The sequence below is a fragment of the Ochotona princeps genome, chromosome 10 (genome assembly GCF_030435755.1).
Source record: "Ochotona princeps isolate mOchPri1 chromosome 10, mOchPri1.hap1, whole genome shotgun sequence".
NCBI classification, from domain to species: Eukaryota; Metazoa; Chordata; class Mammalia; order Lagomorpha; family Ochotonidae; genus Ochotona; species Ochotona princeps.
Window position 1 is genome coordinate 14,892,202 of NC_080841.1, and position 70,045 is coordinate 14,962,246.

The window sequence follows — 70,045 nt, forward strand, 5'->3', positions numbered from 1 at the left end:
ATAGCCAGAGCTGAGCCAGGCCCTAGCCAGGAGCTTCACCCAGGTCTCCCATATAGGGGTGGCAGGGGCCCAGACACTTGAACCATCTTCCACTACCTTTCCCGGGCCGTTAACAAGAGCTGGATCTGAAGTGGAGCAGCCAGGACACAGACCAATGCCAACCTGAGGTGCTGTCCCTGCAAGTGGCAATTTAACCCAGTATGCCACACACTGGTCCCCAAATCCTTTTCTTAAAAGGCTTAGCCTTCCAATTAATCAATTTTTATTTTCCTCTGTTTTTTTTTTTACCCTGCGACCTATTACATTGCAATATCAGTGTGGCTGGGAATACCAAGAGGTTATTAGCATAAAATAAAACATGCTTTAAAAAAAACTAAAACTTACTTAATTATGAATTAACTCACAGAAGCTCATGGAAAGAGCAGAATCTTTATTTGAAAGGCAGATAAACAGAGATGGGAGAGAACCAGGAAGAGGGAGAAGGAGATTTCCAATCCACTGCTTCAGTATCCAAAGCCGCCCAGCAATTAGCACTGGGCAAGGCTGAAGCCAGGAACTCCGTCTGGGTCTCTCATGCTGTGGCAAGGACCCAAGCCTTCGACCCATCATACTCTGCAGAGCGAGGACTCGAACCACGCCTTCCAACATACAATGCAGAGGTCCCCAGGCGCAGTGTAACCACTCTTGCAAGGTGCGAGTGAGATCACACCAGACATGTTTAAGGTTTAATAAGGAGTCTTTATGAATCAAACTTGATGACAACAGAGCACAATAGCAAATCACAAGTCCATACGGCAATCCAACCAAGTATAATACAACCAATCATAATCCCAAAAGGAACAAATGGTCATTAACCTTAAGTCCATCCTATGTCCCAGCTTCCCCAACAATATAAGTTATCCTAAGATACATGCAATGAATAACCTGGACACACTTACAAAGCTGCAGACGTTCACCTTTCCCTGGCTTCTCTGCCCACATTCCATCACTGCTAGGCCTCACCTCTCCTGGAACTCCTGATAGCACACGAACTAGAAACAACATTATTATAACCATTGCCCCATCTAAGCTGTACACAGGGACCATGCTCAGGGGATTACCTGTCCTGGATCAGCCAAGAGTCGAGGTGCCAGAGTATTGGAAGCACCTGGCCAGAAAGAGAGCTAGCCCCTGCTTCACAGGCGTTTTAAAGGGGCTTGTGAGGGGAGTGGTTACACAACAATGCAATACGGTCCCCTCTCAGTTGATAGGTGAGTCACAGGTGGGCAGGAGCGAATACCTAAGTGTTGTGGGTTAAGGAGTTGATTAGTGTTCATTGGGATGACAGGAACAGGAACTGGGCTTGTAGCTAAAAACACGTAAACTAATTGGACTTTCAATATCCTGGCTCATTTAGGGTGTGGGGGGGTTGAAGATGGAATTATCATTCTATTGCTGTTAGGACCCACCTTCAGGACAGAGGGTAGAGAACACAGCTAAATTTCATTTGCCCACTGTCAATGGGTGCTGGCTATCACTGGCTGCACCTCATAACACCACTACACCAATGCCTGCTCCTGCCCTTGTCTCTGAGATTCCCGATGTCCACAACAGACAGGGTTCCTGCTTACTATGTCAGCTCAGTGATAAGACAGAGAACACAGTGTTGCCTGAGCCACACCTGCAATTCCTGGTCCTGTGTAGCCACCAGGAGATACCACTGTAAACAAGTCCCATGACTGCTGACCTCTGCCCCAGACACCTGCTGCCATTGCCAGTCATGGAGCCAAGTAAACACTGTTCGCTTCTTGAGCCACAAACTCACACCACAGATACCAGGAAATGCATAGAAGATTCACTGTCATTCGCCAGGGCCCACCAGCAAGGCTGTCTCTCGAAGTGGAAGAATTCAGCAGCCTCCTGGTAGAAGATGAAAGTGATGTCAAGGCAATTGAGAGAAAGAGAGTTATTTAGTTTAAGTAAAGGGTTTTATCAATCAGGAGAGGGAGTCTGATGAACTGTTCCCTGGGACCACTTCCACATGGCAGAGTGACCGTGTGAGGGACATGGCTGCCCAGGGTGTGCAGCACTGGGCTTTTATACATCTTAGGTGTGGGGGTGGGGGAAGGCGGCAGTTCCTCAGTTTGCGCATGCTTGTGATGCGTCATCATGGCGGGTGTTGATCTTCTGCACCACACTCAGCATTTGAAACATTTCTGGCTGTGCGGGTCTGCTTGACCTCAGCAAAGATAGCACTCAGGCTAGTGAAGGTTTCTTCTGTTTGTGGACGGAGGCGAGCAGGAAGAAGAGACAGCAGCGGAACTCAGTCTGCTGCTCGGTGGGCCAAGGTTACCAGGTGTTCCTGGCCTGTGATAAGCTTTCCTGTCCTCTGATGCACTCAGCTCCTTTAGGAATTGCTTCTGCTCAGCCCAACAGACACTACTCAGCAGAGGTGGAAGCTTTTAAGCAGTGTTATCAATCCCTTGACTCAAATTTCCAAAATCTTGAAGGAATAGAATTGTAGTTTGTGGGTCCTTAAAGGCCTTAGCATATATGCTTTTATAAGTTTCCCCTGGATTGTAAAACTCTACTCCAGCTTCATTAAACCCAACCAGGGCTGGCCCACAGTAACGCTGCCAGATCAAGGCCCGCTTGTTCCTTTTGTGCACATCTGCTCCTCCAGGGTCACCTCCCTGCACCTGCACAAGCCCTCTCTCAGGATGTGCAACACACGTGGGAGGAGCTCTCCCCTTAAACCTTTGAGTGAGTTTTAGCCAGTGGTTACTTTGCCTCATCAGGATGTTCTTCTCGCAAACCCGAGTGCTCTTTCCTGAAATGGACAGTGGATATGGCTGGAAGAGAGGTTCCTGTCGAGAAAGGGTTCAGACGTGGAGGCAGAGAGGGGGTGGTCGGCAAGGTAATTAGGAAGGGTAATGAGGCAGGGTGTCTGTCAGAACAGATGGGCAGCTCTCAAACCAGCTTCCCCTACTCATTCCAGGCCCACAGCCCTAATCACAGCCCTTGGCTTTTCAAAGCCAGGTGGCTCCCAATCTCTGACCACCTGAAGTTAAGCAATGTTTTATAGGAGACTGTGGTTTATGGGTTTGAGTTCCTGCATGAAGTCCCAACAGGCCTAGAATGGAATCACTTGTGCAAGGTGCCACACAAACTAAACAGAAAAGGGACAGTTTAAAATGAAGCAAACAGGAGCCAGCATAGTAACATAGCCAACTGATCCTCTGCCTGCAGTGTCAGCACCTTAAATGGGCACTGCTTTTTGTCCCATCTGCTTCACTTTGGATCCATTTCTCTGGTCCAAGAAAACAGTGGAGCATGGCTCAAGTTCTTGGGTTCCTGAACTCACATGGGTGACCTAGAAGCTCTTGGTTCCAGCTTTGCACCAGCTTTGCACCAGCCCAGTTCTGGCCATAGCAGCCATTTGGGGAGTGGGCAGCAGACAGAAAAGCTCTCTTTCTGACCCTCTCCCTCTCTCTCCATAATTCTTTCAAGTTAAAAAAACATCTTGTTTTAAAAAAAGAAGAGAATGACATTCATAGCAATGAGTCATGAAGATCAGTCCCCTGAACTGGCATGGTAAGGAAGGTGATTTGGAGATGACCAGCCTGGGTGGGTGTTTGCCCCACAGTTAAGTCACTGCTTGGAACAAGTGCATCCCACATTGATGTGCCTGGCATGAGTCCTGGATCCCTGTGAAGAACTCTGGGCCTGAAGGCAGGTCAGACTGACGCCACCACGCAGCTCCTTGTCAGCATGTATGCCCCAGGCAAAACTCGGTGGAAGCGCCTTGCTGCCACCAGGGACCAAGGATGACAGGATCTAGGTTTTGATTGAAACAGACTAGAAACTGCTCTGTTAAGGCTGCTCCCTGGCATCTCAGGAACTCATGTATAGCCACTACCTTGGCTGCTTGTAGACAACATGGTGAAGACATGAAGGCCCCAGGACGGCGAGGTCTCAGTGGCCTGGTCTGTCTCCTTCAACTAGCCCCTCTGATTTTACTGGTCAGAGCTGCTCCTTTTCTTACCTCAATAAAACATCACCTCTACTCTCACTGTTATGTTTTCTCTTGCCTGGTCCTGTCAATCATCACTGATACCGGGACTCAAACCTGGACTTATCTCATCACTTTTCCTGCCACACCTGCTCTCCTGGAGATTGCAGCTTCCCATCAGCATGTATCCTGTGCCGTGGCACAGATGATGGTTCAGTTAGGTACATCTCCGGTTGCCACTTACATGGAAAATTCAGATTGGGTTCTGGGCTCTGCTTTGCAAACAAAATAAACATAAATTAAAAAATGTTCTTCAGGGTCCAGCACAATAACCTAGTAGCTATATCCTCTCCTTACATGCGCCAGGATCCCACATGGGTGCTGGTTCATATCCCAACTGCTCCATTTCCCACCCAGCTCCCTGCTTATGGCCTGGGAAAGCAGTCAAGGATGGCCCAAAGCCTTGGGATCCTGAACCCACATGGGAGACCCGGAGGAAGCTCCTGGCTTCTGGCTTCAGATTGGCTCCACTCTGCCTGTTGTGGCCACTTGAGTGAACTAGCGGAAGGAAGATCTTTCTCTCCATCTCTCCTCTCTGTATATCTGTTTTCCAATATGAAATTAAAAATTTTCAAATGTGTATTACTGAAAAATGACCAATCTCTTTTTTTCCCTTGTTTCAGCCTCCTTCAGTCATATATATATAGGATCATGGAGGGGAGGGAAAATAGGAAGAATGGAAGATGAAATAGCTGAGCTTATGGAACTGTATTATGAAAAATACAAACAAGCAACTAAATAAATAAAACTGAAATAACCAAATAACAGAGTCCTTGTCTTTGTTACTCAGATGAGTCAATATCTTCCTCATATTTGGCTTTTGGGGACCTGGATAAGAGGCAACTGAGTTTGGGTAAAATTATTTTGGGTTATTTATGTGGGATCTAAAGAAGTTATGCTAATGCTAAACATGCCTCTATTACAACCTCTGTGACCTAAAGTTGTAGGGCCAGAGGCTGTAGCCTGCTGTAAGCCTGCTCCAGGGCATCTGACACCAGAAGCCAGGTGGAGGAGAGGCCAGGGTTGATGTGTATCAGGGCCAGAAGCCAGTCTGCAAGTGGAGGAGCTGTACTGCCTGACATGTGGTGCCACCATGTCATATCCCGGTAAGCACGCAAAGCTCCAGGACGGACCCCAGCAGTCTCTGTGAGCATGTCTGTGTGTGGCCCCCAGACCCTGCATGTGGTCTGTAGGCAGGTGTGTGTCACCTACAAGGCTGGCTCACGAGAAGCACCGTGGCACACAGCTTCTATCTAGGGGTCTCTCCCCTTCTCTCGTCTGGGAAGCCCACTGCCGGTATCCTGAGTGGGCCTAAGAAGAGACCCATGCACTGAGGAACGGGTCTCCTGCTCTCAGCTATGTCAGCTGCCTGGGAACAGACCCTCTTAGCCCTGTCAAGCTTTCCTCGGGCACAGACAGGGTCTACACATGCTGCACACTCCCGAAAGACTGAGCCGGAATTGTCCAGCAAACCTGCTCCCTGATTCACGGTCCCTGACTCACAAGGTAAGCTGATGGGTGTTGGTTGTTCTCTGCAACTACATGCGAGGGCTGATTTGTTCTATAGCAAGAGATAACTGACACACTTCCTGACAAGGATAGTTCCCTCACAATTTAACAAAGCCTGCGGCTCTTCTATGTAGGAAACTTGGTAGCAGTTTCTCCAAATTTGCAACAATCTCATAATTTGCATGTCAGTATCAATACACTGTCATGTTGAAAAAAGCTCTTCTAAAATATCATTGATACACTTCTTCAAGGGGTTAGAGGAAAGACTCGAGTGTCTTTCACTCTCTTTATAACCCCAAACACAAAACTGTTACCATATGAGAACCAGAACATAGATTCACGTGTATAGAAAAAAAGTATCATATACGGCTGTAGCAATATGTCAGTTTATTAAGTTGCAGTGTGTATCATTTGTTTTAATTCTTTTAAAAAAATGTCTATTTTTATTGAAAAGATAAATTTACAGAGAAAAGTAAACAGAAAGAAAGATCTTCCATCTGTTGGTTCACTCCCCAAATGGCTGCAACAGTCAGATCTAAGCTGATCCGGAAGCCAGGGGCCAAGAACTTCTTTCAGGTCTCCCACAAGGGTGCAAGGTCCGAAGGCTCGGGGCCATCCTCAGCTGCTTTCCCAGGCCACAAGCAGGGAGGGAGTTGGATGAGAAGGTGAGCAGCTGGGACACAAAGTAGTGCCCATATGGGATCCCACTGCTTGAAGAAATAGGCACTTGAAGAGGAGGCTTAGACAACTGAGCTGAAGTGCCAGCCCCTGGTTTCCTTTATTAATTTAATATTATTCTTTAAATTAGATTTTGCCTCAATAATTTTTGCCACCAAAGGAAAAATACATTGCACATTTGAAAAGTCTCAACCGACTGCTAATTGATGAGGTCTAGAGAAGCACAGGGAGCCAGCATTGTGGCACAGTGGGAGAAGCTGCCACCTATGACTCCAGCATCCCATAGGAGAATCCAGTGCTCCACTTCCGATCCAGCTCCCTGCTTCTCACCTGGGGAGGAGCAGAGTTTGGCTCAAATCCTTGGGCCACTGTACCTACATGGGACTTGGAGGAGGCTCCTGGCTCCTAGCTTTGGATTGGTTCAGCTTTGGCCATTGAGGCTATTTGGAGAATGAACTACTAGGTGGAAGATCTTTCTGTCTCTCCTCTCTGTAAAATCTGCCTTTCGAGTACAAAACAAAATTAGCAAATCTTTTTTAAAAAAGATTTATTTATTTTTATTGGAAAGTCAGATTAGCGAGAAGAAGAAACAGAAAGATGTTCTATGCACTCCTTCACTCCCCAAGTAGCCACAAAGGCCAGAGCTGAGAACATGCAAAGCCAGGAGCCAGGAGTTTCTTCTGGGTCTCCCACGCAAGTGCAGGTCCAAAAGCTTTGGGCCAGTCTTCACTGCTCTCCTAGGCCACAAGCAGGGAGCTGGATGGGAAGTGGAGCAGCTGGGATATAAACTGGTGCCCAAATGGGATCCCAGCACATGCAAGGCAAGGATTTCAGCCATTAGTTTATTGCCCTTCCCCCAGACACACTGAAAAAGATTCTTTGAAAGCAAAATACTGCAGTTCTTTTTTTTTTAACATTTTATTATTATTATTATTATTATCATTTTCTAAAGGCCAGTCTAACCTGCTCCACCCTGTCTCTGTATGTCCTTAAACTCAGGGCGCAAAGCTTATCAAGGTGAAATACTCCTGAAAACCGATCCAAACTGGTTCAGTCCCTACCCACTCCTCTACTTGCTTCAAATCCACCCCTAGGAACACTCTCAAGACCCCAAACATAAAAAAGGCCAACCTGTTGAAGACTTCTGCTATGGATTCTACACCCAGGCAGATGATCACCTCTTCGAATTTATTGCTATTAAATTCAATTTGTCTATGAATTCCTTTTCTCTCTCTCTGTTCTGTCTCTGTTTCGTAACAGATAAGATTACTTGCATTAACAAGGGCCCAGTGCAACAAATGGTGAAAAGAACCTTTCAGGATGTGGAATGGGAGACAAAAAAAAAAAAGGATGTGGTGAACCCCTAGGCTCTGTTGCCCACTACAGTTACTCAGGGTAAACTCTAAAGTGAAAAACAAAACAAAACCAAAAAACCTGTTAACCCAATGCATAATGTGAGTCTGTTCTTTTTTCCTTTTAAAATTAATTTATTTTTATCTAAAAGTCAAATTTTTCAGAGAGAGAAGGAGAGTCAGAGAAAGAAAAATCTTTCATCTACAGGTTCACTCCCTAAATGAGCCTATTCTTAGTTTTATAATCCTATATGCTGCCCCTTCTTGTATGGTTTTAGGCAGCTAGTTCAGGGTGACAAGCTTAGAAGCCACACCTTCCCCACCCACATCATTGTCTCTGCCCACCTGTGATGCTCACCTATCATCACCTGTCATCACCTGGAACCTGAGAAGGGCGGCACTGACTGCATAACCACGCCCCTGACAAGCCCCTATAAAGGCTGCTGGCTTTCTTGGTTGCAGGTTTCAGTGGCTCTTGCACTCTGGCTCTTGGCCTCCCCAGCACCTGCTTGCTCTCTGGCTTCCTGCGGACAGACTCCGAAGACAGGTATCCCCTGAACATGGCCCCTGTGTGTCTGTATTTCTCACCCTCTGTTCACTGCTCGGGCGGGACAATGAAGACAGCAATGCTAAGATGCTCTGCATTTCTAATTTGTATACTTTCAAGAGTTCCAGGAGAGGTGAGGCCTAGCAGTAACGGAATATAGACAGAGAAGCCAGGAAAAAATGAGTGAGCAGAGCTTTGTAAGTGTGCCCAGTGTCACCAGAAAGCCCGACGGGTTCTTTCCTCAGCTTAGTATAGAAATAAAAAACTGGAAATCTGTTGCAAACAGAGAAGTTTATTTGCGAAGGGACCATGTGAGCAGGGAAGGGAGAGGGAAGGGAGCTCCTCCGGAGAGAAAGCCGGGAGGTGGGGTGCCTTTGGAAAGGGGAGGGAGAGACACCAAAGGTGTGAGGAAGGTCTTGGGTTTTTCAGCATTCCCTGACCCCTCTTTGTTGGGCGGGGAACCTACAGGTAAGATGTTCCCCATTGGTGGTCTCTTCACCAGTTAGGAAATGGGTGGACAATACTTGTGCCGCCCACCTGAAGGTGTAGACAAGACCTCAGCAGGCCTGGATGCTCTCTCCCAGGTTGTTTGCTGCAAGTCTCTTAGGATAATTTATATAGCTGGGGAAGGCAGAACATAGGTCTTCCATTTAACAGATGGACTTCATGGTAATGACCATTTGATCCTCTCTGGGTTTCTATTCAGACTGGATTGCCACGGTGACTTCACTTGCTAATTTCTAGTGGGCACTGCCTGTACCAAGCTTGGCTAATAAAGTCTCCTTAATACATCCTAGACATGGTCTCTCTTGCTCCGGGCAACAATCTCTCATCAATGGCCTATGGTAGTTTAACTGCAGGTTCCCTCCCCCCCCCAGCCCCAGGTCTGTAAAAGAAGAGTGTTACCTTACAAAAAGTCAATGACACTTCAGATTTAACGAAATAGAACTACAAACAGCACCTCCTTCAGGCCAGGACTGCAACTTGGAAAGCCCTAGGCTGGCAACTCCCCCGCCTCACCCCACCCAGGAGTCAGAAGCCTCTTTCAGGTCTCTCATGTGGGTGCAGGGTCCCAAGGCTTTGGGCCGTCCTCGACTGCTTTCCCAGGCCACAAGCAAGGAGCTTGATTGGAAGTGGAGCTGCCGGGATTAGAACCGGCATCCACAGCCTGACACGGTAGCCTAGTGACTGAAGTCCTTGCCTTGAAAGTGCTAGAATCCCATATGGGCGTCGGTTCTAATCCCAGCAGCCCCGCTTCCCATCCAGGTCCTTGCTCGGGGCCTGGGAAAGCAGTCAAGGACAACCCAAATCCTTGGAACCCTGCACCCCGTGGGAGACCAGGAAGAGGCTCCTGGCTTCTGGCTTTGGATTGACTCATCTCCGCCTTCGTGGCTACTTGGGGAGAGAACCATCAGATGGAAGATCTTTCTCTCTGTCTCTCTTCCTCTCTGCTTATCGGACTTTCCAATAAAAATAAATAAATCTTAAAGAAAAAAAAAAGATACTTAGAAAGGATCTGTCCCTAAGGGAGGATTGGAATTTACTATAGGCTCTCTGCTCTATGTATTTGTGAATTATTTAAATATTCTTCAAATCACACACACACACACACACACACACACATATATTAAGATTTGTTTTTGGAAAGGAAGGATTTACAAAGTCCTTTTTGAATTGGAAAGGAAGATTTACAAAGATGAGGAGAGAAAGACAAACAGATCTTCCATATGCTCGTTCGCTCCCCAAGTCACTGCAACGGCCAGAGCTGAGCTGAAGCCTGGAGTCAGGAGGCTCTTCTGGGTCTCCCACATGGGTGCAGGGTCCCAAGGCTTTGGGCCACAAGCAGGAAGCTAGATGAGAAGTGTAGCAACTGGGAAACAAGGCAGCACCCATATCAGATCCTGGCCATGCAAAGAGAGGATTTAGCCACTAGGCTATGGCACTGCCCCATGCGTGTTTTATAATTAGGAAAATAGGTAGTGAAATTGTCCAAGATGGAGAAACCCGAGGTATGAATACTGAGAGGCCACCGCCGCCGTTTTTTCCACACCTCCCAATCCTAATGACCTTTCTAATGAGCAGGAGTTACTCTGCCAGCAGTCACACATTGTATTTTTTAGCTTGGTCCTGCTCAAGTTCACAAATCCTTCCACACCGCACAGAGACAGTACAGTTTATTTCTAAATTATATACGGTTTGGACGATGGACGATATACTCAAATACAGTTCTAGAAGCTGCGTCGCTCACCGCTTTATCTGATTTACGAACAAAAACAAAAGCAGGGCGAGGCCCAAAACAAACTCCAAAACCGCACAACTCCCTCAGAGCGCCCCTCACGTGACCCCGTGACCCAGGAAGCCATCTTAGGCCTCGGGCCTCAGAGGAACTACAACTCCCAGGAACGCCGCGCGCGCCGTCGCGCTGGCACTTGCCCTGGCCCGGCCTTAGATTCGAGCCTGTAGCCGGGCGCCATCTTTGACGCTGGCAATCTTGGGATTTGTGCTGGTTTTGCTGCTGGAAGGACGGCGGGCGGCAGCGCTTAAAAAAGAAGAAAGACGTGGCAGCAAACAGGAGTCGGGGATAGTGTCACCGGTTCGGTAAAGTTTCTGTTCTCTGGTAACTAGACCCGTTTTTTTTTTTATTCCCGGGCGGCTTGGGGCCGGGGAGGTGGGGGAGAGGGCGAGGGGAGTGGCCGCGGCCTCCCCTCGCCCCTGGGTTGCGGCCTAGCCGGGCTAGTCCGAGCGGGGTCCCCGAGCCCCGCCGCGACGACCGCTCCCCCACCCCCCGGCCGCGGCGGGCCGGGAGCCCAGGGCTCCTGCTCCCTTCTCCGTGCACCCCGCCCCCACCTCGCTTCCCCTCGGCGCCTGCTCCCCTCCCCCACATCCGCTGTCGGCGCACCCGGGACCCCGGCAGGAGCGAGCGGCTCTTCTGCGCGGCGCCCCGTGTCTGGGTTAGCCGCCCCCAGGCTGCCTACGCTCTCCTTTCTCTCCAGGGTCCCCGATGTTTTGGAGGTTTTTCTCCATCTCCACCCATAGAAAACCACAGAGTTTATCCCGGTCTCCTCCGCCCATTCCCCACTCGCACCCCGGCCCGAGCTGCAGGCACACTTCCGTTCTCCTTGTGGGATCGGTGAAACCCTAAGGAAGTACGTCCCCTGAACCCCCACACTCGGTGCGCGTTCCCATGGGGAAGGCCTTTATTATGCTTGACATCTTCCGGGCCTTCGTGGAGCTTGAGGAGGAGGCCGTGGAAGTTGGGGTAACGGTGCTTTTTTAGGGTATGTGTTCGCCGGGAAGGGGGGAGATCCTCGCCAAAGAAATGGAAGAGGTCTCCAGCGCCCCTTTGAGGGGTGAGTCACCCATTCCCGGCTGTCATGCTGCTCCCATCTAAAGACACCCGAAAGCTAGACCTGGGAATTCTGGAGACCAACAGCGAATCGGAAACTCAGCTCTGGTGTCTTATCACAGCTTTTTCCCCATCTACCCGCGCCTTTTTTTTTTTTTTTTTTGTTCAAAATGGTGTCACTTTTAGTTATAGCCAAAGGGCTCAGTTTGCAGTTGTTGTAAATGACCAGTATGTGGAGTCTGAGTTTAACTTTCTGTAATTGCCTTCTTGGGTTCATTGGCAAATCGCAGTCCTCTGATGAATGCTGAATGATGCACTATGTTTTTTTCTGAAATGCCATTTCCTGAAACTAATTCCAGAATTAAGGGGAAATCGATGCTGCTATCGTGAGGCATTGTAAAAGTACTTATTTTGAAAACAGGCATTTGAAACAGTACTTGATAAAGAGAAGGAACATGAACTTGGATTTGGGAGAGCTGGCTTGACCAACTCTGTGACTGTGGAGAAGTGGACTCCAGGTGTTTTTTTTTTTTTTTTTTCTTGAATTCGGAACACAGGAAGTTGGAAGGGATCTCAGAGCGCTTTAAGAAAGAGTTTGGGAATGTTCTCTGTTGCTGTCATTTTCCTCCAAAAATAACCTGGCATGGAAGTCACTGGCCCACAGGGAACTTGACTCCCTGTGGAAACTGGAGATGAGGTACTGCACAGCTGTGTGTCAGCTTGAGTAGTGGACCCACCGGCCAGTCCTGGAATGTGATTTGGAGACTCAGAGAATGGGCTTGTGTGTCAGTTTCCTCACTTTCCCGGGGTAGAAAAAGCAGGACTTCTAGTGGTGCTGGAATTCTGGGATGTGTTTTGATCCATTCTAATGCAGATGAAGACACCTTGGTAAAGGGAAAAAATGGTGGCAGAGGCAGTGGATAGAGAGGCAAAACTGCCTGGTAAAAAGAAGAGAAAGAAGGGTTTGCGCGTTAAGGGGAAAAGGCGCCGAAAGAAGCTGATCTTAGCCAAGAAGTTCAGTAAGGACTTGGGGTCTGGGAGGCCCGAGGCAGACAGCCCTGCCTTGCTGGCCTCCAGTGCCCCTGGGCAGGAGGAAGAAGGCCTTTTTGAGAATGGCATAGAGAAGCAGATTTACCTCCCGAGTACCAGAGCCAAGACTTCCATCGTGTGGCACTTCTTCCATGTGGACCCCCAGTATACCTGGCGGGCTATTTGCAACCTTTGTGAGAAAAGTGTCAGCAGGGGTAAGCCAGGCAGCCATCTCGGCACCTCCACTCTCCAGAGGCATCTACAGGCGCGGCATTCACCTCACTGGACCAGGGCCAACAAGTTTGGGGTCACTAGTGGGGAGGAGGACTTCAGCTTGGATGTGTCTCTGTCTCCCTCTTCTCCTGGAAGCAATGCAAGCTTTGACTATATTTCCACTGACCCATTAGATGATAGTAGAATGGGTGAGAAACGTGGTAAATCGGCTTCTGATGCCCTGAGGGCGGAGAGAGGGAGATTTCTGATCAAAAGTAATCTTGTCAAGCATGCCTTAATTCCCGGAACGAGGGCCAAGACATCAGCAGTGTGGAATTTTTTTTACACGGATCCCCAGCACATTTCAAGAGCTGTGTGTAACATATGCAAAAGGAGTGTGAGCCGGGGCAGGCCAGGCTCCCACTTAGGAACGTCAACCCTTCAGAGACACCTGCAGGCCACGCATCCCATCCATTGGGCTGTTGCCAACAAAGACAGTGGCGCTGCTGGAAACGGTTCGGATGAGGCCGAGACCGAGAGCAGTGACATCCTGAGTGATACCGCCCACGGGGAGAAGTCCACCGGCAGCCAGGACCTAACAGCCGAAGACCTCAGCGACTCTGACGTCGATGAGCCTCCAGTGCTGGAGGCTGAGAACAGACCCGAGAGTCCTGTTGCTGTTGTGGAATCAGCCCCAGAGATGCAGATGCAGCAGAAGCAGACAACAGGTGCTGCCAACCCAGGCCCCCGGCAGATCAGCCAGGCGGTCATCCAGATGATCGTGGAGGATCTGCACCCTTACAGCTACTTCTGCACTCCCGCCTTTCAGAGGTTCTTGCAGCTTGTGGCCCCCGACTACAGGTTGCCATCAGAGACTTACTTTTTCACCAAGGCTGTACCTCAGTTATATGATTCCGTCAGAGAAAAAATTTTCTTGACCCTAGAGAATGTCCAAAGCCAGAAGATCCACTTGACTGTTGACCTGTGGACCCAAGACCCATCCACTGACTATTTCATTGTGACTGTGCACTGGGTCTCTTTGGAAACTGCCTCCTCTCCCAATGATGGCAGGATCCCCAATTTTAGAAAGTGGGCAGTGCTTTGTGTTACAGGTTTAGCCAAAGACTGTTTGATAACCAACATTTTACAAGAATTGAATGACCAGATCGGTCTGTGGCTTTCTCCTAATTTCCTTGCCCCTGGCTTCATTGTTTCTGACAATTCCTCAAGTGTGGTGCATGCAATCAAAGATGGTGGGTTTACCCACGTGCCATGCTTCCTACATTGTTTGAATATAGTCATTCAGGACTTTTTCTGTGAGCACAAAAGCATTGAGAATATGTTAGTGGCTGCTAGGAAAACATGTCATCATTTTAGCCATTCCATCAAGGCCCGTCAGATACTGCAAGAGTTCCAAAATGATCACCAACTTCCATGGAAGAATTTGAAGCAGGATGAAGCTGGCCATTGGATTTCTACCTTTTACATGCTGAAGTGGCTGTTGGAGCATTGCTACTCCGTTCACCATAGTCTTGGTAGAGCCAGTGGAGTTGTACTGACGTCCCTTCAGTGGACGCTAATGACTTATGTTTATGATATTCTTAAGCCATTTGAAGAAGCCACTCAGAAAGTGAGTGTGAAGGTGACAGGATTGAATCGGGTGCTGCCCTTAATCCACCATCTGCTTCTTTCCTTGCGGAAACTCAGAGGAGATTTTCAAGTCAGAGGTATCAGTCAGGCTCTCAGTCTGGTGGACAGTCTGTCTCTGAAACTTGAAACTGACACCCTGCTAAGTGCCATGCTCAAGTCCAAGCCCTATATCTTGGCTACTTTGTTAGATCCTTGCTTTAAAAACAGCTTGGAAGACTTTTTCCCTCAAGGTGCTGATTTAGAAACTTACAAACAAATCCTTGCAGAAGAGGTTTGTAATTACATGGCATCTTCACCAGAGGTCTGCCAGGTTGCAGCTTCAGAAGGGTCTGGTCTGTTAGTTACAGCAGGAGGCCAGTCCTTTGCCTCCTCTGTAAAAGAAGGTGCTTCCAGTTCTCTTCCCATTGGTAGCTCAGCTACAGACAATGTTGCCATTGGAAACAAAAGTTTCATGTTGCCTTCCGCCATAGCCATAGTGGAGGAGTACTTCAAAGAGAAGTATTCTGAGCTCTCTGTTGGGGATGACCCTTTGATTTATTGGCAGGGGAAGGTGAGCGTCTGGCCAGCTTTGAGCCAAGTTGCCATTCAGTATCTAAGTTGTCCCATGTGTAGTTGGCAGTCTGAATGTATCTTTACTACAAATAGCCACTTTCATCCAAAGCAGATCATGAGCCTGGACTTTGACAATATAGAACAGCTGATGTTTCTGAAAATGAACTTGAAAAATGTTAACTATGATTATTCTACGTTGGTTCTGAGTTGGGATTCTCAGAATGAAGCTGTTCAAAGCAGTGAAAAAGAAATATTGCCTTAATTTTTTCCCTTTCTCCATTTAAAATGGCAGCTCCTTGATGTTACCATATCCATACTGTTCTATATAGACATGCTAATAACTTTATAAAACAAATGCGAGGAAGCCCGAGAGAATTCCTCAGAGGCAAGATGATGCCGACAAAATAAACATTAGTTTTAAAAACTTGACAGTTGTGATCTCTTGTAGTTGGCACTTGAAATTTTTACATTAATTGGGAGAGAAAATATATATTTTTTTAATTAAAAAAAAATATAGTGCAGCATTGAAAAGTCTTAGGCTGTTTATGGCTGGTGGATTGAACTAGTAATTGGTTTTAAGTAAGAATTTCCCCAATATGGGAAGTTTGATTGTTCAGAAACCAAGGAAATGAGGAAAAAAGCCTACTAAGATAAAATTATCTCCTCTCTCCCCCCACCCATAATTTTCTTTCTTTAAAAACCTTGATCCTTGTAACTTGGCAAAAGTAAAATCTACAAGATTATTTTATAATTGGGTATTTATAATTGCCTCCTCATACTGGTCAGTTTCATGCTTTCAGATTACTGAATGTGATAGTATTACCCTTTATGTTTAGGATTGGATCTGTGGAAAAGGAAAATAGAAACCAGTTAGGAAAAAATTATTTTTTGTATTTGAATTGCCTTTTTTTTTTAAGCCTTTACCACTATAGTATGAAGACAGTAAAATCTTTTATAGGTATTTTACATATGTTATGGGTAAATAAAATAACAGTTTGTACAACTTAATGGCATTTTGAAGGAAAGCCCTGTAGCCTGCTGTGACCAACCCAGTAAACATTTCCCAAAGAATGTCTAATTGTAGATGATCGTTTACAAACCTACTGAGTAATGCGTAGTGAAATAGTTCTGACCTGATAGCCAGCAGGCAGGACTCCTGTGAGAGGCACAGAAGGAATAGGAGCTCGTCTCAGGGATCTTGAAGCTTCCTTTCCACTCTTGAACTGTTTGTCAGTGATTGAGTGGGAGGCTGGAAAATAGTGACTTTTTAGTGAAGTCTATTCTAAGTTTCAGACTGAATAACTAATGTGAGATCCCAATTTTTCCTTTTTTTCATTTTAGATTTGGGAATATTCCCTGCCCAAAAAATTCCTGGAAAATTGACTAGTATTAAGTGTGAGTAAAAGGTGTCCACTTTTTTTAAGTTTTGGTTTTAGTTTTGTCTTGGATAGTATTTGGCAAGATTTAGCTTAGAGATGATGTAGTATTTATTTTGTAAGAGTCAAAATTGCTTTGTTTCTGGGCTGTTTTCAAAAACTTAGAACTCATGTATCAAAAAACTTTTTTTTGTTTTTTGTTTTTTTAGTTTTGTCTTTTAAAATTTCTTAAATGGTAACTGTACCATTGTGAAACAAAATTTCAGTTCCCAAAAGTTTACCCTTTTACTAACTGAAATAATTACCAAGTGTTCAGCTGTAGCCGTCACTAGAAAAGGATTTGGAACTAGACCGCATACGCAGGCCTTGGCAGGGCCGACCCACGGTGTCACACCCGTGACACGCTGGTGTTGATACAGAAGAGGAGAAGCTGCCCTCCCCAACCCTCCCCAGCTGCCCCCTGCGTGTGGACAGTGCCCCTTGAGAATGGCTGTGACGCTGCTCTGTCTCCTGCAGCTTGCTGCACCGCTCTGCAGTTACTCTGTAACTGTACGGTTCTATCTGTTCTGGTTAAACACTCCCTGATTATGATGATGATGATGATACACGTATATCTATATTATACACCTCAGAATATGTAGAGGGATTTCCCTTTACCTTAATTTTGTGGGCTGTGCAAAATTCAGTATGACATTAGTTTCATGGTGCTTTGGTGTAAGCTCACTATTTTTATAATGAACCCAAATCCGAAGGCTTTTGTAGTGTATTTTAAAAGGGGAAACTTACCCAAATGTTTTGTTTCTACACCATTGTGTATATGTATGTGTGTGTATAAGCCAGTTAGTTTTTATGTCCATGTATATTTTATACATATAATACTTTATTTTTACATAGAATTATGCTTTTATTATACAGATAATAAAGATGGGGGAAGGTTTCTGTTTTTTTCTTAATAGGTGAAGAAATCTTGAAGACCAGAAATTGGATCTTATTGAATTTTGGTGTGCTTTCTTTTTTTTTCTTTTTTTTTTTTCTTTTTCTTTTTCCTTTTTAAATTACATTGTTCGGCTACAGAAGATGGATTTTTAAATATATATATATATTTAAATTTTAATCTCAAGTTCATCCTTAAATGAACTCTTTTTGTTGTTGTTTTTGTTTTTTTGAGGAGATAACTAACCCTAGCTGTCTCCAGTCTGACAAAGGCTATTTGAATGGACTTAATCTCCCACTAGTTGGGAGATGTTTTAAAAACACATCCTGTGTTTCATTTGTGGAGGAGAGGTTTCCTTGGCAATGTGAGGAGGAAAATTCTTTGCCTCATTGTTATTAATTCATGGATTGAGTGTTGGTTCGACCTACAGGAGTAATAAATTGGAACTCAGTGAAGACACAGACGTGCCTGTTGAGAGCAACCAGCTAATGTAAGTGGGATCCTTTATCATTAAAAGAGTGGCTTGATTTTTGTCTTTTAATTTTTTTTTTTTTGGTGATTAGATGCATAATTTTCCTGGATCAGTAAGAAATCTAGAGGTGTTGTCCAGACATTTTTTTCCTTGTGATTGTTTACAGGAGATTAGATTTTCTTCCTTCCTTTTAGGATTACATATGCATACTATTAAAAAGAGAACAATGGGCCCGGCAGCGTGGCCTAGCAGCTAAAGTCCTCGCCTTGAAAGCCCCAGGATCCCATATGGGCGCCGGTTCTAATCCAGGCAGCTCCACTTCCCATCCAGCTCCCTGCTTGTGGCCTGGGAAAGCAGTCGAGGACGGCCCAAAGCTTTGGGACCCTGCACCCACGTGGGAGACCCGGAAGAGGTTCCTGGTCCCGGCATCGGATCGGCGCGTACCAGCCCGTTGCGGCTCACTTGGGGAGTGAAACATCGGATGAAAGATCTTCCTCTCTGTCTCTCCTCCTCTCTGTGTATCCGGCTTTCCAATAATAATAATAAAATCTTAAAAAAAAAAAAAAAAAGAGAACAGTATTCCCAAGGTGAAGCCTCCCTGTAATTATACCTCCAGTGAGACCCACACTGTCCAGCCGCCTGGCTCTGCCTCGTCTCTGAGTGAAGACACGTGTTCCGTTGTATGTCTTATAGATGCAGCAGAACTGAACCCAGCCTTCAGTGCTACTCAGCTTGTCACATTGCAGGCAGAAGGAGTTCCCTGTGCAGTAACAACCTTCAGCACACATCTGTGTTGAACTCCACTAACTCAGAACTAGTTCTTGGGTGTTAATTTGTATCTCTGTTATGTATTAAGCTATAAAAAGGTTGTACCATGTTTACTGAGCAACTAGTGAGGTCTTTGGAATTGTGGAAGCTCTTGATGTGCCCCTGTAAGTGGACAGTTGTCTTGGACCCTGTTGCTTGTACATGTTTTGCTGTGTCAGTGTTTTTCATCTTATGTATCCATCACTTTATTTCTGTGGTTATTTTTGAGCATTGTTAGGATGGGAAAGATTTTCACCCTGCGCTTATGCGCTTTCTCCCAGTGCTTGGGTAATTGGAGACAGTCTCCCACAGGCAGGGAGACTTGTCAGTGGGCTTTTGCCTTTCCCCTGAGTGCAGTCGTGACTGTTGAGTCGGCCTCGTGAGTGAACCATTCTTTACGAGCCCTGCTTTTATTCCCCTTGAATCCTACTGATCTGTGTATTTCCCTGAAACAGTTTTAATACTCTGATTCGTTTTTGTATCTGTTATCCAGGTCTTCTGTGCCTTAAGAAATTCACGGTTTTTTTGCTTTTGTTTCTAAATGTGGCTGTTAAATACTTTGTTTCCTTCTTATGTTTTTTCTAGTTTTATTTTGAATGAGACTTATCATTTGAATGATGGCTACTAGTATAGTGGGGACTTACTGCTTTTTGTATATCTGGGTTTTCCAGTTTAATTTGAATATTTGTTACAAAGGCGGAGGTTAAGAGACCCATGTGGGCTTCTAGTTCTAATTAGGATGTAGAGGTTGCATGTGGGGAAGGCGAGTGAGATCAGTGTTGCTTCCTCTGTCCAGGGAGGAGAGGAGGCAGGGGAGGGGGACATGGGCTGCTTCTCGCTGTCACACTGTACGCAGGGACAGACACAGCTGCTTGAGGATACAGTGGCCCACACTCCAACCTTTCCCTGGTTCCCCAGCTCCCAGCAGTGCACACCCTCCTCCGTGCGCTCATGGTGGCAGCAATATGCTTTGAAGCTTGCTAAAGAACATGAACATGTTAAAAGAATTTGTTCTGGGACTGATATTGTGGCTCAGCAGGTTAATCCAACCCTTACGGTGCTGGCATCCAACTTGCAGTACCAGGTGGTTAGTTCCTGAGTACTATGCTTCCCATCCAGCTGCCTGCTACTGTGCCTGAGAAAGCTATCTAAGGGAAACTGGATGAAAATTTTAGGCTTTGGCCTGGCCCTTGAGGCCCTTGAAGAGATGAACTAGCGGGTAGATGTCATTCTGTCTTTGTCATTCTGCATTTCAAATAGATGAGTCTTTAAATTTTTTCCCCCATTTTGTTAGTACTGGGATCGAATAAATGCGGTTACCTTGGCTCGCTTGCTCTTTTCTTCTTTCTTTTCTTTTCCCTTCCTCCCTCCCTTCCTTCCTTTGTTAATATCTATTTTTATTGTAAATGTAGATTTACAGAAAGAGGGAGAGACAGATCCTCCATCCGCTAGTTCACTCAAGTGGCTACAGTTGCCAGAGCTAAGCACATGCAAAGCCAAGAGACAGGAGCCTCTTCCGGGTCTCCCACACGGGTGCAGGGTCCCAAGGCTTTGGCCGTCCTCGACTGCTTTCCCAGGCCACAAGCAGGGAGCTGGATGGGAAGTGGAGCAGCTGAGACATTCTTGGAAGCAGGCTCTACCCATGACTCAGTTCCAAAGCTACTGTGCATTTCTTGGTTTTTTTTTCCCCCTAAAACATTCAATTTTGGTGCCAAATCCTGCTAAACAGTCTCCAGTTTTTGAGCATTTGGTTTTTGTGGATGTTCTTTCATTGCTACAGGCAAGATCATGGTGAACTTAAATAAGATTTGTATGGTAGGGTCAGTTTTAGAGATGGTATTGTGTTGAAGCCATGAGTATGGGTTTAGGGGCAGGCTCTTTGTGCCTAGTGCAGGCTGACGACTGGAGGCTGGTTCTCATCCTAGCATTCTCTTCTTTGGCGAGGAATTACTAGTGAGGAGAGGATGGATTTGTCGTGATTTCAGCTTATAGATCAGTGTTTCTGAAAAATAATCTTTCGGTATATAAGGTGGTAGAATCCCATTCCAATTGCTGTCTGTGTTCTTGCTACTGTTTTTTTGCTTTTATAGAAGGTTTTTTAGATAATTTTAAAGTGTGGGGACCAGAATATGGCAAGGACTAGACAGTTTTGGTTGTTTTGTTACATTCCTGTTTCATGGAAGAAAACGGGAGACTGATCCTGCTTCTTGTTTGGGGTTGGCAAGCAGCTTTTGAGCCGTCTTCATCTGAACCCACTTGCTTTCCGGATATTTCCAAAATTACTTTATGAGTGGTCTGTCCAAATAAGGATTTTTTACCTCATTATAAGTACATACTTTTGAAAAAGCAAAAGTGTTTATCTGAAGGCATTTGAATTTTCTCATTTAGATTTAAAAAATCAGAAATGTAGATTGAGCATGTAGCTTGCATGAACAAATCTGTCTCAATAATGTAATGTGAGGTGAAGGTTGCTTGTTGCTTTAGCAGTGCTTATTTTATGCTTAAGCAGTGATAACAAGCACCAGAGAACAGAAAAGAAAGGAAGACATGACTAGCCTTAACAAAAATGCTGCCTTGTCAGGTGTGCTAACAAGACTGTATGTGGAAGAAGAACATTAGTGTAATTAAAATTTGATTTGGATGGGGAAGTTGGAAGATTTTTCTGCAGTACTTTAATTCATTGTCTTCTCATTTTAGGATTTCATTTTACAGACGGTTTCTGTGAGTGACTTTTCATTCGGAAGAATAACCCCATTGTACGAGGACTTGGAGCTGGTCCTTGTTTGAGGAAGCCGTGGCTTGTTCAAGAAGCTGCTCAGGGTCTGAGGACTTACCCAGCATGCCCAATCAAGGAGAAGATTGCTATTTTTTTTTCTATTCTACGTGTACCAAAGTAAGATTTGACAACTGTGAATCAGTTTTTTTCTACAGCTTCCTTGATAGAAAGGAATAAGATTTTGTTGTTCATTTTTTTTTTTCTTACTTCCTCACGTTCTGTAGAAGTGAAACATGGCATATAGTCAGCATGGGTGCTTGTTTCCTGCAGTTCACCGGTTTAAAGCACTTAGGAAATTGGGGCACTTTCATCTGGCTTGCTGATTTTAATTTAATATAATTTTATTGAGTTGGGTGAGTAGAGCAGTTAATGCGTTGAATCTGGCCTCTCTGTTCTCCCAGATCTTTTCTTGCGGAGAGTAAAGCCATCTTTCTGAATATGCTGTTGCATCTTTTTTGCTTTTGTCTACATCAGAATTTCCCATTTGTCTACCTCTCTATTTAGACACATCTACTGCTTTTTTTGTTACTCCTTTCTGTTCTGTGGTTATTTTATAAAAATATCTTAAATCATCTTTCTGTGTCAGTTTTTAGCAAAACTCTGATACAATTTCATTATCAGCACTTTGTACAATAGCATTTTGTTTCATATATTGATGTGTAAGGTATTTAAGGGAATGTAACTATTGTATGCTAATTATGCTTATATTCTTATGTAACTTATATTCATCTACTTGTTTAGTTTCTTCTCAAATGGCCACAGTAGCTGGGGCCAGGCCACTCTGAGGCCTGGAGCCAGGGCACCCCATCCAAGTGTCCCCCTGTGGTGACAGGGACTCAAATCTGGGAGCCATTACTAGGTTTCTGCAGGTGCATTAGTAGCAAGCTGGCTAGATGGCAGAGCATTGAGACCTGAACTGACACTCAGATGTGGGATGCCAGCCTTGCAGGCAGCAGGTCAGCAGCTTGACTGGCTTTACCACAACACCAGCCCCCCAGGCATTCTTTAAAAATATGTTTTATGAATTTGCACCATTAGGGAAGTAAACCAGCAGATGGAGGATACCTTTCTGTCTCTTCCTTTATCTCTGTCATCCTTTTAAGTAAGTAAAATAAATCTTTAAAAGAAGATAATTCCTGACAAAGCTGCTTGTCTCTCTCTTGCCTGTCTGTGGCATTGACATTGTGTGAGCAGAGGGCTCTGGCAAGAGGAGTACTGTCTGGAATGTGTCCCCGTCAGCCTTCTTCACTGTTGCCTGCCTTGCTCCTCACAAATTCAGACTTTTCTAGATTCCAGGAATCCTGGGGACCTTTTCTGTTTCAGGACTGTAGCTCTTTCTGACCTGAATCCACACTTTGTTTACAGGGTGACAGCTGCCCATTCCGTCACTGTGAGGCCGCGCTAGGAAATGAAACTGTTTGCACCTTATGGCAAGAAGGGCGCTGTTTTCGACAAGTATGCAGGTTTCGGCACATGGAGATTGATGTAGGTTTCATCTTGTGTCATAATGTAATGTGATGAATAGCCTGGGGTTATGGTGGGCCAAGAAGAAGATGTAGGGCAAAAGTGATGCTTTGTTTTGTTACAGTGCGTAAGTGGGTTTTTTTTTTTTTTTTTTTTTTTTTAATGATACAGAGAAACTTTCTGTGTTATTAATGTATAAGTTTAGGGAACTTGAATTGTTAACATTTTTTTTCTGGACATTTTGGTAATATATCTAAGGTTGAAAATGTTATGTGAGTGTGGGGGAAATTTGTTTATTAAAAGTTAAGCTCAAAAGTTGTAAACAGTGTAAAATTTCTGAGTCACTTGGAAATAAAATATTGCCATTCTCTAATACCTCCAAACACTTTGAGAATTTCCTACAAATGAAGACTTTCTACATAGTCATAAGACACCATCAAAATTAGAAAATGGAGGGTTTCCACCACCTCCTCATGACTGACAACGCCCTGCCCCATGACAGAAGGAACAAGCTCAACAATAAGCAAAGACGATAAGAATATTAGAAATGAACACTGATACATTACCTCCATATAATCATCAAATCCCGTTTAGGTTGGCAAGTTGACCCAGTAGTAGTAGGGTGGGCTGTGAAAGAAGCAGATCTGGATTGCAGTGCTGTGACAGCTGGTCATTGGATGCTCCAGGAGCCTTCAGCCGAGCGCAGTTGCTCAGTTTGTCTGGCTGTCATTGGCCTTGGTATTTTTCTGGTAGTTATAGGCCAGTTATTTTATCTACTAAGACAACCACAGAGGGACTCAATATTCAGTGATTGCGTAGAGGGCTCATTTTGAAGTTGATAAAGTGAAAACTTGGGCAAAGATCAGTGCAGGACCAAGCAAAGTTGAAAGGAATGATTGACAAGTTGTTCTTCCCACCTAGAAAACAACAGTAGCTATTCTGCCTACCTTTTGAATGTGATGAGGTATCCTTCATGCTTTTAAAAAAATTATATTAAGTGTACCATTACTTGATTCTCATTACTGAAGAGCGTTCTGTTGTGTTAATGCAATTCAGTGTATTTATGTACTATAGTGCTGGTGTACACTTGAGTTGCTGTTAGAATTTTGAAACTATTACTAAAAAAACCGTTTGGAGCCACAAAATAGATTGCTGAAGCATCATAAGACTCAACTTCATTTATTTCTTGAAAACAGTATGCTCTTCTCTTTTACAGAAAAAGCGTAGTGAAATTCCTTGTTATTGGGAAAACCAGCCATTGGGATGTCAGAAACTGAACTGTGCTTTCCATCACACCAGAGGACGTTACGTTGACGGCCTTTTCCTACCTCCAAGCAAAAGTGAGATTCGTTTGTAACTTTAGAATGATGAGTGTTCACTGAAAACCTCTTGCTATGCTTTGCAAAGTCTGTTATATGTATTGTTGTCTTTCTGTTCAGTGAGGGTAGTGTTAATTGCACTTCAAGGGTGTACTGGACCCCGTGAAGGTTAAGGGCTAGGATGTGGCCGTATATGCAAGGTTTTTTTTTTTTTCTTTTTTTTGAAAGTCAGATTGACAAAAAGATCTTCCATCTTGTGGTTCACTCCCCAAGTGGCCACAATGCCCTGAGCTGAGCCAGTGCGGAGCCAGGAGCTTCTTCCAGTCTCCCATGTGGGTGCAGGGTCCCAAGGCTTTGGGCCGTCCTCCACTACTTTCTCAGGCCACAACAGGAAAGTGGAGCAGCTGTGATACAAACCTTCCCATATGGTATTCCAGAGCATGCAAGGCAAGGACATTAGCCACTAGGCTACTGTGCCTGGCCCCAAGGGTTTCTTAGATGGTGCTTCATTTAGATCACCACAGCTTAACTTCATCTCCCATTTTCCTGTGAGACCTGTAGAGGTTTTCAAGAAAAACTTGTTTCTACAACCCAGGAGTTGGCAAATCCAGTCTTCTTCCTGTTTCACAAAAAAGATTTATTGAAATGCTCCCTTGCTTATTCATCTGTTTTTTTGTTATTTTTGTTTTAGGGATGTCAGGGAAATTTTTTTTAAAGATTCATTTGTTTTTATTTGAAAATTTACAGATTTATGGAGAGAAGGAGAGAAAGATCTTTCCACCTGCTGGTTCATTCCCCAAATGACTGCAACAGCCATTCCTGATCTCCAGTGTGGGTTCAGGGTCCCAAGGACTTGGATCATCCTCTGCTGCTTTGCTAGGCCACAAGCAGGGAGCTGGATGGCAAGTGGGGCCATCGGGATTAGAACCTGCACCCATGTGGGATCCTGTTGTATGCAAGGCGAGGACTTCAGGCACTAGGCTATTGGGCCCAGCCCAGCTATGTTTTTTAAGATTGATTTTGTTGGAAAGGCAGAGTGATCATCAGAGAGATACAAGACAGCACCCTTTCATCTACTGGCTCACTCCCCAGAGAGCTGCAAGAGCCACAGCTGGTCGTGCCAAAGCCAGGAGACTAGAACTGTCAGAGGTCTCCCCGTGGGGGCTAGGCCCAGATACCTGGGCAGTCGTCCTCTGCTTTCTCAGGTGTGCTTATGAGAAGCTGGATCAAAGGTGGAAAAGCTAGGACTCCAGCACTCTGCAAAGGGATGCTGGTGTCACAGCAATGGCTTAATCCACTGTGCTGCAAAACTGGTATCAACTGCCATCTTTTAAAAGCTATGTCTTTGCTAAGGATAAAACCTAAGATTAAATGTTTTGATTATGCAAATATATACTAAGCATCTGGCCTGTGTTCATTCTGTTTTGAATGCTCACTTGGAGTCTCTCTTTGCACCATGAAGAGTGGTTAAAAGCACATTTCTACGGCGGTATTGTGCAAGCCAAGGCTCTGTGACACCAGCATGCCATGTGAGCACCAGGTCAGTTTGAGTGCTGCACTCTGATCCAGCTCCCTGCTGATGGCGCCCAGAAAGCGTTGGAGCCAACATCACCCACATGCTTCAGCTTCTGACTTGCCCAGCATCCTCTGTTGGAGCCATTTGGGAAGTGAACCATTTGGGGTAGATTTCTCTGTCATTCTGCTTTTCAAACAAATATGTCTTTTAAGAAAATGCACGTGTTTTACCTTCCTGAGAGCTTGAAACTGATAGCACGACACAGATGCCTTAGGGAAATGCAGGCCAGGGCTTTCTGAGTTGGGACTGTAGTTTCTGTTGTTAACAGTGCTGGTTTTGTATGTTTAGCTGTTTTGCCCACTGTGCCTGAGTCTCCAGAAGAGGAAGTGAAGACTAGCCAGCTCACAGCTCAGCAGAGCAAGCTGCCCGTCCAGTCCAACCCATGCCCTCAGCTGCGGAGTGTTATGAAAGTAGAAAGTTCTGAAAACGTTCCTAGCCCCACACATCCCCCAGTTGTAATCAATGCTGCAGATGATGATGAAGATGATGATGGTAAGTGATAGTTGTTACTGCTCTAAGATTTATATTTATTTGAAAGGCAGGGTTAAAAGAGGAGAAAGACATTTCCGTCTGCTGGTTCACTCCCTAAATGGCTGCCGCAGCTGTTCTGGACCACTCCAAAGCTAGAAGCCAGGAGCTTCTCCAAATCTTCCACATGGGTCCAGGGCCCAGACTTGGGCCACTTTTGCTGCTTTCACAGGCCATTAGCAGGGAGCTGAATCAGAAGCCGGGCAGCCAGAACTTCACTTGATGTCTGCATGGAATGCTGGCACCGCAGATTGAGACGTGTGTTGTGCCATGGTGCCAACCCAAAGTGATTTTTTTTTTTAAAGATCTATTTGTTCATCTTTATTGGGAAGCCAGATTAACAGAGAAGAAAGAGATCCTTCATCTGCTTTTTTGTTATTTCCCAGTTGGCTGCAATGACTGAATTAGAGCCGATTCAAAGTCAGTAACTTCTTCCGGGTCCCCCATGTGGGTGCAGGGTCCCAAGACTTTGGGCCGTCCTCCACTGCTTTCCAGGCCCCAAGCAGGGAGCTGGAAGAAGAGTGGAGCAGCCAGGATATGAACCAGTGCCTGTATGAGATCCCGGCATGTTCAAGGCAAGGACTTTAGCCACCAGGCTATCATGCCAGGCCCCAAGTGATCTTTTTTATAGCAAATGGATAGTTAGCTTTGCTGAGTAGAATCTTGAATTTCAGCTCTACACCCATGTTTAATTGCTGATTTGTCTTAAATGTTGACCCAACAGATCAATATTCTGAGGAGGGTGATGAAACCAAGACCCCCACCCTGCAGCCAATTCCTGAAGTCCATAATGGATTACGGGTGGCTTCTACCCGGAAACCCGGGGCTAGTTTAAAGCAAGGTAAGCAGAGGACTGTGTGGGTGCTGAATCTTTATAATATTACTTGGAAAGTGTCTAAATTGTGTGACGCTTAGTTCACAGTCACTAGCAGTTCCCTTCTCTCCCCTGTGCTGCCTGCATTTGTACTTTGTTTTAGTTATTCATTGCAAACATACTTGAATGCCTGGTATATACAGATAAAATGCTGTTGTTCTTTATTTAATTTTCATTTGGGCTTCTCAGGTGAATGTTTGAATTTTGGCATAAAAACTCTTGAGGAAATTAAATCAAAGAAAATGAAGGAAAAATCCAAGAAGCAAGGAGGTAAGTCTGCCTGAATTATGGCCAGGCCGATTGGTGCTGGGGAAGGTGGGGGGCTGGGGGCAGCAGCCAAGGAGAGCCCAGGTGGGCCTCTGCAGAAAGCTCTCAGAAGTCTATCTTCTGAAAAAAACATTTAAGAATTATTTTGCACTGAAATAAGTTTACCTTTTAATTCAGATTCCCACGGAAGTTAGGAAGTCCTTGCATAGATTATGCTTTTTTTTTTTTAAAGATTTATTCAGTTTAGTACAAAGATATACAGAGAGGAGGAGAGACAGAGAAGATCTTCCATCCGATGTTTCACTCCCCAAGTGAGCCGCAACGACCGGTGCGCGCCGATCCGATGCCAGGAACCTGGAACCTCTCCCGGGTCTCCCACGAGGGTGCAGGGTCCCAAGGCATTGGGACATCCTCGACTGCTTTCCCAGGCCACAAGCAGGGAGCTGGATGGGAAGTGGAGCTGCCCGGACTATAACCGGCGCCCATATGGGATCCCGGGGCGTTCAAGGCGAGGACTTTAGCTGCTGGGCCACGCCGCCGGGCCCATAGATTTTGCTTTTTGAGGCTTGTTTGAAGTAAAGCTCAGCTTCCATGAGATTGTGGTTGATTTTTAAATTATTTACAGCCATGTTGCAGTTCCTGCTTTCTCCTGGTTGAGCACATAGGACAAGGGGTCCGACAGAGGGCCTGTGAAGATCGCCTGCTAAGAGCCGGGATAAAGAGAGACTTTTTATCTTGGAATAGCAGAGTTCTTCCAGTGCTTTAAGGAAGCCTTCTGGACCTTACCTCAACGTGGTTGATTTGCATTTTCAGTCCTAAAAATTGTAAGAACAGCATGAAATATAGGCTAGAAAGGAGGCCAGCTATTACTGCTGAGACCCCTCTTGTTAAAGCTTGTTGGCCAGGACCTGGAGGAGGAAAGGTTTTCAAATGTGTCCGATGGCTAGTAAAGTGAGCCCATGAGTCCTCAGAGCAGGTTTACATTTTGTTCTTGAATCATACTCCTGGCTTCTGCGACACTGCTCCATTTCCGGTAGCCAGACATAATACAGAAAGACTGGTGGGCTTTTAATCATTAGGCTGCATTGGATTTAAGTGGTCCCAGAAACAGATGCTGCATAAATTTTTCATTCTTTGGCTTATTTTATTCAGAAGGTTCTTCCGGAGTTTCCAGTGTTTTACTCCAGCCTCAGCCCATTCCAGGTCCTGAAAAAGAAAATGTCCGGACCGTGGTGAGGACAGTGACTCTCTCCAGCAAACAAGGTAAGGGGTGGGTGGGTTAGGCTTTTGTATAACTGGTGAAAAAAATCTTTTTGTGTTTGTGTGATAGATTTACCAGAAAAACTAGCATGTTAACAACTTTTAAGAATGAAAAGAATAATGAGTGTGTCTGACTTCACTTTTTTAAAGATTGAGCTAGTTAGGTCAGCAGCCCTGTTTATGTGTATTTATTTGCTATTTTTGCATGTCCATTGAGAATATTTTAACTTGCTATTATTTATAAGGAACTGTAACCTTTTGATTTGTTGAAAATATGGAAATTCTTTTCACTAATTTTAAATTTATCAAGAATTGCTACACAAGTAATTTTAACATGATCACATTTAAGTATTTATCCCATTCAAACAATAAAGAATCAGGAGAGGTTGCTTGTTAATGGGATGATAAAGAAAGTTACTGGGGGAACTGGTGCAGTAGCTTAGCAGCGAAAGTCCTCACCTTGCACGCGCTGTTCATGCTTCTCATCCACCTCCCTGCTTGAGACCTGAGAAAGCAGTCGAGGACGGCCCAAAGCCTTGGGACCCTGCACCCGTGTGGGAGACCCAGAAGAGGCTCCTGGCTCCTGGCTCCTGGCTCCAAGCTCCAGATCAGCACAGCACCGGCCATTGCGGCTGCTTGGGGAGTGAATCATCGGATGGAAAATCTTCCTCTCTGTATATCTGTCTTTCCAATAAAAATTAATAAATATTTGAAGAAAAGAAACTTACTAGGCAGTTAGCACTGCATTCGAGTACAATTTCATTGGACGCCCAAGTATGTGAGGGAAGTGTAACTGAGGATCTTGCCATTGGTTGGTTTAAAGTTTTGTCTTCTTGGGCCCTGCGCGGTAGCATAGTGGTTAAGGTCCTCACCCTGAGCATGCCAGGATCCCATATGGGTGCCGGTTCTAATCCTGGCAGCCCCACTTCCCATCCAGTTCTCTGCTTGTGGCCTGGGAAAGCAGTCAAGGACTGCTCAAGGCTTTGGGATCCTGCACTCACTTGGGAGACCTGGAAAAAGCTCCAGGCTCCTGGCTTTGGATTGGCTCAACTCCTGCTGTTGGGGAGTGAATGATCGGATGGAAGATCTTTCTGTCTCTCTTCCTCTCTCTATAAATCTTTAAAAAAAAAAAAAAGTTTTGTCTTCTTGCACTTGGCAGCCATGTTGCTTCTGTTGGCACCATGTTTAATGGTTCTTCACTGTGAGTCCTTGTTAAGACTGAGACCTAATTTTCCATAGACTTCCTGTTGGGTTTATACTAAAATCAGAACATATTTTATATCTGTATTAGTTGCTAAATGCAGGGAAATTAGTTAATGCTAGAGAAATTCTGGTTTTTGTTTTTTCAGGAGAAGAACCATTGGTCAGACTGAGTCTTACGGAGAGACTAGGGAAACGAAAATTCTCAGCAGGTGAGCTGTTTTGTGTCTTTGTGTTTTTTGCTATTGTGCATTAACATGATTCTGTCTCCATTCATACTGATTTGTCAGTCCTGCACACCTAGCTGAAAGCACGTACCAAATTTCCTGATGCTGTGTGTACATGATACTATTTGTGAAGTTGTAGACAACTTTTAAGATTTGAACGGCAGAGGTACAGACAGGGACAGAGATCTTCCATCTGTTGGTTCACTCTAAATGGTCGCAACAGTTGGGGCTGGGTCAGGCCAAAGCCAACAGCCAAGAACTCAGCCCAGTGTCCCAGGGGGTGAAAGTGGAGCAGCTGGGCTCAAACCAGCATATGTCGGGTACTGGGGTGACAGGTGGCTGTTAGCCTGCTCGGTAAGAACACCAGCTCCAGGGAGCTTTAGAAATTTAAACTGTTTTAGTTAAATTAGATTATCATCATAGCCTTGTCCTTTTAGAAGGCACTAGATTTGGGCCCAGCATAATAGCTAGTGGCTAAATCCTCACCTTGCAAGCCTGGGATCCCATATAAGTGCTGGTTTGTATCCTGGCTGCTCCACTTTCCATCCTGCTCCCTGCTTGTGACCTGGGAAAGCAGTCAAGGATGGCCCAAATCTTTGGAATTCTGCACCCATGTGGGAGACCTAGAAGAAGCTCCTGGTTTCAGATCAGCTCAGCTCTGATTGATGCAGTCACTTGGGAAGTGAACCAGCAGATGGAAAATCTCTCTCTCTGTAAATCTGGCTTTCCAATAAAAGAGAATAAATAAATCTTTAAGAACAAACAAACAAAAAAACAAGAAAACATGCTAGGTTTAGGGGCCAGTGTTATGACGGAATAGTAAAGCCAACAGGCGCTAATTTGAGTCCTGGCTGCTTTGCTTTGGATCTAGCTCCCAGCTAATGGCCTGGGATAGCAGTGGATCATGTCCCAAATACTTGGGTCCCTGTCAACCCCCATGGCAAACCCAGAGAAGCTCCTGGCTCCTAACTGACCAGGCCCAGCGCTGGCTGTTGCAGCCATCTGGGAGGTGAGCAAGTACAAGAAGGATTAATTTCTCCCTCTCTCCCTCCCTCCTTCTTCCCTCTCTCTCCTCTCTCCCTTCCCCTCTCATTTTCTCTAAGTGTTTTAAAATAAATTTTTTAAAGACACTAGGTTCAACAAGAATGCCTCCTCTCTTTAGATAAATATAAACATTGGTTTCTTAGAAGGGTAATGCTGCTTTATATGTCTGTCTCAGAAAGGTTATTTTGGAAATCTTTTCTCACTGCTAGATGCCTTCATAAATACTGTTTCAAATGTATTTAAATGATACCTGATTTCCATTTGTTTTCTTTGACATTGTACTCAGTGCTCTAACTATAAAGCAGTTCTGACTGGTAACATTTCAACTTTTTGTATAGTTGCAAAATGTGAATGTATCATTGAATTGGTTATGCAGTTATTGTTGCAAAAGATTTAGAACAGAACACCCCCAAAATCCATCAGAAACCTTTACTGATGAAATTATACCTGCACGCATGACATGGTGCACTCCTGGCTGTGTGTTAGAGTGCTTTATGTGCATTTTAACCAGACCTCAACAGCTATAAGGGAGCGTGTGTATTAAGCTCAGGTTCATTGGGGTTTGAATAACTCTTCTAAGATTTTCTAAGATGATCTATAATTAGATGTGTTACTGATTGGATAGTCACTCAGAGCTTAGAGAGGCAGAAACGGTGCCATCTCATCGTTCTTTTCTAGGAAAACGCCACCTCCAATTTCTTCTTCTTTTTAAAGATTTATTTATTTTTATTGCAAAGTCAGATATACAGAGAAGACGAGAGACAGAGAGGAAGATCTTCTGTCCAATGATTTCACTCCTCAAATGACCGCAGTGAATGGAGTTCAGCTGATCCTATGTCAAGAGCCAGGAGCTTCTTCCGGGTCTCCCACAAGGGTGCAGGGTCCCAAGGCTTTGGGCCGTCCTCGACTGCTTTCCCAGACCACAAGCAGGGAGCTGGATGGGAAGTAGATCAGACAGGATATGGACTGGCGCCCATATGGGATCCTGGCATGTGTAAGGCGAGGACTTTAGCCACTAGGCTACCGTGCTGGGCTTACCACCTCCAATTTTAAGAGCAGTGTTTGATTATATCAGCATGTGTTTGGAACACAAACCACCCAGGTCTCCAAAACTGAAAATTTTCAGTTTTAGTAAAACTGATTTGGATGTTTTAAGCTTAAAAAGAAAAAGGTCAACTATTTTAATGCTGACATGTATGCAAAGTGTAAGTGAAGGTGGAGAATCATGTTTTCTGAAGAATCTTTTCAAATTTTTAGCAAGACCCTGCAAATACTGTTTCAGTCAAGTAGCCCAAAACATGTTTTTAAAAATTGACTTATAAGTTATATTAAACTGTGTAACAACAGTATTAATCCATGTTGGTCAGGAATCTTGATTTGGGTCTTGGTGGCTCATAAGAAGCAGAATCTTTCAGAATGGGAAAGAGTCTGTGTCCTTCAGTCTTAATATCACAGGGAAACTTGCAATCTTTCACATTGTTTTCTGTAGTCCCTATCACCCCAGTATATTTAACATGAATTCAGCAATTAACTGGGTCAAGTTTTAGGGGCTTCCTTTGCTTACTGGTTGGTAACGGGGTGAGACTTGACAAGACCTAGTGGTACGTGAAAAACTGATCATTTCCAGTTGTGAGGTTCAGCCTCAACCTGTGTTTATGATCTTTCAGCTCAGTCAGGTATATAGCAAATACTTATTTGCATATTCTAGTTTTTCACCACTTCCTGTGATTCCTCTTTTTAGAACATTTTTATTTCTTTTGGTGAACCAGCACTCCAGTGTCCTTGTACAGTGTCTGTTTTGCTGGTGTTTCTTGACCTTGTCCAAGTGGACTTGAAATCTTAAAACCAGCTTCCTCCTATTTGTAGGTGGTGACAGTGACCCTCCCTTAAAGCGAAGCCTTGCTCAGAGGCTGGGAAAGAGAATTGAAGCTCCAGAAACAAATGCTGACAAAGCACCAAAGAGAGGTAGGTACTACTCACAAAGTTGGTGAGAGTGTCCTTCTGGACACTGTCTTGAAATGTTACCAGCTTGTCATTTTGTTCAGGTAAGTTAGGTTATTCTGGTATTTTTAAAATTCAGAAACACTTGAGTTGTTTTATTGAACAAGTTAAACAGTGTCACACTTCTCAGTAGCTTGTAGTATAATAGTAGGTAGGACGAGTCAGAGATACTAGCACCTCTAATGCGTGATGCTTGAGGAAGGACACCTAATGCTGGGGACAGGTTCATAGAGGAAGTGATGCTCAAACACTGAGACTTATAATCTGAGTTAGAAATTAGTCCAGTGAGGTAGGAGGGGGCAGAGAACGACCCCCATACAAGGGCAGAGCTGAGAGGGCATGCTGCGCTCAGGGGTGGTGGGGACCGAACAGAGGCGAGATGAAAAGTGTGGTGATTGGAGGAGGCACTGCCTCCAGCAGAGCTACCGAGGCCTCACCGGCGTGTGGGCTTGCGTTATAGTGGTAACAAGGCTCAGGTTCGCATTTTGAAGCCGTTACAGGGACAGAGGTTAGAAGGGGACAGCATACTGGCCAGGATATGGATTATAGGCTGTAAACATTATAGATTAAAAGTAGTGGCATAGATTTTTTTTTTTTTAAGATGTGTTTATTTTTATTGGAAAGGCAAATTTAGAGAGAAGAAACAGAAAGATCTGTCCCCAGGTTCACTCTGGCTGAAACACCGGAGCTGAAGCAATCCAAAGCCAGGAGCTAGAAGCTTCTTCTCAGTGTCCTACATGGGTGCAAGGCCACCAAGTGTTGAGGCCGTCCTCTGCTGCTATCCCAGGCCCCAAGCAGGGAGCTGGATGGGAAGTGGGGTAGTCGGGAGTCAAAACAGTGATCATATGGGATCCTTGCACATGCAAGGTAAGGATTTAGCCACTGAGTCATCACATCAGTCCTGTGGCGTAAATCTTTGTGTTAAAATTGATGTGGAAGTATGCCGGCGCTGTGCATGATTTCTAGTTGAAGGAGCGGAGTCCAAGGTTGGGGCTCCCCGCCTCAACACCCAACGATAAGAAACTTTACACTTTGCCTTTAGCCTTGAGGGCTTTATTGTTTGCTAACCCCCCCCCCCCTGCCAATTATATTGACAGTTCTTAAAACTAAAGAGTGTTATTTCATATAGAGTTAAGGGAATAGAAACTTTGCCAGCAGCATTGTAGTAAATGACTGCTGGAGTCAGCTCTCCAGCAAGCTCTGTTGCCTCTGGTTTGTGCATGCCTCTTCTGCGAGGAAGGCAAGGGTAAGGGCTTGAGGGCTGTGTTGGTGTTACCACTGAGAGAGAAGTATAGTCTAATTTGTGAACTTTGAAAAGAGGTAGTTTATGTATTAAAAACTTTTTTTTTTTTTTCAGTTTATTTGTTTATAAGAAACAGCTAGGCAGAGACAGAGACCTGCCCTCACAGAAGCCAGAGCCTGTGGGTCTCCCCCTGGGAGACCACACACACCCTGCTCTAAATGAAGGCAGAGCAGCAGCTGGGGAGACAGAGAGAGCTTCCTTCTGCTGGTTTGTGCTTTGCTGCATTCCACTGCCTTCCCAGGCGTACTAGCCAGAGCCTGGATAGGAAGCAGAGCAGCTGAACTCCAGCCGGCACCCTGATACAAGACACCTGTGGTATAAGCTGCGGCTTAGCATACTGTGCCACAGCTCCAGTCTCAGCTTTTGGTTTCTTGAAATTCTTTCTGCAGTACAAGTACCCAAGTCTCTCAAGGAGCGGTTAGGCACATCGGCTGGTCCAGACAACGAGGAGGTGACCGGTAAGTCCAAAGGCTGTCCTGAGAGGATTTCTCTCAACCCCCTGCACCTAGCGTTCACCCATCTGGGAGGGGTTTTGTTGATTTTGCCCAGTGTTCAGTGAACTCAGAATTGAAAGACTTGCTTGCTTTCGATCTAGAAAACATGCCTTTCATTTCTTTAAGTGTATCCTGCTCACCTTTGCTTTTATTCTCTTAGAAATTCTTGAGATGTAGACGTCATGTCTTTATACTTCTCATGCCTTTGTTGTTGGCCTCCCCTCCAATGAGCTTTGCTCTCTAGATGAGGAATGGACAGGTTATTTTTCTGTGGAGGATCAGGTGTCTGCCGTCCACAGTGTCTGCTGCAGCTCCCCCCTCTCTGCCGGGACAGCAGCCGTGAGCAGTATGGAAATGAGTGAGGGTGGCTGTGTTTCTGCCAGCATTCATTTACAGGAAGGGGCAGCGGGGAGCCGGATTTGCCCTAAAGGCTGCAGTTGGCTTGTCCAGCATAAGCACCTCATTTGGAGCCAGCCTCGTAGTTTTAGTGTTGAGTTCTTCATATGAGTTTATTTTTAATACTTCTATTTTCCAAGTACCGTTTGCCGTTCTTTGATTTCTCCTGTTTTCACAGACTGATTTCAGACCTTTCCGCAGTCTCTAATTTCAGTCTTCCTTTTAATGTTTTATTTCTATATATGGTTTTTACTACTTAGTCTCTTTTTTTTTTTTTTTTTAAGATTTTACTTACTTGAAAGGCAGAATTACGGAACAAGAGGGAAAGATAAAGAGATCTTCCTTTTGCTGGTTCTTTGCCAAAGTAGATGTATCCGTAGGTGGTGGGCTGAGCCAAATCCAGGAGCCTGAACTCCATCTGGGTCTCCCCTGTAGGTGCAGGGTCCCTGAGACTTGAGCCGGCTTCTGGTGCTTTCCCAGGCATATTAGCAGGGAACTGGATTGTAAATGAAGTAACTGGTACTTGAGTTGCTTTCCATATGGGATGCCAGTGTCACAGGCAGCCATTTAACTTGTAACTTGTACTGGCCTCTGTTTTGGCTATTTTTTAATGTTTCGTTTTTTTGTTTGTTTGTTTGTTTTTTACTCGTAGTTTTAAGTACTTTCCATGGGTTTCCTGTGTGGTTTTGAAGACAGTTTCTCAAATAGACGCTCTCCTGATGGGGAGACATGATTTATTTCTGGACTGGTGATGAGTGTGTGCTGAGAGTTGCTTGTGTGGATGACAGGCTGGGACGCACACAGCTTACCTTCAGAATAGAACCAACAGTTTTCCTCTTTTTGCTTAACTTTTACCGGGTCCCCATCTTTCTCTTCTGCTTAACATTTAGGAAAGTACAGAATTTTCAGGCTCTTCTTGCCAGCATCTTCATGATGTGCTCTTTCGGGATGGCTTCTCTTCTTGTTAGGGAGTCCTCTGGAGAAGCTTCTGACTAGCTGGCTGGTCATCCCAGCACCCACTACTGACCCATTTTGGCAATTTCTTTTGACCCTGTTGGCAAGAGCAGTTCTCATCCCTACAATTTTTTTTTGGGTGGGGGGGGTCTATAAATTTAGGTATCTGGATTTTGTTTGTTTTGTGCTGTTTGTTATTTGAAAGGCAGAGTGTGATGAGAGATCTTCTGCCTGCTGGATCACTCCCCTAGTTGCCTGCACAGCCAGGACTGAGCCTGGAACTCCATCCTGGTGTCCCTTGTGTGTGCTGGGGAGCAGCCAGCACCACCCAGCTGGCCCCAACTTGTGGGTTTTCTTTTAATACTTATTGTTAAGATGAGGTTGCACACCCATGTGGGCTTCTGATCAGGATGGACAGGGTTGGTTAGGAGGGGAAGTGGGTGAGATAAATGTTTATTTTCCCTCCTGTGTGTGTTGGCGGGGGGGAGCACCACTCCCTCCTGTCATACTACATAGGTGCTCAGAGACGGAAATGCTCATCCAGTGTTACCTTTGAAGCCTGACGGAGGGAAGAATGTTCTGAGGGTGTTACTTGAGTTGTCCAGTTTGTGGTATTTTAATGTTTTGTAAGGAATTTTAGTAGGGGAAGAGAAACAAGGTCTCCATGTTGCTTATCGTGTTCATTTTGTGATTAGTCTGACATTTTTGAACAGAAGAGTTTAACTTCTTTTATTTATTGATTTTTTTTTTTAAGATTTATGTATTTTTATTACAAAGTCAGATATACAGAGAGGAGGAGAGATAGAGAGGAACATCTTCCGTCCGATGATTCACTCCCCAAGTGACTGCAATGTCCGTGCTGTGCGGATCCAGAGCCAGGAGCCAGGAACTTCCTCCAGGTCTCCCACATGGGTGCAGGGTCCCAAAGCATTGGGGCGTCCTCGACTGCTTTCCCAGGCCACAAGTAGGGATCTGGATGGGAAGTGGAGCTGCAGGGATTAGAACCGGCGCCCATATGGGATCTTGGTGCATTCAAGGCAAGGACCTTTATCCACTAGGCCACGCCGCCGGGCCCTAACTTCTTTTATTTAAAAACCTAAAAAAGTTACTGGCTGGAGCAAGCATGAGGGAACAGTGGGTTAAGGCACTGTTTGGGATGTTTGCATCCACACCAGAGTACCTGGGTTCAGGTCCTTGTGTCCTGCCTGTGTGTGCTCTGGCTACCTCCAGTACTTCGTCCCCTGCCACCCACCTGGGAGACCTCCTGGCTTCCACCTAGCCCAGGCTCATCTGTTGGGCTATTTGAGGAGTGAACTACTGGATGAAAGATCTTTCTCCCTCTACTTCCCATAGTTTTTAAAAAGAAAATTGCAAAAAAAAAAAAAAAAAATATATATATATATATATATATATATATATGTATTTAAAACATCTAGGTAGTCAAACAGATCAACAGTTTTTTTCCTCTTAAGAGTTTTCCTGGAGGGCCACTGCCAGAAACATGCAGTGATCTAAAGTGGAGATCCAAATTCATTCTTTAGTTTGTCATTTTAATGGCCAGTTTACATGATTCATTTATGGAGTGATGTGACCCAAGAATAGGAAAATGATAATCAGAGATGAGTTTCAAGTCAAATGACATGGTTTTCTTCTGTGAAAACAGAAAGAGTTAATAAAGTTGGTGAAATCCACGTGAAGACATTAGAAGAAATTCTTCTTGAAAGAGCCAATCAGAAACGTGGAGAATTGCAAACCAAACTCAAGTCGGAAGGATCATGCAAAGCTGATGATTCTGCTTCAGGAGCGAGGAGCTCCTCCACTATTCGAATTAAAACCTTCTCAGAGGTCCTGGCTGAAAAAAAACACCGGCAGCAGGAGACAGACAAACAGAAAAGCAGAAAGGATACTGCTTGCATCAAGTTGAAGACTGATGGTGAAACTAAAAAAGCCGTGGTTCTGCCACCCGGAGTGGCCAGCAGAGAACCGGCGGAGGAGCCTGCAGGTAGAGCCAAGTCAATGCAGGAGGTGCACATTAAGACACTGGAGGAGATTAAGCTGGAGAAGGCCCTGAGGGTGCAGCAGAGCGCCAAGAGCAGTGCCAGCACCCAGCCACAACCCGAGGCCACACCGGGGACCCGGCGGCTGCTGCGAATCGCCAAGAGGACAGGTAGGAGAGCTGCAGCCAGGGGCCACCTGCCCAGATAGTACTCCACACAGAGGACTGCTTGCCGTGGGGGCTTTGTAGGAGTTCTTGAAGCACTTCACTAAGCTAATTTGCAAGCTAGTTGGTTAAGTGGGGTTAAACTGCTTCTTTGTAACACCATCCTTTGAGCCTTTGGTGTTCTTCTGTGCATTTTGCAACTCTGTGAGGATCAACATGTATCCGATTTTCTTTGTCTTATATAATTATTTTCATTAAGAAAAGTTTTGTTGAACTTCTTTGTCATGATGTTGTAGCCTACAGGAAATGACAGCTAATGATGTATTCAATGTAAATACAGGTACGAAGGAAGAGAGGAAACTTCAGGAAGGAAGTGAAGTTGCTTCCCAAAGGAGTATTAATAGAACAGAGCCTAAGGAGGTGAGTTTGTTTAATTGTATGGTGTTGTTCCTGGCAGCCAAAAGCTAGGTGGAGAATGAACAGACTCCTTCATTGTGTTGTGCAACTCTGATGTAACCACCATTAGCTGGGGTGTTCTTTCACGTCAGAGTACCTGAGTTCAGCTCTCCACTCCAGCTCCTGACTCCAGCTTCTGCTGAAGCAAACCACAGGAGGCAACAGTGAGGGCACTGGCCCCTGCAGAGCATACCGGCTTCAGCCTCCTGCTGTCGTGAGCATTCGGAGAGGTAGCAGTGGGAGCAGGTGTGATCACCAGGCTTGCCATCTCTATCTCTCTGTCCCTTTCAAGTAATTAAAGTGGAAAACAATTATTATTTCTACCTTCCACATAACATGCTGTTATATGAATATGTATTTTTCTGGACATTAAGGTTGTGTTTAGGCTTTTGGAGGGTGGTTGTTCACTTTTTGATCTCATTTTATTTGAAAAGCAGAGATAAATGGAGAGGAATTTTCATTTACTGGTTCACAACCCAAAAGTCTGTTACATCCAGGGCTGACCCAGGCTGAAGCAGAAACCTAGAACTTGGTCTTGGTCTCCATGTGAGTGTCTTAAATAATTATGCCATCACTGCTGCCTCTTGGATTGCATGTCAGCAGGAGACTGGATCGGAAGCAGAGCAGCTTGGACTTGAACCAGACATTGTGAAATGGGATGTGCATGTCATAAGTGATGACCTCGTTGCTATACACACACACACACCCTTAGGCATTAAGGTTTTATAAAAATTTATGCAATGAGAAATATCTTAGTGTAAATTTGTGTCTGAATTTTTAGGAGTCATTACTATTTGTGTTAGAGTTGTGGTTGTCTAGCCTGTCAAACCTGTCCTATTATTGGTCCACACAGATTTAACTCTACTCTTTAACATTATTAGTATAATTTCTATTAACATTAAATAACAGTTCCCTTAGATTCTGGGTCATGTCTGACTTTTCATGACAGTTTCGGCTTGATGACTATAGTCATTGGGGTGCATTACTGCTTGGGGTGTTCACATCTTGTATCAGAGGCCCTGGGTTCAAGTGCTGGCTAGTTCAGTAACATTCCAACTTCCTGCTGGTGTACTCCTTGGGAAGCAACAGATGATGGTTTAAGGAGTTGGGTTCCTTCCACCCACTGGCTGCTGTTGGCGTTGGCAGTGAACTAGCACGTGGAGTATCTGTGTACAGCTGTTTCTCCCTCTCTGTGTCTCTCCATTGATAAAATAAAATGAAAGGAAATAGGCTGTTTGCTGTAGTACATTTTAATTTTGTCCTGTAAAATTTGCCCACAGGCTTCAGATGAAGCCATAGGAGTTGACAGCACGACAATTCAAGACAAGAGATGGGAACCCAACAAAGAAAAGCACGCGCAGAAGCAGCAGGAGGGAGCGTCCCAGAGGGAGAAGTCTGTCTTGACGCAGATTCAGGGAGTGACCTCCGGCAATACAGCAGGAGTGGAGCCGCCAGTGCTCCCTTCTGTACCAGGTGGTCCTCAGCACCTGACCAAGCGACTTCCCACAAAAGTGGTCCAGAAGATGGAGGTGGAAGCCTTAGGGACCGGGGACTCAATCCTGAATGTGAAATGTGCAGCACAGACCTTGGAAAAAAGGGGGAAAGGTAGGTATTCTGTGTGTTTCACCTTGCTGTAAGATATAAAAATTGCTAAGTTTATACAAAAGCAGAACTTAGATGGGTTCCTTTCTCAATTTAGAATTGCGGCTCTAAAAGTTTTAAGACTTTCTGTGACAAATTTCCCCTGTGGATTAGAGATAGAAAATACCAGAGAGAAGAAACCCAGTAACAATGAGTGAAGAGCCACTGGGAGACACTGGGAACATGTGTGTACCCACTCCTGTCATCAGGTTGTCTGCGGATTATTTTCAGTCTGTGTGATTTTATTCTGTTTTCATTTTGTTTGTAGTATTTCTGATGGGATTTTGATATCCTGAGTGATTTTCTGTGTAAAAGAGAGTATTATAACTAATGTTTTCTGTCCTTTGTAGTTAAACCCAAGGTGAACGTGAAGCCGTCTGTGGTTACAATTGTTTCCCCCTCCAAGTTGGCTCCAAAACGCAAGGCCTTGGAGATGTACCCTGCTGTGGTGGCTGTGAAGCCCCTCAGTTCCAGCAGCGGCCTGGAGGAGACCCCAGCCAAGAAAGCAGCAGTGGTAAGGAGAGGCTGTCTGCGGCAGGCCTGACCCTGTTTCCAGACTCACTTTTATTAATTAATTCGAAAGGCAGAGTTACAGAGACCTTCCATCTGCTGGTTCACTCTCAAATTCCACAGCAGCCTAGGGCCAGTCCAGGCCAAAGTCAGGAGCCAGAAACACCCATCTGTATCTCCCACTCATGTGGCAAGGGCCAGATATTTGGGCCATCACCCATGGCCTTCCCAGGCACGTCAGCAGCCAGGACTTGAACTGGCACTCCAGTATGGAATGTTGGCATTAAAAGCGATGATTTTAAGCCACTGTGCCGCAGCGCCAGCCTCTCCACCTTTTATTATTGATTCTCGGAGTTCCAGGCTGAAAGAATAATATCCAGAGTGGGCATTGCTGTGTCCTGGGAAACAGCAGGTTGTGCTGGGGTCCTGACCACTCACTTGGGTGTTAACCTGGATGGAGTTCCTGGTTCCTAGGTTTGATCTGGTCCAGCCACAACTATGAGCATTTGAAAAAGATAAGCTTGTAAAAAGATTTGAGCTTGTAAAAGATATCTTTCTCTGGCTCTACCTTTCAAATAAAAAATAAACTTTAAGAACAAACAGCCATGATTCTAAGAAAACACCAGAAGACACAATATGTTGAAATGAATAAGTTGACTTCACTAAATTCACTTCACACTTCTTTCTGCAGGCTGTCGTCCCACTCCTTTTGGAGGAAAAATCAGTCGCTGTGCCTGAGACAGAAAAGCCTAGAGACAGGTAACACACTGTAGTTCTTAACCAGACTGTCTATAGAGAATAATGTTAACGAACAGCTTTTAAATGTGTGTGCTTGCACTGTAACTAAATCTGCTGGACTTCCAAATGATTGTCAGAATGCATAGCGTTAAGGTTTTAGATTCCTTTTCTTATGTTATTGTGCATGTTTTGCTGTGTTATCTAAAAGGTGGTTGAATTTTATTTTGTGAAAACACTTGGTTCCGGATCAGTCGAAGGATTTTGTACCTGTGTCCTCAGAAGCAGCCACATGCTCCCTCCTGTGTGTCACTGAGGCCGGGGCTTCACTCACCTGCAGAAAAGGAGATGTTTTCTCAGAGTCTGTGTCCTTTTCCTTACAGTCTTGCGCTGCCTCCAGCTCAAGCCTCCTCAGAGCCCCCACCCCCAGAAGGATCTGGTCCCTCCTCATCCCAAGGGGCCACAAAAACTCGCCGGCTCAGCTCTGCCTCAGCAGGGAAGCCCCCGCTGTCTGTGGAGGATGATTTTGAGAAACTAATATGGGAAATTTCCGGAGGCAAATTGGAGGCAGAGATCGACCTGGACCCAGGGAAGGATGAAGATGACCTTCTTCTTGAGCTGTCAGAAATGATTGACAGCTGAAAGCGGCAGAGAACACTTTGCAAAAGCTCATCAATCAACTGGACTTCACCTTATCTATTACAACATTTACCAGAAATGATTATTTCTTTAGTCTAGAATTTGCCCCAAATCAGAAGTATACCTCTGAATTACCTGTATGTGTCCTGGATTCCTTGGGGTCAGATTTTTAAAAGTCCCTTGATAACTGTTTTGTCCACTTGATGCCATTGTCAGGCATCTCTGAGAACAAGTTCTGCCCTACGCTGCGCTCCACAGCAGGAGACTGAGTGGGAGATCCATGCAGAAGGGTGCAGAGAAACCTAGAGACTCCTTGAGGTGTTCCTCAGCTTCGGCTGTTTGGCCCTTTGTTGTATCATTTGTGTATCATCGTGATGTACTTGATGTTACCTGATTTTGACATGGATGAGGACAGCTGCTACTTTTAAGGACCAAATCACATGCCACCACTAAACAAACAAACCCACACAGTCTGTGTTAAATTGTGTCTTTTTAAAGGTGTTTGGAGATTCCAGCAAGCTTTAAAGAGGGCGGAGCAACTCCAGACACCCTGTGACAGACACACAGCTCTGTGGGCCTGGTGCCACCGCCGCTGCCCTACGCCTCTGAAGAGCAATAGCTAACCTATTATTATTATTATTACTATTATTATTATTATTACTGTAATTTTTTAAGGCTTAAAAGTGCCTCGGGGGTCCCCTGAAACTAATTTTCTATTTCTGGGGTACCCTAGATTCTTTGTAAGGGACGGTGATGTGTTAGAGGAACTATTTCTTAGTGTGGACACTGTCCCTTCCCTTTAATACTTGCCTCACAGGACAACAATTGGTTAACTTTTTTTTTTTATTTCTAACTTTCCCAGCAAACTCTTCTTGCCCAGTATTTATTTGGTGCCCTTTAACCAGCTGAGAGAAAGAAAGCAGTGAGCGTCCCCAAGCTGCCCGTACTTGTGGATCGTGGCAGTGCACGGGGCTGTGCTGCAGCAGGGATGACGAGACGCTCCGCGGGTGTATTGGATGCCTGCCAGTTCCTTCGTGTCTGGAGTGGATTTTCTTTCCTTGCTGTTCGTCTCCTTCATTTCACCTCAAGGTTTAGACTTGTGAAGGAACATGTGTGATGAGAATAATAGTCGGGAAGGAGACATATTGTATATAATTGGAAGGAGGAGGAAGAGGACGTGTCCATTTTGCTATGTTGCTCTAGGTGGCCAGTTTGGTTTCTCAGAGGGAAATCTGACCCACCTGTCGTGTTGGCTCCTAAGGAACTGCTGTTGTAAGCGGCTCATCGAGAGTTGAACTTCCTATGGCCATGTTGGAAATTTGGCAAAGGAAGAAAGCCACGGGACTGCCCATTCAGTCTTGGGCAGAGCTGGATGATTCAGCACAAGGAAAAGTGACTTGAAACTTGTGTATAGAAACACCTCTGCCAGTCCATCCTCAGCTTACTGAATGTTGTATGATAGCCCTTCTCCAAAGCAGAGGTGGAATGTTCTGGTTTCACCACCACTTGTTTGCTCATTTCATTTTGGAATCAGCTTATAGATTCCATTTCTTTTTTTTTTTTTTTGTATATAACCTCTTTACATTAAAAAAATAATTTTGTTTCATATTTAAAGTCCTTGTATTCGTCAACAATTCATGTTATGCATTATTTGAACTATTTGCCATTACAGATCCTATGTGTTTTGAATAAAACTGGTGTAGGAAAGTCTTGGTGTTGTGTGTCACTGTAGCCTTGGGTCCACATTGACAAGAGCCCAGTCAGACTGTTGTTGGCCTGCTGCTGAGTGACATCATTTGGTTTTAGCAACCTTTCACAAGAATGTATTGCCAGTCTTAGCCAGAAGCATGCTCAGTTAAAGGCTGCTATTTGCATATTACATGTGACACTGAGACTTAGTCATTAATTATTGTAGCTGAAATATTGCCATAGATTAAAGGGAAGCGGGACCAGCGGCATGGTGCAGCAGGTGAACATGCATCACCGGCATCTGCTAAAGACACTGGTTCAACTCCTGGCTGCTCCACTTCCCATCTAACTCCCTGCTGATGCACCCGGGAAAGCAGTGGAGGATGACCTAAGTGTATGGGAGACCCAAAAGAGACTCCTAGCTCCTGGTTTAGACTGACCCAACTCTGGCCATTGCAGGAGTGAACCAGCAGATAGAAGATCTGTCTAACTCCGACTTCTGAATTATGAACCTTTTAAATGAAGGATACGAACATGATCTTAGGGACAACATGGTAGCACAGTAGGTTAAGCTGCACTTGAGATCTCTGCATCCATGCCACAGTGCCAGTTCAAGTCCCAACTCCTCCACACAAAAAATCCAGCTTCCTACCACCCATGTAGGTGACCTGGAGGAATTACCCCCACTTTTGCCTGGTTGAGCCTAACTATTGTTGGCATTTCACAACTAAATCAGCAATTCCCATTCTGTGTTTTTCAATTTTTTTTACAGAGTTTTTATTTTCTTTTTTAATTATTTATTTGAATGTCACCATTAAGTTGGGAGAAACAAGATCTTGTATCCACTGGTGTATTCCACAAGAACTGGGGTGGGGCCAGTGTGGAACCTGGAACCACGAATGCCATTGGGGTTTCCCATAGATGTGGCAGGGGCCCAAGTAGTTGTGGCATCATCTTCTCCCTTCCTAAGCAAGTGAACAGAGAGCTGGATCAGAGGCAGTTAGCCAGGATCTGAACAGCGTTCTATGTGGGATACCAGCATCACAGTGGATAGCTTAACTTTCTGTACCACAATGCCAGCCCCAGAAGTGATCTTAGATTCAGCAAATGAGTTTTAAGCATGAAACTGCAGAGGGGCAAGATTTTTTTCAGTATTTATTAGTTACCAAAGAATATTTTCCCTATTGGTATGAAATTAGCCCCAACAAATTGACTCAGTGTTTCACAAAAAGCTAAACAAAACATATGTGTTTTGATAATGGTTTAAAAATTTTTTATATAATGGTTTTACATTTTAACTGCAAGAAGGGGGCCAAATCTTGCAATTTGGTTATAGCAAGAAACATGAAGATGGCTTTGCTGTTGATGCGTTCATCCCCGTTCTGACGTGGACCCTAACTCCAGCCGCCCAGTGGGCACTGTCTCCCATCATGTAGCGAGTTTTCACCTTAACCTATGTGAAACTACCTAGAGGTGAGACTGGTATGTAATTCTAGTTCTAAGAGTACGGCTGTGTTAAAGTTCTGTAAACCTTGGCTGTTTGCCCAGATAATTCTGTCATTTAAAACGACTTGATTGTGAGGACAGCTTTGTGGCATAGCCAATGCAAGCTGCCACCACCAGCATCCCTCAGTGTCACAGCTGCTCTGTCAAGTAGGCTTCCTGCCAGTGGCCTGGAAACAGCAGTGGAAGATGCGTAGTGGAGGATGCTTGGCTCCTACAACACACACAGCAAACCTGGAAGATGTTCCAGGCTCCTGACTTCAGTGTGTCCCAGCCCTAGCTGTTGGGGCCATTTGGGTAGTGAACCAGCAGATGAAAGATTCTCTCTCCTTCCCCACTGCCTTTCCCTTTTCTTTCTTTCTTTCTTCCTCTTTTCCTTTCTGTCTCCCCTCATCCTCTTCCCCCTTTCCCTTGTCTCTGAGTAAGTCACCTTTTAAATAAATAAATCTTTAGGGCCTGGCGCAGTAGCTCAGTTGGCCAATCCTCCCTTCAAGCACCAGCATCCCATGAGCTCCAGTTCTTGTCTTGGCTGCTCCACTTCCCATCCAGCTCCCTGCCTTTTGCCTGGGAAAGCAGTGGAGGACGGCCCAAAGCCTTGGGAGCCTGTACCCATGTGGGAGACCTGGAAGAAGCTACTGGCTTTGGATCGGCTCAGCTCTGGTGTTGTAGCCACTTAGGGTGTGAAGCAGTGGATGGAAGGTCTTTCTGTCTCCTCTTGTAAAGCTGGCTTTCCAAAAAAATACAAATACATCTTTCAAAAAATAAATCTAAAAAATTTTAATAGATTGCTGTATAGCTGTACTTTTTGGCAGAATCAAGAAATGCATGATAACACTTTTTTTTTCCTGATTGTTTCCATTTGAGTGAGACATCTATCTACTGTTCACTCCCCCAGTACCTACAATAGCCAGGGCTGGACCAAGCCAAAGCCATGAGCCTTGAATTAAACCTGAGTCACATGTGGGTGAGAGATCCAAGTGCCTTAGCCATCACCGGATGCCTCCTAGGGTGTGCATTCAGGAAGCTAGAATGGGAAGCAGAGCAGAGACTAACCCCGGCACTCTGATAAGGAACTGGGATGTCCCGAGCAGAATCTTAAACCTATGCTAAACTCCACCTCTAACTATTTAAATATTTACTTTTATTTATACAAAGAGAAATCTCACATCTGCTGACTTCCTCCTCAGTTGCAACATCCAGGCTGGAAAATTGAGCCCAAAACTCCCATGTAGGTGGCAGGAACCCAAGTTATTGCAACTATCACATGATGTCTCCCAGGACATACTTAGTAGGAAGCCAGAATCAGAAGCAAAGCATGGGTTCAAAAACAGCTGCCCACAGGGGCTGCAGGCATCCTAAGGGGCGGCTTCATCAGCACAGTGTACCCTACCCAAAGTAACTTTTAAACTGCTAACAAACATTGCAATGTATTTACAATGTATCTCTTATTTATTTTGCTTCCAAATTTTCATTTTTTTTCTTCCTGGGGGTGGGGTGGGGGTGGGTTGCCGAGGGAGTAAAGGAAGAAGCTGCACCCAGCCTCCCAACTGCCTCCGTACCCTGGAGAAGGGGAACAGCCACCTGACTGTCATCCCAGGGCCCCGATGTGGAGTATGCTGTGAGGGTTCTGCCCAAGTGGTTTTGATAGTTCTGAAATGCTGTCAGTCTCATTCATCCAAGGATGAGGAAATCCAAGGTCCATTGGCTGACATAATCCACCTCCATTCACTCAGACATTTGCTGTCAATGTTTGGCTGGGGTAGTTAACCAATTTGCTCTGCCCTCTCTCCTCTGCTATGGTACCAGATGCCTTTGCAGGCCCCAGTAGACTGCCGTAACCTTCATATGCATCTGGGCATGTCATCCACTGCTCCATCTTTTCCACTGAGGAGGCCCAGTTCTGACACATGCACTCTATGGCCAGTCCACCAGTCCTGCAATTCTCCCCATGCTTGGCGTTCTGAGTCCATCTGTTCAGTTGAGGGGATCCCAGAGACTTTATCTGAAATGATCCCAGACCTAACTTAAGTGTGTTTACCAAGATGTGGGCTGGCTCAGTCCATCCCCCGCATCAGCCTACGCATACACTAGTAGTTGCAATTGCTGGGCCAGTGCTGTCTCCAGCCCTATCTCTTACATAAACCAATAGATGTTGCCCAACCAACCCAACCCTGTGCACCACACATTCCTCCCTCACATACACCAGCAGGAAGTGTGGCCCAACAACGACGCCCAACGACTCCCACCAGACCCGCCTCCCCCAGTCCTGATCCTGTGCTTGCCAATACGTGCAATAGACTAGTCCAAACTGTCCCACATCCCATTTAGCTCTTGTACATGCCAGTGGGTATTGAAGCCTAGCTCAACCCAATCAACCCCACCATCCAGCCCACAGTCATGCCAGTGGGTGCCACCAGCTGTCCAGCCAGGTCCTCCCCGAGCCCTGGTTCTCATGGAAGTTTAAGCCCATCCGAGGTGCCCATAGTTTCCCCACTGGGCCCACTGCCTGTCCCAGATCCCACACTGTCCAGGTGATTCTGCAGTCTAGTTTGACAGGCCTTGCATCCAGTCCCAGCACTTGCCAGCTAATGCTGCGACAAAGTCCAGCCAGCCTGTACTTACTCTGCTTTTCAAACAAACAAATGGGGGGTGGTACTTGCATTATGGCACAGATGTTAAGCTAGCACTGCTTACTGCACCAGCGTCCCATATCCTGGCTACTCCACTTCCCATCCAACTTCCTGCTGTTTTGCTTGGGACAGCAAAGGAAGATGGCTCACCCACGTGAAAAAGACCTGCATGGCGTTCCAGGGCCCGGTTCAGCCTGGCCCAGTCCTGGCTGTTGCAACTACTGGAGGAACGAACCAGTGAGGGAAAATTCCCTCCCCTATCCCTTCAAATAAATAAATTTTTAAAAAGGAAGAATCGCTATTCTTAGGCATGCCTGTGCTTCATCTGAGATCCGCCCTGCTGGCTCCACTGCCTTACTCTGAGAGACTCTCATGCATATCATTGCTGTTGTCTTCCACCGATCTTAACCATTGCAATTCAGACACAGAAAAAATAGAAAAACCTTCAATCTTGAATCATGGTAAGTGTTACATGAGAGTTTGCTATAATTTTAACTAATTTTGTTTCCTGTTTCGGGATTTTAAACAATGATACAATGATTATAGTATATATCCCAGGTAATCTGGGGATAGAAACATAGAGGAGTTTAGTGATTTACCACCAGTGTGTATTGTTTATTTTACCAGTGGAATGCGGGGGGAGGGATGTATATTGGTATAGTTCTCATGTTATAGTCAACGGAGTCAGGCATCTTTGTGTTTATAAGAGTGCCTGTTCCCTTTGCTACCAATGGATTAATTATATCCAGTACCAACATGTCAGGTTTAAAATGACTGCAGACTCTTTAACGTAGCTCCCATCTACCAATGCTGGGACTGGCCATGGCATCCTAGAGGCTGAGCCCTTCTGTATCAGAAAGATATCACCCTGCCAGAGACAAGAATCCTTGGTCGGGCTCCAAACTGTCCTGCTATGCAGAGACAGGCCAAGGCCTCAGCTCTCCAGGAGCGGACATGCTGCCCAGCTTAGAGCGGGCTCTAACGCTTGACCTACGAAAGCCTGAGTTGTGACAAAATGACTTTTGGGTTAGACCTGGAAATATTTCTTACATAGCAGTAGAGAATCAGAACAGCATTCTGGTCACCTATTAGTAAAATCACCCATTTTATCTGACATGGTACTAACTTTTTTTTTTCTCTTTTCACTTTATATATGATGGTCGCTTTTTGCCATTTAAAACTACCATTTTTTGTTGCTAAATTGGTCAATATTCTCTTCTAAAATCAACTAGAGCATACAGTTGAGGTAAAGACACAATTTTAGGAACAACAGAGATGACAGAACTAGAACTAAGTTCCATAAAACACAAAGCCTGTGTGATGACCACAGCCGGACCTTGGCGTGGGCACGGGGACCAAGCTGCTCTGCTCCTGGGCCAGCTTCCTGCTCATGTGCCAGCTTCCTGCTCATGTGCCTGGCAGGCAGCAGAGACCCGGGCGGAGCTCCGGCTGCTGGCTTCAGCCTGGCCCAGCTCTGGCTGTTACAGCACTTCTCCCTCCCTGTCGGCCTTTGCCTCTGTCTTGTTCTGTCTCTCAGTAATTTTTTTAAAGATCTATTTATTTTTATTGGAAAGACAGATATACAGAGAGGAGGAAAGAGAGAGGAAGATCTTCTGTCTGATGGTTTACTCCTCAAGCGGCCGCAACGGCTGGAGCTGTGCCAATCCGAAGCCAGGAGCCAGGAACTTCCTCCAGGCCTCTCATGTGGGTGCAGGGTCCCAAGGCTTTGGGCTGTCCTCGACTGCTTCCCAGGCCACAAGCAGGGAGCTGGATAGTAAGTGGAGCTGCTGGGATTTGAACTGGCGTCCATATGGGATCCCGGGGCATGCTCAGGGCGAGGACCTTAACCACTACACTATCACACCAGGTCCAATAATATTTTTTTAAGAAGGGGTGTGATTTTTGTGTAATAGTTAAGATGTTATTGGGTCAATACAGTATGAACCTCTACTTCCAAATCAAACATGGACTCCCAATGGAACTGTTGGATGTATCTTGACAACAGGATGCTAGACTGTCTGGCATTGTCTGTACCAGCAATGTCAAACTGATGGACTATACTAACAATATGGAGATAATCAGCTGGGGGGGGGGTAGGAATTTGGGTAGGGGATAGGGACATCCCAGACCCTATGGAATTGTACCATAAAATTCAAAAAGAAAGAAAGAAAGAAAGAAAGAAATAAGAAAGAAAGAAAGAAAGAAAGAAAGAAAGAAAGAAAGAAAGAAAGAAAGAAAGAAAGAAAGAAAGAAAGAAAGAAAGAAAGGAAGGAAGGAAGGAAGGAAGGAAGGAGGGAAGGAAGGAAGAAAGAAAGGAAGGTAGGTAGGTTATTGGGAGGGCCCAGCACAGTAGCCTAGATCTTCCTCTCTGTCTTTCCTCCTCTCTGTCTGACTTTGTATTAAAAATAAAATAAATCTTTTTTTAAAAATAAAAAATAAATAAATTAATGGGCTGATTTATGCTGCCCGGTGTGACACCCAGTTCCCCTCTCAGAATGTCAAGATCAGGGTCAGCTCCAGTGGGATCCAGGCTCCTTCCAATGTGCATGGGACATAGTGGATGATGGTTCAAGTCCTGGGCTGCTGGCTCCCACCTGGGAGACCCAGATGCAGTCCTTGGCTTCTGCCTGGTCTACCCCTGCTGCAGCCACTTTAGGTGTGAATCAGTAGGTGGAAGATATCTCTCTGTGTCTTTAATACCTTTTTTAAAATCATTGCAAAAATAAGGGAATTACATAGCACGTGCGATGATTTACATTAATCAAAGAATTGGTTATAAGTAATTCACAGAAATTCAGGAATTGTGACTATAAACATGGAAACGCAAATACAAATAGTTAAGCATGTGAGACGGAATGGAAATGCCAAATAAGAACAATTTTCTTAATGTTTATTTAAAGGAGTTTGCAGTGTGAACTCCATCCTTGATTTCCAAATGGATGGCGGAGACCCAAGCGCTTTGGCCATCCCCTGTACCTTTCCCAGACTCTGAAAAGGCCATTCAAAATATAGATCTGCTAAAAAATATAGAGAGAGAGAGCGAGAGAGAGCGAGAGCCAGAGCGCGAGCCAGAGCGGCGAGCCAGAGCGGCGAGAGCCACAGCGAGAGACCTGCTTGCGACCGAAGTCCTGGGCGCCTTTTCCGATCGACCTCCAGGTGGCGACGCAGGACCGGCCCCGGTTCCCCCGCGCGCTCCTCCTCGGAGGCTCCGGACCACCGAGAAAAAGCCATTTGCTGGCTAGAGAAGCACGTCCCAGGCACGGCCGTGGGGCCATCTCGCACTTCCGCTTCCGGCACTGAGTTCCGGAAGTCGCTTGCGCGGGAGCCGAGTGCGTCCGGTGTGGTCTTTGTGAGATTCCGTCATGGCGTACCGGGGCCAGGGCCAGAAAGTGCAGAAGGTGATGGTGCAGCCCATCGTATCCTACCGCGGGCGAAGCCCCGAGGCCGGAGGGCGCGGGCCGGGGGGGGGGGACGTGGGCGTCCCTGCGCTGGGCGGGCTCGGGTGGGCCGTGCGTGTCTCCGTGTGCTCCTTAACCGCTCTGCTGCAGAACCTCATCTTCAGATACCTGCAAAATGTACGTAAGTCGTTTTGGGCGTCGTCCCCTAGGCGCCGGGAAGTGGAGGAGGTGTCCGGCAGGCAGGATGGGGTGACCGGGCCCTGCACGTGGCTCTGATTCCTGCCTCCGGATCCCGGGAAAACACGCGAAAGAGAACCCCGCCAGTGTAGACCACGTCCTGAGCCCGGGAGATGGGTACCCCGAGGGGAAGCTTCAAAGCTCGGGAACCCTGCCAGTGTAGACCACGTCCTAAGCCCGGGAGTTGGATACCCCGTGGGGAAGCTTCAGAGGTCGCTTTCCGAACCCCAAGCTTGTGGTGGGCGGGAAGTGAGTGCAGGGAAGTCAGCAGCAGGCGATTTGAGGCCACGTTGAAAAGCGTTGATTCGCTGTGTGCCATGGAATGCAGAACCTGGAGAAAGCCGTGTTTGGAAACAGGGCCTGGTTGCTAAAGATGCCCTTGATCACGGGAGATTTCGGCCGTCCCCCGTTTTCCCTCTGGTGTGTTTCAAGAGCGGAGGGAGATGAGGGCCTGGGGTGCCTCAGCACAGGGTCGACCTGACCAGGCATGGGGACCGTCCTAGGTGTTCGCTGTAGCTTTCCTGCCGGAGGAGCTGCAGCCCTGCTTTGGGGCGTGGTGAGTGGCTTGTGTGTGGTGGTGGTGTTAACGTTCTCTCCATGATCGTTTCAGAGGTCTCGGATTCAGGTGTGGCTGTATGAGCAGGTGAACATGCGGATAGAGGGCTGCATCATTGTGAGTACCCAGTGGTTCCTGGGGGAAGAGGCTGGTTTCCGGGGAATACCGGCCACGGCAGTGTTCACAAGGCCCAAGCCAGGCAAAGGTTTTCAGGGTCCACAGTGAGGTTTTCTCATTGTTCCCGTTGATGAGGGTTAAATCAGGAAGAAAACAGAGCTTTATGATCACTTAAGTAATACTGGAATCTTTTGCCGGGCTGGAGGGTTAACGGAAGAGAGGTAGGAATTAGTGGAGTGCTCTATTCATCCTGGTTTAGGTGACACCTGAGTCCAGCTGAGGTGCTGAGGACGCCTCCCAGGAGAGCAGCGAGCTGGAGAGCTGAAGTGTGGCTGGGAAGAGCATGGACAGCCTGGGGTGACCCTGTGCACCCCTCACGTCTTGGCTTATAAAGGGTCCGGAGAGTGGCGCGGCTGCCCTGTCTAATGAGTCCTGCATCCAAACAGGGAAGCAGGAGTTTGGGCTACTTTCTGGGCTTGTTTTCCAGGAAGAGGAATGGGATTTCTCATCCTGGGATTTCTGCACGTGCATACAATGGCTGGGCTGGGCTGTGATTTCACCTGAAAGTGACTGTCAGCTGATTTATTTTAGGGCTTTGATGAATACATGAACCTCGTACTAGATGATGCAGAGGAGATTCATTCTAAAACAAAGTCAAGAAAACAACTGGGTAAGACTCTTGGTATTTTTATGGAGTTCTAGAACTGTGTATTTGCCTGCAGGATTGAAAGAACTTCAGCTGTGTGTGTTTAAGTGCGTGTGCGCTGGAGAAGTTGTGAGGAGGGCAGGACACCCTACCCCTTGCCTCTCATTTAACCATGTGATTTCCCCATTTCTTCACCCAGATAGCTCTGGGGATCTTAAATCTGATGGGAAGGACAAACATTGGGCTGAGCAGTTAGGCCACTGGTTGGGTCACGTGCATCCCACATTGGCATTCCTGGATGCGGGGTCTGCTTCCTGCTGGTCGGCATCTGTGAGGCAGCAGCCTGAGTTACCAGCTGCTGGCTCTGGCCTGTCCCAGGCCCTGCTGCTGCAGGCATTTGAAGAGTGAACAGTAGACAGGAGCGCTCTGTCTTTTTCTGCCTCTGAAGTAAATAAGTAAATAAAAGTTGCCATCAGGAAAAATATATGCTTTGAAATATGAAAGTCAGAATGTCTTCATTTTGCTCTATAAAGTGTTTGGAACCATTGGCCACCTGCTTTTTAAAAAAGTGGAACAAATATACATTTATGGGATACATTTATAAAAGTTTGTTCTGAAAGAATCAGAATATGTTCGATCCCCTGATTGATTCCCAAGATGGCCACATGGCTGTGACTGGACAAGCCTGGAACAGCGAGGAGCCCCATCCCAGCCTCCCAGCGTGGCCAGCGGGAGACCAACCACCTGGGCTGTCCACTGCTGTCCCAGGACATTAGCAGGAGCCTGATTGGAAGTGGAGCACTGGAACTTGAGCTAGCGCCCACATGGGTTACTGATGTTGTAGTTGGAGGTTTTGCTTCACAGCTACTGCCCCGATGCGGTGTAGTTTCAGCATGGGTATACAGAATATGCTGGTCAGGTCGAGATAACTGGCATTTCCATTTCTTCTTAAAACTTCTTTATTGTTATTTGTTCAAAAGGTAGGCAGACAGATCTTCTGTCTGCTAGTTCACTCTGCAGTTGCCCACAATACCCAAGGACAAGGCCAGGCTGAAGCCAGGGGCCCAAGATTCGATTTGAGTCTCCTGCGTGAGTGGCAGGTGCCCAGATATTTGGACCATCTTGTGCTGCTTTCCCAGGCACATCCATAGGAAGCTGTTGGTCAAAACTGGAGTAGCCGGACTAGAAGCAGTGCCCATACGGGATGCAGGCCTCCCGGGCCACAGCTAAACTAGCTCACTGTGCCACAGTGCCACCCCCTGACATTTTTAAAACATTTCAGTGAGTGTGCCGTCATCTGCTGGGTTCACTCCCCACATTCCTACAACCACCAGGATGGAGCAGAGACTCGGCTAGGTCTCGTGTAGGGGACAGGAACCCAGTTTCTTAAGCTGTTACTGCTGTCTCGCAGGGTCTGTTGGCAGGAAGCTGGCAAGTGTCTGGAGCGAAAGCCACAGATCCAGGCACTCCATTGCAGCTGAAGATCCTTTTGTGTTTGGGCAGGGTTTTGTTTTTGTTTGTTTTGATTTTTTTTACCCCTTAGTAGGTGGGCATCTTAAACCAAACACCTGCCCTGCCTCCTCATTTCCCTGGGCCGTTTCTTCCTAGATTTTCATGACATGTAATAGACTGTTGTGAAGTGTAGTCGCTCGTTCCTACTATGTCGTTGCTCGAAACACTTGTGTTTATCTCCCTTAACTCTACTCTTCCCAGCTGCTAGTAATCGGTGTTCTACATTCAGATGGACTTTAAAAAAATGTTTTTATTTGAAAGACAGAGTTAGAGAGATTTTTCCATCTGGTGGTTCATTCTTTGAATGGCCGTAACCACTGGGGCTGGGTCAGGCCAAAGGCAGGAGCTGCTTCTGGAGCTAACCACATGGTATTGGGCCCAAGGGCTTGCCCCTGTGCGTTAGCAGGAACCAGAGCTTGACCCCGTTCCTGTATGAGGTGCTGCTGCTGTAGATCATAGCTTAACGCGCTGCGTTGCAGTGCCAGGTGCCAAGTGGACTTTAATTTGGCTTCTGCATAAGTTAGAGCGATTATAGGGTATTTGTTTTTCTATGTGACCTTTTCCCCTCCAGTTCCATCCATGTTGCTGCAATTGAGCAGTCATTCCCTTGTTTTGTGGATGTGTTACATTTGCGTTGGCCGTTCATTAACGAGCATCTACTCTTTTTTTTGAAGATACATATATTTTTTATTGGAAAGTGAGATTTACAGAGAGAAGGAGAGAGAGAGAAAAGATCTTTCATCTGCTGAATCATTCCCCAAGTGACAGCAATGGCCGGAGTGGAGCCAATCTGAAGCCAGGAGCCAGGAGCTTCTTCCAGGTCTCCCACACAGGTGCAGGGTCCCAAGGCTTTGGGCTGTCCTCGACTGCTTTCCCAGGTCACAAGCAGGGAGCTGGACGGGAAGTAGAGTGGGCAGGATTAGAATTGGTGCCCATATGGTATCCCAGTGCATGCAAGGCAAGGACCTTAGCCACTAGGTTACTGTGCCAGTAATTACTTTTTTTTTAATGACTTTTGTTTACTTTTATTTGAAAAATAGGGTTACAAAGAGAAGGAGAGATAGAGAGACTTCCATTCAGTGGTTCACTCTGCAGACGGCCTCAGTGGTTTGAAGCCAGGAGCTGCTTCTGGGTCTCCCACATGGATGCAGGTGCCCCAGAACTTGGGCCATCCTCTGCTGACTTCCTGGAACGTTGACAGGGAGTTGGGTTGGAAGTGGAGCGGGTGGGACTCAAAATGGGGCACATTGGGGATGCCTCCACAGCAGACAAGCTAAACTCGCTGCACCACAGCTCCAGCCTCAGTATCTGCTTTAATTCCATGCTGTGGTGACTGGGAAGAAACACAGATGTTTCTGGTCACGCAATTAGTATTTGTGGGGAACTAGCTTGGTCTCATTCCCTTTAAAATGGGATGGCTGTGTGGGGTGGTAGATGTCTGTGTAGTTGTTGGGGGACTCTCTCTTCTGTGCTGGCTACCATCAGTGTGAGTTTTCTTGGGGACTGGCCCTGTGGCATAGTGGTTCAAGGCGCTGCCTATTTAGTGGAATCCCATTTTGGAATGCTGGTTCTGTATCCCAGCTACTCCGTTCCGATCTGGCTTTGTTCCCGTGTGCTTACGAAGACAACCGAAGGCCTGCTTGGACGCCACTCACACCTGTGAGAAACCAGGGTATCCAGAGCTGGCTGCTGGGGCCGTTGGGGAATGGAACCAGCAGATGGAATACACCTCTTGTTTCCTGTGTCTGTCACTCTCACTGCTGTCACAGAATTTTTGAGTTCTATTTTCTGCACCTCTTTTGCAGCATTTGCTACTTTTTTTGTCTTTTTGATAGCAGCGATTCTAACCTCACCCTCTTTAAATCACTGTGGATGAGAGATCCTTTCTGTAACTGTCTTTGCCCTATGATACAAGGGTTTCCATTTTTATCTTTGCTTTTTCTTATTAAGATTTATTTCTTTATTTAAATTTTTTTCTCCCTCCTCTATTTGAAAGGCAGAGTTAGAGAGAGAGAGATCTTCCATTCACTTGTTCACTCCCCAAATGTTTACAGTGGCTAAAGCTGAGTTAGGATGAAGCCAAGTGCCCAAAGCTGCTTCCAGGTCTCCTTTGTGGGTGCAGGGTCCCAAGTCCTTGAACCATCTTTCACTGCTTTCCCAGGCCGTTGGGGGGAGCTGCATCAGAAGTGGAGCAGCCAGCCAGGACGTGACTGGCACACGTGTGATGCTGGTCACTGCACTGGCCCCTCTGGTTATCTTGATTGAGGCTTGTACATGTTCTTCAACATTCAGGCACTGACTGGCCGAGTTGCTCCAGGCCCTCCCGACGGTATTGTTTTCCTGAGCACTCAGGGACAGCTGGAATCACCATCTGTACATTAACTCCCCAAACTATGTCCAGCACATTTCAGAGCAGTCCCTTAAATCTACTCAGAATTTCTACATGAAAGTGTCAAGTTTGTCAGTTAGCCTACAGAAATTAAACTCATTTCCTACTCAGTTCTTTTTCTTTTATTGGAAAGGCAGATTTATAGAGAGAAGGAGAGACAGAGAAAGATCTTCTGTCTGCTGGTTCACTCAAGTGGCCACAACTGCTGGAACTGAGCTGATGTGGAGCCAGGAGCTCTCTCTGGGTCCCCATGTGGGTGCAGGGTCCCAAAGCTTTGGGCCGTCCTTGACTGCTTTTCCCAGGCCATAAACGGAGGGAGCTGGATGGGAAGCGGAGCTGCTGGGATTAGAACCGGTGCCTATGTGGGATCCCGGCGTATGCAAGGCAAGGATTTATCCACTGAGCCATCATGCCAGGCCTGTTCCCACTCAGTTCTTACAGTCAATTCTTAGTTGCTCTGCAGGCTTCGATCATTTGAGAAGACCAATGTTATCATCCAACTTAGGGGCTGACATCACGTCACAGTGGGTGCTGCTTGGGACACTGGCATTGCTTGAAGTGCCTCGGTTTGAGTCCCAGCTGCTCTACTTCCCAGCTGGCTCTCTGCTGATGCACTAGGGAAAGTAGTGGACAGTGGCCCAAGCATTTCATCCCTGTCACCCATGTGGGGTACCTGGATGGCGTAATCGTAGGCTCATCCCGGCCTGTCCCCTACTGCTGAGGCCGTTTGGGGAGTGAACCAGTAGATGGACGCTCTCTTGATGTCTCCCTCTCACCTGTGTTTCTGATTGGCTTACTCTGCGAGGTCCTGTGTGACTCAGCCTGATCCCTCCTCCTGCGTATCCTGCACCATTGTCTGCCATGTTTCTCTGTGCTCAGTTCTTTGGATCTGCACACTTGTCTCACCATGACTTGCTGTGTATGCTCTGCTGTGTCTTTAGGACTCAGGTGAAAAGTGCTTCCTCATTCCAACTTCAGTATATGTGCTGCCAAAGCAAGCACGAAAATTACTTCTTCTAAGGCACCTGGGCTGAGTTTGGTTTTGCTTGGGGCAGGGTATGGTGTGTTCTCTGAGTCTGGTAAAGCCTTCATTAGTGGCATTATTTTGTTACTGGCTCACAGTTGACCTAACTCAGAACCTGACAAGTGATAGAAACACGGAAGTATTTGAACAACGAATGCTTTTTCTTTTTCTTTTTTTTTTTTTTAAGATTTATTTATTTTTATTACAACGTCAGATATACAGAGAGGAGAGACAGAGAGGAAGATCTTCCTTCGGATGATTCACTCCCCAAGTGAACTCAACGGCCAGTGCTGTGCCGATCTGAAGCCAGGAACCAGGAACCTCTGCAGGGTCTCCCATGCGGGTGCAGGGTCCCAATGCATTGGGCCATCCTCGACTGCTTTCCCAGGCCACAAGCAAGGAACTGGATGGGAAGTGGAGCTGTTGGGATTAGAACCGGTGCCCATATGGGATCCCGGGGCTTTCAAGGCGAGGACTTTAGCTGCTAGGCCATGGTGCCGGGCCCGGAATGCAGTTTCTTTTTTTTTTCTTTCTTTTTTTTTTTTTTGTACATTTTATTATTATTATTATTATTTTATAATACAGTTCCATATTCCCTTATCCCCTCCCCAGTTCCCTCCCCCACCAGTTCCTCTATATCATTACTAACATATAGTTCTTCACACTCAGTCATATGTCCATCATTGCGGGCCTGGACAGTGGCAGAGAGTCCAGAATCCTATTGTCAAGATATAGTAGATAGTTTCATTGTAAGTCCATTTTTGTCTGGAAGCAGAAATGCATACCACACTACATCCTCACATCTGAATGTTAATCTCCATTTCACAGCTACTGTACATCCCCTTAAATGAAAAGTCATGTTTCAAAATCAACAATAGAAAGAAAAGAGGAAATTTACAATGCCGTGAAGTTAAATGACATGTTACTAGATATGTTTCACCCCCCAAGTGAGCTGCAACGGGCCGGTGCGCGCCGATCTGAAGCCGGGAACCTGGAACCTCCTCCGGGTCTCCCACACAGGTGCAGGGTCCCAATGCATTGGGCCGTCCTCGACTGCTTTCCCGGGCCACAAGCAGGGAGCTGGATGGGAAGCGGAGCCGCCGGGATCAGAACCAGCGCCCATATGGGATCCCGGGGCTTTCAAGGCGAGGACTTTAGCCACTAGGCCATACCACCGGGTCCGGAATGCAGTTTCTTAACCCAGTTAGTACAGTCCTGGTGACGTAATGGTTTTACCTACAAGTGACTTCTGCTGACAGGCCATGACCATGACATTAACTTGGCATTTTGTCTTTGTTCATTGCTGGGTTCACAGTTCACTGATACCTCATTAGTGGAGTTCAGGCTTCTCTGCCAGACCTTGAGAATTCTCTTGAATCTCTACTGAATAAATAGAAAGTAGATCCTGAGATGTGTTCCTGTTTAAGCTCTTTTAAGGAAACTTTTTTTTTTTTTTTTAAGGTTTTTGTCCTGACAGGATGGGCAAGCCAATCTTGTTGAGGTCATATTATTTATAAATAATTTGCCAAGTGTTAGATTCCCGTGGTGGTGATGTCCTGTGCAACACACTCATAGCTCATATAGAATCCTGGGAAAGTCATTTTCATCACTGAAGGTTGATTAGCAGTTCTAAAATGTTTACCAGTGTCCTGAGATGTTTATAGATGTTTCTCAGAAAGGAAAATGTCTTCTCAAATAAGTTTAGGTGGTACTAGGTGAAGGGCCAGGCTTGTGGTACAAAGGGTCAAACCACCACTCACATTGCTGGCATCCCAAATCAGAGTACTGGTTTGAATCCTGGCAGCTGTGTTTCCAGTCCGGGTTCCTACCACCACACGGAGCTAGTTGGAGTTCTGGGCTCCTGACTTTGGCCTCGCTCAATCCTGACCTTTACAGTCATGATAAATATACTTTTTAAAATACTGGGTAAAATTTAAATAGATTTTTTTAAAAGTATTTTTAAACAAGCCAGGAATTCAAAGAATGGGATTATAATATGCTACATTTCCCAGACTTGACATTTCAACTCATTTCTAAGCATTTACCGATCCAATATTGGTAAGTGTGAGGTTAGACCCAGTCAGTTGAGTTAGTCTGTAGAATTGGTACTGCTCGTCAGTTGTTGGAAGTTCGTCAATGCTAATGGAGCTAGAGGGCCTTTCAGTGTGTGGACAACACTTTGACTGGAAGCAGTGTTTTCAGAGTCTTGTCAAACAAGTGTATGCAAACTCTGTGGCTGCCTGATGATTGATGGTAGGAGCGTAGAGCTGCTAACAGTTTTTGTTTTTGTTTTTTTGCAGGTCGGATCATGCTAAAAGGAGATAATATTACTTTGCTACAAAGTGTCTCCAACTAGAAATGATGAATGAAGTGAGAAATTATTGAGAGGGCAGTGCTGTGTTTTTGTTTATTAGGTGTCCTTTTGTTGGGAACATAATTCTGAAACACTTGTTCATAATGTTTTGATTTTTATTAAAAATTTTACACTGTTTCTTTCTGTCCTGTGGTCAGAGAAAGTTTCCTGTTTGCTGTTGGTGTTTGCTTTTAAGTTGCTGGGGGCCGCAGCTTGCTACTCTGAGTGTGGACTTGTAGGAGCCTGAGGCTGAGTGGGAGATTGGGCAGGTAAGCTTCCGGTATTGGGTGGCAGACGGGAAGGGCGAGGGTTACGGCCTTCATGGGTGCGTTCCTCATGCTGGTGCTGCTGCCGAGACATGGGAGAGCTTAACCATAAGATTGGGAGTGGCCCAGTATGTTCTCCATACCATGGAGTCAGGGTGAGATCTCTGTGAGTTTTGTCAGTTTAATTAGAAGGTGATTTTTTTTTTTTGCGTTCTTTTGTTTGTTTTTTAATGTCTCTCTTGCCACAAAAATGTTTATTTGAGAAGTAGCTGTTGGTTTACTCCCCCAGTTTGCGCGACAGCCAGGCTGGGCTGTGTGGAAACAGTCCATGGGAGTCCCTGTGGTGGATGGCAGGGCCCTTCGTGTCCTGCCTCGTGTAGGAGCAGGAAGCTGGGATTGGGAGCAGAGCCAGGACTTAAAGCCAGGCACTCTGCTGTGGATTCAGGTGTCCCCATGTGGCTTCGTTACCATGACACCAAATTGTCTCCCCTGGGAACGGGAGTACTTGAACATAGGCAAAGAGTGAAGTGTCTGGAGCAGCAGGAGTCTTGGTGACACTCAGCATCCGAGAAAGAGCACAGCGGAATTGATAGTCTTGCAGAAATACACCTCTTATTGTTGAGGATTTGCTTCTGCCATAGTGATTGAGTTTCATTAAGTGGGCGGACCTCCCTTCCACCTATATTTTAGAGACTCTTAATAGTTATTAAACATCTGCTGTTAGATGCAAAGTTGAATAAATATAGTGAAACAAAATGGTAAGCATGGCTTTAATGCTGTGTGCTGTTTGGATCTTGAAAGGTGGTGTCGGTGGGTGAGGAAGGACAGGAATTCCAGCTCCCGCTGTTCTGCTTGGCGTATAAGGGAGATGGAAACTTCGTTAAACTGAGTAAAGCAAACTCCAGCACAGAGAGCCTGTGTGGATGAGTGTCAGGGTCCGGCCTGGAGCGTTTCAGTCCAGCTGGAGTCCTCTTGTCTGTTCCTGGGCCTTTTTGGTGAAGACAGCTTCAGTTCTCTGCACATGTTTGAGTCTGAGATTCTTGGATGCAGCCACAGCATGCAGAGATCATGGTGAGCAGGAGAGGGCGTCACAGCCCGTGAGCACTTCAGCCCTGCTGGTGGGAGGACTCCTTGCAGCGGCAGCTTGCTTGGCCGGAGCGCAGTCATCCCGAAGGAAGCCTGCCTGCTGCCTTTTCCATTTCCCTGTGTGCCCCTCCCAACCCAGCTGTCCTCTCTGGGCAGAGCCCTGCCTGCGGGGCTTGCCTCTGAATGGATCAAGACATGGAAATTTCTATTTTTGACAGCAAACGATGGTAGTGAGAAGTGAGGTACAGCGAACTCTTTTTTTTTTTTTAAAGATTTATTTTATTTTTATTACAAAGTCAGATATACTGAGAGGAGGAGAGATAGAGAGGAAGTGGAGCTGCCGGGATTACAACCAGTGGCCATATGGGATCAAGGCGAGGACCTTAGCCACTAGGCCACGCTGCCGAGCCCCGGTACAGCGAACTCTTACAAATGAGCTCTGCGCTTAGGAATCTCTGTTTGCCTTTCCGCTTTGTTGGAGCCTGCGGTGTTTTTTCAAGTTGCAGTTTTCCATAATCCGTCGATCCTTTTCTTGTAACCGTGGTTTGTGTTGGAGGAGGCGATGCTGTCTGCCTTGGTAAGGTGCTAATACGTGCTGCTGGGAGGCTCTTCTTGCTGGCAGCCCTGGGTGTGTGAACAGTTATTTCTGTGGAATGGCTATTGGTTTCTGAGGGGGTCTTGCACACCACACTTTAACTTTCTTGAAGAAAGGGTAGGACTAAAGAACCGGGCTCTGAAAGAAAAGTAAGAGCTGACCTGGGCCTCCTGCAGGAAGGGCGAAAGAACAAAGCTGAGGAGTACCAGGATTTTGTTTGGCAGTGGAACACCTTGGATCACATTTGTCAGCAGCTCCAGAATTAAGGAGGGGATCTTGGTCTAACTTGAACCAGAAAGTTCCTGGGTAAGCCTTACAGACAGCACCCGTGTGTCCTGGATTTATTTATATATTTTTATTGAAAAGATAGATTTACAGAGAGGAGGAGAGACAGAGGAAGATCTTCCATTGATTCACTCCCCAAGTGACCTCAGTGGCTGGAGCTGTGCCAATCCGAAGCCAGAACCTAGAACCTATTCCAGGTCTCTCAAATGAGTGCAGGGTCTCACATCATCCTAATCATTAAGTGCAGCTTGGGAGAGTTGAGTATATTCCTGTTGTACAACCAGTCTTGTAAGACTAAAACTCTGTCCTGTTAAACACTGCATTCAACTCTGACAAGCACGGTGTTGCTTTCTGTGGTTTAAATGGAATTGTAAAATGCTTATGTGTGAGAGCGAGGCTTGGGTACATCTTAGCATGATGCCCTTGGGGTTTGTCAGTGTGAAATACGTCAGCATTCCCTTCCTCTGAATGAGCTGCGGTTTGCACGTTCACTACCACAGTGCCCTCAATAACAGACTGGGTCAGCCCAAAGCTGGGAACAAGGAACCCGGTTTCCCCTTTGGGTGACGGGACCCCAAGTATCTGACCTGTCGCTGCCGCCTTCCTGAGTATCAGCACAGCTGGGTCTCAAGCCCTGGTGCTGTAATACAGATGCAGCTGATGTCTTTTTTTTTTTTTTTCTTTATTTTTGACAGTCTTTATGTAGTTGCTTGGGGCACAAAGGGTCAAGGGCTACAGGAAAGTGGGTAAGACTGTTGTTTCCACATTATTGCTTTTTTTTTTTTCTCTGTATATTGGGTAAAGGGGGAGATAAAGAGAGAAGCCCCACCCAGCCTCCCACCCATCCAAGGTCCCTGATGGCGGCATGCTCCAAGGGTCCTGCTCAGTTGATTTTGATAATTCAGCAGTTCTGAATTGCTGCCCATCTCACCATTCCAAGCACGATGAAATCACTGCAGAATCCATTGATTGACATAGTCCACCTTAGAGTCTCCATTTGCCCAGATTTTCATTGCCAACAAATGGTTGGGGTAGTTGATTGAGTTGTTCTGTCCGCTATCCTCTGTTGTGGTACCAGGTGTCCTCTGCAGGTTCCGATAGACTGCCATATCCTCCATGTGCACCTGGGCTCTGTCTGTGTGTTGTTAATGAAAGTTATTAATACATTAGATTCTCAGGGTCACAGCAAATGCATGACAATCACTGCAACACAATTCTGATCAATTCACATGTTAATGTGATACAAAGAACAAATTCAGTGTAGTCACAGGAAACAATTATACAAATATAGATCCTCCTCAGGTATTTTTATTTTAAGCAGTTTATTCTTCAATTTGTTATTTTATTTGAAAGGTAAATTTACATAGAGGAGAGAGAGAAGATCTATGCAGTGGTTCACTCCCAAATGGCCGCAGTCTGAAGCTGGGAACCAGGAGCTTCTTCAGGGTTTCCTACCAGTACAGGGTCCCAAGGCTTTGGGCCGTCCTCAACTGCGTTCCCAGGCCACAAGCAGGGAGCTGGATGGGAAGCTGGGCCGCCGGGATTAGAAGCGGCGACCATATGGGATTCTGGTGCATTCAAGGCGAGGACTTTAGCCACTATGTCAATGTGCCGGGCCCTAACATTGCCTTTCATATAAACAAAAAAAATTTTTTTTGCCATTTTAAGTAGAATTGTTCTCTTTGTTTCTCTGAGTTGTTAGTGTGTAAAAATGCTACACTAGTTTTGGTGTTGGTTTTGTATCCTGCAACTGTATGAAAGTGATTTATTAGCACGAGCAGTTTTTTGATGGTTCCTTTGGAGTTTTTGTTATATGTAAGAACATGTCATCAGCCAACAGGGGAAGTTTCATTCTTTCCTATTTGGATGCTTTTTCTTTCCTTTTCTTGCCTGATTGTGCTGGCCAGCACCTGCAGGAGAAGTGGTGCGAGCCGGCAGCCTTGTCTGGCCACACGGCTTACAGACTGTTGCTGCTATGGCAGCACGGTGGGAGGAGCTCTGTGCTTCGCAGTGTGCAGCAGCACAGACTCCTCTCGTACCTCAGTCATTGCGGCTTGTTTATTTTCTATGACAGGATGTGGGTCTTTTTGTTGAGTGTCTTCTCTCTTCCTAAGGGGATGACCGGCCTGCAGTTTTTGATGGTATTTTCTATTAATGAAATGGAGCATGTTTGTTGATTCATGTATGTCAGACTGTCCTTGTGTCCCAGGGATAAATCGATAACTCGTGCTTATGCTGATTCTCTTTGTAAGTGTTGCTGGAGGAGATTTAGTGGAGCAGTAGAAGCTGCAGAGGAAGACCCCATCGTGTTTCTGAGGGCCGGCATGCAAGTTCTGGCTCCACTCAGACTGCTGCTGATTCCTGTTCTCGTGTAGCAGGTGATGGCTCAAGTACTTGGGTTCCTGCCACCTATGTGGGGAACGTGGGTGGAGTTCCCAGCTCCTAGCCTAGTCCTGGCCTGGCCCTGACTGTTGTAACCATTTGAGGAGTAAACCAGTGCTTGGAAGATTTACAATGAATGCAGGTCTTTCTGCTATTCAAATATAATGAAAATAAAGCTTGTAACTTTAACAATTTTTTTTTCTTATTTATTTATCTGCTTGAAAGGCAGAGTTAGGAGATTTGTCTGCTGGTCATTCCCCAAATAACTGCAACAGCTGGGGCTGAGTGAGGCCAAAGCCAGGAGCCTGCAGCGCCAAAGCTTAGAACCATCCTTGCTACTTTTCCCAGGCACATTGTAAAAAGACAGATCTTCATCCACTGGTTTACTCCTCAGATTGCTACAATGGCTAGGGCTGGGCTGATCCAAAGCCTGGATCAAGGAGCTTCCTCATGATCTACGTGGGTGCAGAGGCCCAAGGACTTGGGTCATCCTCCATTGCTTTCACAGGCACATTAGCAGGGAACTGGGTCAGAAAAGAGCATCCAGGAGATGAACAGGTGCCTATATGGGATGCTAATACCACAGGTAGAGGCTTAACTGGCTGTGTCACAACATGTGTCCCATGATACATGGTTCTTTAACAAAGCCCAGGTTTAACAGCTGCAGAAAATGCATTGGGGAGAAGGTGTTGGACGATCCCAGCAAGTTGTGTGTCACTCTTGTGAGTTGCAGTTATGTATGAAAAGGTCCACATTCCCCATATAACAGACGTTCAGGGATGAAATACTACGAAATAATTTACTTTGAGAATGTTTTGAAAGCAGATCAAGATGATAGGCCTGCTGTTAGCTAACAGTGGATTAATCTGGGCTGTGGCTCCCTTAGGGAATACTTGATCTTCTTCTACTTAGGGAACATGATGAGCTGTGGTTTTCCTGGTGTGTCCTGTGTCACTTCCTAGGGATGCAGGAGCTGCAGCAGGGCCACCGTGATGGGTCCCAGCAGCTTCTGCCACACTCCAAACCCGGCTGAGACCATGCTTCCAGCTGTAGCTCTGTCTGGAGCAGCGCGGGGCAAGTAGTGGTCAGGTTGGAGCTGGACATACTGGCTAAGGTCAGTGATGATCTGGCCCAAGTGCGTCCACGCTATGGAGACAGGCATGAGACGGGACTGCTTGGAATTCCTTTAACTGTATTTCATAAATTGCAGGGTGTTGTGTTTCCATTTTCTTGTTATTTCTGGAGATTTTTACATTTCTCTTTCATTTTTAAAGATTTATTTATTTTTATTGCGAAGTCAGATATACAGAGAGGAGGAGAGACAGAGAGGAAGATCTTCCATCCGATGATTCACTCTGCAAGCAAGCGCAACAGCCGGTGCTGTGCCAATCCAAAGCCAGGAGCCAGGAACTTCCTCCTCCAGGTCTCCCACGCAGGTACAGGGTCCCAAGGCTTTGGGCCGGCCTCAACTGCCTTCCCAGGCCACAAGCAGGGAGCTGGATGGGAAGTGGAGCTGCTGGGACTAGAACCGGCACCCATATGGAATCCCGGCGCTTTCAAGGCGAGGACTTTAGCCACTAGGCCACCGTGTCCGGCCCCTCTTTCATTTTTTTATAGCTCTATTGGTTACTTAGAAGCATGCTTTTTGATTTCTGTGTGTTCTGAATTTTCTGAAACCTCTTTTACTGATTTCTAGTTTCTTACCATGTGCTATGAGATCCTTGATAGGATATTGTTATTAAATCTGCCAAGACCCATTTTGTGATGTGTATGTGATGTTGGGAGAATGTTTCTGTTGGCCTGAGGTAGGATGTTGTTGGATAGGATGGCTTGTGTGTCTATTTTAATTCCATACATTCTACAGTGTAGTTTGGTGTCTCTTAATTTTCTCCAGGTCATTTGTCCATTGCTGAAAGTGAAGTACTGAATTGCATCTTAAAAAAGGTCAGTCTCGGGTCCGGTGGCGTAGCCCAGCGGCTAAAGTCCTCGCCTTGAAGGCCCCGGGATCCCATATGGGCGCCGGTTCTAGTCCCGGCAGCTCCACTTCCCATCCAGCTCCCTGCTTGTGGCCTGGGAAAGCAGTCGGGGACGGCCCAATGCATTGGGACACTGCACCCGCGTGGGAGACCCGGAAGAGGTTCCTGGTTCCCGGCTTCGGATCGGCGCGCACCGGCCGTTGCGGCTCACTTGGGGAGTGAAACATCGGATCGAAGATCTTCCTCTCTGTCTCTCCTCCTCTGTGTATATCTGGCTGTAATAAAAAAATGAATAAATCTTTAAAAAAAAAAAAAAAAAAAAAAAAAGGTCAGTCTCTTGTAGGCAGCATGCAAGGGCCCTCCAGCGAGCTGGAGGACGTTTGGCCCAGCAGTTAGGATGCCTTTATCTCTAAGATGTTGAGTTCCTGAGTTCAGTACTTGGCTTTCTTCCTGATTCTTGGGGATGACTCAACTAATTATGTTTCCCACTCGTGGGAGATGTGGGTTGAGGTCCCTGCTCCTGGCTTTGGCCCAGGTCGTTGTGGACAGCTGGGAAGGAAGGAGACAAGCGGATGGAAGCCCACTCTTACAAGTGCGTGTGTTCTGCCGCTGAGTAAACGTCTGACCAGCCACTAGGTGGTAGTTTTAATGAAGCTAGCAGGCTCATTGTGAGACTAGTGCGAAATGAATGCCAACGTACTAACAATGCCGGAACAGAAAAAACCTGTTTTTAATTAACTGCGGGACCAATGGATTCATCAGCCCTGAAGCTGCTCTACAACTGAGCGTGTCACGTGAAATCATAATTGTCCCCAGTGTTTAGCCAGTTTTGACTCTATTTTCTGTCACTTACCTACTAAATTATTATGAACTGGAAGTGTCAGTCCAGGGCCCTCTGTCTTCACTGCCTCTTTTTTTTGTTTGTTTGTTTGTTTTAATTATTTATTATTTAACTTCATTAATTACATTGTATTATGTGACACAGTTACATAGATACTTGGGTTCTCCCCACCCCTCCCCAAACCCTCCCACCATGGTGGATTCCTCCACCTTGTTGCATAACCACAGCTCAAGTTCAGTTGAGATTCCCCCATTGCAAGCGTATACCAAACATAGAGTCCCGCATCTTATTGTCCAGTCAAGTTCAACTGCCTTTTAATTCTAGAAGGGGCTCAGGTATTCTATGATGAGTTGCTTAGTGTTGAAGATTTGTAAAGTTGGTCATGAAAGTGATCATTCGTGGCCACCTGGAGGAATGCAGGTATAACGTTGTAAACATTGCCTCCTTCTGAGAAAGATGATCTTCATTCCACATCCATAGAAACGTAAGTCTCTGGAGTATTAACAGATTGACTTGGTCCCTAATGCCATCCCAAGTTAGAGATGTTTTGCTGGGCTTGGAAATTGCAGAGGGGAACTGAGAATAAACAACATCAACAACAAAAATGCCTCTTCTTGGTGAACAGTATTGCTAAGCCAGAGCTAAGGAGAGCAGGTGAGGGCTGGGGAACAAGTATTTTCTGTAGAAAAGTAGCCCCTTCTCAATCCTGTACATGACAAGGGACTGTCAGTCTGGGAGAAGACTTACTTTACACCAGTGTGAAAAGTTGTTACATTTTTATTTTGTGTATTTCTTTTCATGTTTTTGTCATTTTTTTCCCTTCTGATTTTCTGTTTAGTTGTTCTTAATTTTGTAGGTTTGAGATATGTATTGTTAGAGCCTTTATTTTATACCTTCTGATTTTTTAAAAAAATATATTTTATTTTGAATTTTGAATTATGTGGTACATTTCATATAGGCTGCCCCAAACTCCCATCCCCCCGACAGATTTTCCCCATTTACTTCAATGGTGTAGTCCTTCATAAGGAATCATAATTCTATCAGTCTCTTATTTAAGTGTACCCTGACATTATTGGTACAATGTTAGTCCAGCATCCCATTGTCTACACATGTCCAGCAGTTTCATCGGGAATCCATCTTTTGTCTGAAAGCAGGGATGCATGTTTCATTGTTCCCCTACATCTGTATGTGATAGACCCCAGTACTCCATCACTATACATTTCCATAATTGAGAAGCCATGAAACAAGGTGAACAACTGGTATGAGTTAGAACAGCCACAACAACAACAACATCAACAACAAATTACAGCACCATGAAAAAATGCGCCACTGAGTAACCAACACATGAGTGACAAAAAGGAAACACAAAAGTCTTGGGAAAAATGATGCCACCGTTCAATCCATGAGCCAGTGATGAATTTGACAAGAGAAAAGAAATTATTTGGAATAAACAAAACTGAAATAAGCATCAAAACACATGGGATACAGCAAAACAAAAAACAGTATAGATCGGATTATTGAAGTTACACTTTCCATGTTGATTTCCTTACATAAGACAGAATATATGGTATTTGTTCTTTTGTGATTGACTCATTTTACTGAGTGTAATGGTCTCTAGTTGGGACCACCTAGTTGTAAATAGTATAATTCATTCTTAATGGCTCAATAATATTCCATGGAGTTTCTTTAACCACTCTTCTTTGGACACACATCTGGATTGTTTCCATGTCTTTGCTATTGTGGATTATGCTGCTGCAAATATAGGATTACAGATCCTCTTCTCATATGCAGATTTCACTTACTGGGTATATTCCTAGGAGCAGTATGGTTGGGTCATATGGCATGTTTATTTGTAATTTTCCAGGCACTCTCCATACTGATTTCCACAGTGGTTGTACTAGCCTACACTCCCACCAGCAGTGAAGGAGGGTGCCTTTCTCCCCACATCCACTCCAGCAGGTGTTGTTAGTCAAGTTCTGAATATAGGCCAGTCTCACTGGAGTTAGTTACTTCAACGTGGTTTTCATTTGTATCTAATGGCTAGGGAGCCTGAACATCTTTTCATATGTCTGGTTAGCAATTTGAATCTGTTCTTTTGAAAAATGTCTGTTCATTTCATTTGCCCATTTTGCTACTTTTTTTTTTCTGACCCTGCATTTCTGAAACTCTTTTTAAATCTTGGGTATTAGCCCCTATCACTTATGTAGCGTGCAAAAATT

The 70,045-nt window shown here is 45.7% G+C and overlaps 4 protein-coding genes across 4 annotated transcripts; all 4 read left to right on the forward strand.

The window, feature by feature from the left end:
• Positions 1-10,761: 10,761 nt before the first annotated feature.
• On the forward strand, positions 10,762-15,949 carry ZBED6 (zinc finger BED-type containing 6). The gene has a single exon (XM_004578739.3). It carries the CDS (start codon positions 12,385-12,387, stop codon positions 15,187-15,189), a length of 2,805 nt encoding a protein of 934 aa, XP_004578796.2. The 5' UTR covers positions 10,762-12,384; the 3' UTR covers positions 15,190-15,949.
• Positions 15,950-16,326: 377 nt separating this feature from the next.
• On the forward strand, positions 16,327-17,348 carry LOC131481226 (uncharacterized). Its single transcript, XM_058669045.1, has one exon. The coding sequence runs from the start codon at positions 16,790-16,792 to the stop codon at positions 16,886-16,888; it is 99 nt and encodes a 32-aa protein (XP_058525028.1). The 5' UTR covers positions 16,327-16,789; the 3' UTR covers positions 16,889-17,348.
• A 3,937-nt stretch (positions 17,349-21,285) lies between these two features.
• On the forward strand, positions 21,286-43,148 carry ZC3H11A (zinc finger CCCH-type containing 11A). Its single transcript, XM_004578738.3, has 16 exons — positions 21,286-21,409; positions 22,658-22,777; positions 23,973-24,096; positions 25,940-26,143; positions 26,904-27,020; positions 27,243-27,323; positions 28,473-28,583; positions 29,930-29,992; positions 32,918-33,016; positions 34,745-34,813; positions 37,863-38,366; positions 38,701-38,780; positions 40,097-40,421; positions 40,808-40,971; positions 41,659-41,726; positions 42,086-43,148. The coding sequence occupies exons 1-16, from the start codon at positions 21,356-21,358 to the stop codon at positions 42,342-42,344; spliced, it is 2,442 nt and encodes an 813-aa protein (XP_004578795.2). The 5' UTR covers positions 21,286-21,355; the 3' UTR covers positions 42,345-43,148.
• An 8,290-nt stretch (positions 43,149-51,438) lies between these two features.
• On the forward strand, positions 51,439-60,533 carry SNRPE (small nuclear ribonucleoprotein polypeptide E). Its single transcript, XM_004578737.3, has 5 exons — positions 51,439-51,579; positions 51,712-51,738; positions 52,409-52,471; positions 53,063-53,141; positions 60,343-60,533. Exons 1-5 carry the CDS (start codon positions 51,526-51,528, stop codon positions 60,396-60,398), a joined length of 279 nt encoding a protein of 92 aa, XP_004578794.1. The 5' UTR covers positions 51,439-51,525; the 3' UTR covers positions 60,399-60,533.
• The last annotated feature ends 9,512 nt before the right edge of the window (positions 60,534-70,045 follow it).

Bases quoted from the DNA above. Each gene is read 5' to 3' on its own strand.
- ZBED6 (XM_004578739.3), top strand. From the start codon at position 12,385: ATGGTGGCAGAGGCAGTGGATAGAGAGGCAAAACTGCCTGGTAAAAAG.
- LOC131481226 (XM_058669045.1), top strand. From the start codon at position 16,790: ATGGCTGTGACGCTGCTCTGTCTCCTGCAGCTTGCTGCACCGCTCTGC.
- ZC3H11A (XM_004578738.3), top strand. From the start codon at position 21,356: ATGCCCAATCAAGGAGAAGATTGCTATTTTTTTTTCTATTCTACGTGT. The intron at 40,422-40,807 runs GTAGGTATTCTG...TGTCCTTTGTAG, and splicing joins CTTGGAAAAAAGGGGGAAAG to TTAAACCCAAGGTGAACGTG. The intron at 41,727-42,085 runs GTAACACACTGT...TTTTCCTTACAG, and splicing joins ACAGAAAAGCCTAGAGACAG to TCTTGCGCTGCCTCCAGCTC.
- SNRPE (XM_004578737.3), top strand. From the start codon at position 51,526: ATGGCGTACCGGGGCCAGGGCCAGAAAGTGCAGAAGGTGATGGTGCAG. The intron at 51,580-51,711 runs GTATCCTACCGC...GCTCTGCTGCAG, and splicing joins AGGTGATGGTGCAGCCCATC to AACCTCATCTTCAGATACCT. The intron at 53,142-60,342 runs GTAAGACTCTTG...GTTTTTTTGCAG, and splicing joins AAAGTCAAGAAAACAACTGG to GTCGGATCATGCTAAAAGGA.